Consider the following 72,089-nt stretch of genomic DNA (forward strand, 5'->3'; position numbering starts at 1 on the left):
AGCCACATTTATTTCCAACTAAAATCCCATCTGCTTGTGTGTGAAAAAAATCGCAGACTCATATGGATTCAGGGCTAAAATGATAAACTTAATTATCAAAAAGTAAAAGAGCAATTCACATATGGAAACAGCAAATTTCAGCAGAACTCAAAATTTGATTTTATGCCATTTCCTGAAAGTTCAGTAGACACTGTGGTTTTCTCCAAAATTTAACACAACATTTGGAGCAGAACTGTTGAGATGCTGCATTTCTAAAGCATAACAAAGTGTTTAGCTTATCACACCCTCATTGTGGCTGCTCAGGCACACTGGAAAGTTTCCTGTCATTTCATCCTTCATCCTTTTGTGTCCTTTATCTGTGCCTGCCTCCATTGCCATACAACTTAGTTTAGATTACCCAAACTCATTTTGTGAATCAAATTCTAGTTTGGGGTTTTTTTTTCCCTTTTATTCCATTAAGAAGAACTGTGCTACATATGGCCCAATATTGCAGTCGGTCTGAATCGATTAGAGCTCTTTTTCGAGTTATTCTACTGCATGAAAAATATCGCTTATGTTTTTCCCACCCTCATTTCTTATAGACAGACATAATGCAAGGCTGACAAACAATTTCTTTATGCGAAGATAAAAAGAGAAGTTTCTTCTGTACTTAACAGATGTTCTTCGTTGTGAGTCGGATCCGCGTCGCTCTGAAGTTGAACATTTCCTTTTATTTCTCTTTGTGAAAGAGAAATTTTGCTTTATAGTTCTGATGAATTTTTCAGCCATCATTTCTTCAAGTTCCTCAAAGTTTATTGTCAGACATGCCTTGACTGCTGTTACATAAGGTAATGCAGCTCTGTCACTCTTTTGTCCCCTGAATGTATGGCATGTATGGCCAAGCTGCTCCCCTTGCTACGTGCTGAGATATGTTCTGGTTTAAGGTCACTTTTCTAGCTAAAGAAATAGTATTCTTTTGTCAAGCTGCAGTATTTTTAGGTGCTTTCTCCTCCAGCTTAATATCCACTGAAGTCCTCTAAGATTTCTCCTTCACTTCAGTCCATGGAGGTTCAGATGGAATTTTAGTGCTTCTTCCAAAGCACTAAAAAAATGTGGTTTTGTTTTTCTCAAACTAAAAAAAAACCCTGTCATACTGGTCAGCCACTCCAGAGCTCCACCAGAGGGGCAAGCTGGTAGATTAGGACCACTTAATAAGGTGTTTTTTCATAATTCATTGCTTGAATTCACTGTTGGGGGGAAATTATTGCAATGAAAATTGATGCAACTGAAGGCACAGGAGCCACAGCCTCGTGACCAACTTCCCTTTGCCCCACTAGAGCACCTGCACCTGCTTTAGGGGGGATCTCTGGGGTTTATTTCCTGCCATAAAAAGACAACCCAGACTCCAAAATAACATTTTATTACTTACACGCTGGTTTCCACCAACTGTTGGATTCTCTTGTGGGGTTTTGCAAACATTTCTAATTGGATTTACAGATAGTTATTGGAAATAAATGCTCTTTTTGGTCTCTGTAATGCATGACCAGCCCCACTTCCTTGAGTCTCACACATGGCACTGGTTCATGCAACCACAGTCTGGGATAAGGCAGGTTTTGTTGTTTATTTTTATTTGTTTTATGAGTGCTCTTGAGTTTTACCAAGTGATTTGGGAATATTTGGCCAGATTTCTCAGATGTTTGCATTCAAGGCCTAAACTGGCCTAAATTTCAACCCTTTCATTCGTAACTGAAAAAATAACCTTTATACTGGGGAGAGAGGGGAAGGAAGGGTGGGAAGGTTGGTGGCAGAAGTGTTGATAGTAGATAATTTTTGGGAATATCAAAAATGCTTTTTCTGAGTTTTACCTTCTTTTTATACTTTATATTTCATTTTCAAGCGCTATCCCTCAAACTTTTATAATACAGTTCATGGCTAGTTTCCTATGCCCAACTTCAAAGACAACTGTTTTTAAACACCAAGTATTTGAGAATAAGCTTTTTGTCAGGGAAAAGAATGAAAAAAAAGAAAATCTTCTGACTATTTTTTGCTGGCACCGCTCCTTGCTGATTCAAAAAGCTACATTATTTAAACCTTCTGGACCTATCTTCCACATTTCTGGAGAATTTTAGCCCTCATGGATTTTTCTCCTTTTCTTTTTTTTCCTGGAGTATTCTCATATTTCTCTTGGGATCTGGAATGTGCCTTGGGAATCACTCAGAGTCTGCCACATCCTTGGTTTGTATTTCAGCTCTCACTGATCAGCATAACCACATCCCTCCAAAGGATTCCTGTGGTCCTTTGTAAATAAGCTGCAGGGTTTCCTCCAGAAGATGGATTATGCACTTTATCTTTAGTAAGAATTCTAATTTATCTCCCAGTAATGGGGAGCCCAGGATCTCTTCCTGTATCACACTCTTGTAATTAAGATCAATACTCTCATGTCTAACATTTAATACCTTCTTATAGCCTTGTCTGAATTTGTTTCCTGAAAGGTGTTTTTAATGTTTAATTGCTGGATTTTTCTTCTAGGATGGTATAGATGGTATAATTCACTATTTAATTGCTCTTGAGGAAAAAAAAAAATCAGTATTTTCTCAATGTTTGTTCATTTTTGTAAGTTTAATGATAGAGAGGCCCTTTAAACATAAAGAATCTTCAGGTTTTGGCCTTGTAAGAAGTAATTGAAGTTCCTCTAAGATCCTGCCTAACTGAGGGTAAAATAGATCAGTTGTTTCCTTTGAATGGTGAGAGCCCAAACCAGGGTGTCTTTGGTTTAAAAAGGTGTCCCTTTTTAAACCAGATGAATAATAGAGGGGTAAATCAGCCTTGCTTTGTTTCCTTAGCTCTGTAAAATATTAAAAAGGGATTTCTAGAAGAGGGGAGCAGGGAGTCTGAGGCAGTTCCTAAAGGCATCAGTGGGACTCTCAATTTGTGTGTCACAACTTTTAGTTTTGGAATGTCTGTGGGAAATGTCACAGGCAATGTAGCACCAACTCTTGGATCAGTCTATGGCAGTCGAGAATAAACATCACTTCAGATACAAACACTCTGCACTGGTTGGACTCAGAAGAGAGAAACCAGACAAGTATGTCAAAACTGATTTTGCCATTAGAGGACTTTGGTTACTAAAGAGATGAAAACCAACTTTTTTCCTCCTCTAGGATACTTGAGCATCCACATCAAGTGAAGTTGAATTTGGTCCAAACATCAACAAAATTGCCTGTTCCCTCCTTTTGAAAAGACTGTTCAATCTTTGGGAGAGATTTAGTTATAAAGGAGCTCATATTAAACAGGGCTAAAATTCTCCTCAGGTAAAAGCTGCATCTTTCAAAAATAAACTTTACACTGAATTTCCAGCAGAGACCTATTTCATTCAGGGTCAATCCTATATTTTGCTGGGTTTGCACAAGAATAAAATAATGCAAAGAATATACTGCAGAGCCCAAAAGAAACTCCCTAGCCAGCTCCTTTTCCTATCACCTTCCCCAGCTTTCCAATGCCTCTATAAACTTGCACCTCTATTTTGCACAGAATTGAATGGTTTCAGAAGCCTTTTACACTCTGACTTTATATTTGGGCAAGATTTCCCATCACAGTTGCAGCATCAATGATCAAACTATAATTGGTTGTGATCTTCTGCTCCCGGTAATTCCCCAGCTTGAAGGTGGATAAAACTTCTATTAGACTCTGAAGGACTCAGACTTCAGCTCAGCCTGTCCAGCTGAAAAACAGGGAAAAGTGGAGGAGGCAGAATGTGCTCAGCAGGAGCGATATTGCCTTTGAACAGAAATGCTTAATGCTTGCAGTTTGCATTAAGGCCTCAGTCTTGGCTGTCAGTTTATGGCACAGGCACTGGCTTGAGACGTGGTGGAAGGATTTCTTTTTCCCAGATGGCAGAACATGATAAGAAACTTTCTGTGATCTTTTCTGCTGCGCCCATTCTTTCCAAGAAAGAGAGAAACTCATTCTGTTCTCAGCCCTTCCTCAGTCTCTGTCCCAGTGCCTCAAATTCTCTGGGAAATGTGCACTCAGAGCTGTGCTCCTTTAGCAACACCTCTACAGCTTCATCCCAACTTTATGCTCTGATTCAGTTTTGTCTAAGACCTTCCACTGCTCCAGAAAAGAATGAATCCTTGCTCTTCACAGCGTTACTTTTGTTCCTGTTGTAGGTTTGATGTTTAGCAGAGCCACCTTTTTTGCATTAATGAACGTGAGGGTACACCCAGGTCCTAAAATGCACATAGAGAGCCCAGGGAAATGCAAACAAATGAACATGAAAATAATCTTTAAACTGTAGTTTGATCTCCAGCAAAGGAAAAGATGTGAAGTGTCCCTTAGTAATTTCAGCATCAAAGCAGCAGCCCATTGCTTTCCTGCTGTGAACAAACACTCCACAATCCTCTGCTTGCACACCAGAGGTGTCTGCCGTAATTAATTTACCGTTGCTTTCCGAATATCACACATCTCCTGACTTGGATGTTTCACAGGAGGACTGAGCTGCTGGCTCCTGTGGCAGGAATGTTCTATGGAAAGAGCAGAATGGGGCTCAGCAGTCTCATTGTCTCTTTATTGCAGGTGCTGGTGTTTTGTCAATATATAAATGTTGGCTTCTTCAGGAATCTTAAACACACATGCCTTGTTGCAGAGCTCATGTATGAAGAGTCATAGAATGGTTTGGGTTGGGAGGGACCTTAAAAATCATCTCATTCCACCCCCTGCCATGGGCAGGGACACATTCCTCTATCCCAGATTGCTCCAAGCCCTGTCCAACCTGGCCTTGGACACTTCCAGGGATGGGGCAGCCACAGCTTCTCTGGGCAGCCTAATAAAATTATAAAGTATAAACAAACGTAGCATTTGCAGGATTGAGTCTGTAGACAGAATCCTTCATTCTAGCTGACTATCCATCCACATACAGAAAGTTCTAGCAGACATTAGACATAAACATCGAATTTTCTTATTTGTCTTTGCTGTATCCATTAATTTGTCCATTTGCAGTGTCAGCTTTTCTGCCCCCTGTCAGTAATTCAGACTCTGTTAATAGTTCCCACTAAGCATGGCCACCAATTCCTGTTGGGAAAAGTGACATGAATCCTTCTGTTGAACTAAGTGAAGGCATTTTTCCCTTTGGTACAAAAGAAGTTGATTAGTTTAGGATCTGAGTAACTTACTGATGTCAAATGGTTGACTGGTGATTCTCGTGTGCAAGACAGAAGAAAATTACCTATGTGGAGATATTTCAACATAGAAAAGACAAAAAGAAGTAGAAAATTAAAATATAAATCATCAGCCTTTTGATGCTGTTACTGAAATGTTACGTTTTGTGCTGCTTTTCTACCTCTATGTTAAAATTAAACAAAAGAAGGACTGAGATCTAATTTCATCTTTTCCCCTCCGTGTAGTTCTTAGGAAGGAAGCAGCTTGCTTATAAAAGCAGGAGATAAAAAGAGAATGGTTTCATTCAAGGAAATTTGAATGTGACATATTCACAATGCTGCAATGCCAGGCTAAGCTTGGTTTCTTCCTCCCAAAGCAGTGTCATTGCTCAGGAAAGAGAGAGAAAAGGTAGAGTAGAATTCCTAGGAAGGAGGAGACCTCTCTTGCAGGTATGTAAAGAGTCTGTGCAAAGTCATTAGGGATGAGAAAATGGAACAAAATTGAATTATAATAATTTTAATGAGATTAGAAATGCATTTCTGAATTCACATGCCTCACTGTCCTTACCATGTCTCATTTTCTTCTTTGCTTTCTGCAAACATATTTCTTATTCTTTCTAACACGAGGAACTTTTCCAACGCATACGTTGTATTTCTGGATTCCTTTATGCCATATACTGTACAAAATCCATTCTTTGGTATATTCTTTGAAGAATTTCTTCCATTAAAGGATTTTTAAACATTGCAAGGGGCTGCCCAGGGTGTTTTGGAGTCCTCGTCCCTGGGGGTGTCCAAGGAACAGCTGGACATGGCACTCAGTGCTCTGGGCTGGGTGACAAGGTGGGGATTGGGCACAACTGGGACTTGATGACCTTGGAGGGCTTTTGCAACCCAAATGATTCTGTGTGTTGTTCTGAGCTCAGAAGCAGCAGTTCTGTGCTCCTTGGACAGCTTTCAGTTGCCACAAATAATGTGAATATGGACAACAGGTACTCAGGTACAGCTGGAAATCCATAGGTTTGTGTGACTTATCCCCTCTGGCCTTGCAGGAATTCCCTGCCTCAGCAGGTTAACAAGATCAGGGCAGAAGTTCAGCTCATTCCATGAGAAAAACAAGAGTACATTTGGAGAAATTTGTCCTGGTGCACATTCAGTCTCCAGGCTATTGATTTGCATGTGGCCTCCTCACATCACTGCTGTGGACAAAGTTTGTGCTTCATACTTATTAATATTTTATTGCACAATTCAAATGAAAAGTGGAGGAACCAGCTCTACTGCTTTTCATTAAACATATGGGCACTGATAATATACAGAGTTGTTCTTTTCTTCATGAAAATTGCATTATTTTTCTTCACCATAATTACATTTGATCTATGTCTTATTGCAGTTAAACCATATTACAGTGACTGAACCCAGCTCTTCCAGGCATATCTGATTTCAGAGCAAAATCACTTTAAATATTCAAATTCTGAAATATTCCTGGAAAGGGAAACTGTGTGTTTTTATTGCCAGTTCAAATGGGTGAAAGTAGAACGCATCAATCTTTGATTTTCTTTAATAATTCATTAAGTTTAATGAATCAGCAGGTAATTGGTTCTTACAGACAAGCCTCTGAGCATGTTTTCTAGTATTCCAGAGTTCCATGGATTAATGCCTGTCCATATAACACTTAGTGCCTTTAAACAGGGACATTAAAAAATTTCCACTTACATACAAATGACCTTTTAAACAGCACCCCTGATTGATTTGCAGTAGGTAAAATAACATCCCTTTACTTCCTGGGATTTAATTTACCTGACAGAACTGTCTCTCCCAGGTTTTCTCAAGGGATTTTGAGCAGGTTATTCTCAGGATTATTGTGTGTCAAATTACCATAATTTCTAATGAAATAGTAAATTAGAGGTACTGAGTGGATAGCTGTTAATTTGGCCATTCCCAGTGACTTGGAAACTTGTCAGTCATTCCCATACCCGTATTTTGGGCTGAAATTGGGAGGTGGTGAGCAGAGAGAATTTAAATTATATTTTTTTAAATGTTGTAGTGATTTAGAAGCCTAAATTACGTTGAAAACTAATGGGTTCAGATGCTCCTGAAAACCAAAAATAGGTGCATGGAGATACAAATCTCATTGGAAGTCTCTGACAATTAAGATCCTAATTCTGTTTTGCAAATGGAATCAGGTTGATAAATCATTTGATAATTTTCGTTCAATCTTTCTTTAATTTGGTCTATTTATGGTTTCTGCTGGAACCAGGCAGGGTGTGCCCAGGGCACGTGTGCCAGGCACTACTTTGACAAAATTCCTATGAATTTACTAATTTAGGATAATTCTGTCAAATTTGATGAGGTAAACATTTAGAGTAAGAAGTTTTTGGAAGTTGCAAAGAGAGCATGTGCATGCATTTACATTACAACGGTAAAAAAATTCTTGCATTTCTTACAAAAATAAGGTAAAAAAAATAGTTATCTTTATTTTGGTCGCAAAGTTGGACAGACTAATATATTATACAATAACTACAACTAAGAAGTCAAAGCAGTCACAAAATGTGTGGTCAGAAAACGAACCAGCATAACAAAATCACCTTTACATGTGTAGGATCTTCAATGAGAGAACTTCTCCTGCAGATTTGACCCCAGCTCTAGTTTCTAATCAGCACTGGTCTCAAGAACTCTGTTTAGGGCATGTCTGCTGTTCTTGATGAGACACCAGCAAGTGATTTATTCATCTGCAAATGAGTTATTAGATTATACATTCCTGCCTTTTATGAATTTGCTTCAGAAGAATTTAAATGTGTAAACTGTGCACCATTGAGCAGGGCTACATGGCATGAATTAATATGGTTGCAGCTCATGTCAGGGGTGTTGTGTGAGTTTGTGGGATTGTGGAAGTGAAGTAATCTCTGAAAACTGATGGATTTGGATGCAGATTCACTCATGGGACAGTCAGCAAAACTATAAAAACATGAATGTTTAATTCATAGTCCCTTTAGATTTATAATGGAGACCCAAACCAGTCACAAGCTTACCAGCTCCAATCCCTGCCTCCAGGCCTGAACCTGCAGGCAGGTTGAGAACCTGCAAATAGTTGCAAGCTCATTCTGAAAAATTCAATATGAAATGAGATAATACATTAACACATCTGGATCCATATGCATATAGATTTTCCTTCAGCAGAACTCCTTCAGAAGGTAGTTTTGATCTTGGGAGGCTGTTTTCAGGTAGGGAATGGTTTTTATAGGACTGGGTATTATCCCCAGGTTGTGTCCTGCCTCTGGTATCCAATTCTGCAAGCACAGGACCGTGTGACATTGAAATCAATGGATATCCTCACACAAGTCAGACTGCTCTCTGTTTGTGCTGCTGGTAGGATCAGACCCCTAATTAATGAATGTGGTCTTGATGTTTAGTAAATTAAGATACAACAGAAAGTTCCTGTTGATACTATTATGTCAGGCAGTTTTGCAATTAGTGTTGAAATTTTCATTTTAGTGCTTCATTCAGCTCCTTCTTCCCGTGCCAACAATCACATTCCCCAGTCACAAAACATTCATTACACTGAGCATGTTGTCTGCAGCCTTGATATACAGCCCCATCAGCTCCTGGATGAGCTCTTATTTCACCTTCATTTACTAATATAATCCTCACTATTGAATCCTGATGCAGGCAAAGCACAAAACATTCCTCCATCAACGTTTTGCACATCGTGTAAACAAAGCTGATGAGAACTGACTCATCCGTGCCCACTTAAAAGATTAGTGTTGTACAACCATTCTTAATTACCTTTTAATCTTAGCATCGAATTCCTCCCCAGCCTGACTGTATCCAGTATCTCCCACCCTGTAATACAAACTCTTGCTTTTCTGCTGAGCAATCAGACACTTATCTCATCAGCAATGAACTTGTCAGGGAAAGTGAGATGACAAATCTGTGCCTTGCCGTGTGCAATAGGAGTCAAAGAGCTCCTTGTGGCACAGAGCTGCTACAACAGCCCTTATAAATTATTTATGCTCCTTACAGCCCCACATTCTTCATGCCACTGCCAGCATGACCTTGTTGTGGTGCCTTCACTACTCACAACGTGGTTAGAAGCCCTGAAGATATTTGCTGAACTCTGTCACCTTATAGCTCAGGAGTCCCTACACTCGTCCCACGGGAATCTCCTCTTCCTTCCTTCTTCCACAGCTTCCCTGCTGCCACAAACATGAAACTCCTCTATCTCTGGGTAACAATCTTAGATCCAGGATTGATTTCTTGCCAAAACCAGTGAGGAAATGCAGAGGGCAAATACTCTGCATGTGGTGGCCAGACACTCTCCTCTCTCTGTGAGCGACATGAAAGTTGAACCTTGGTTTCCCTGTTCTTCAGATGAACATGCTGATAGCAGGCTGTCCTGTGCCGGGCTTTCTCTTCTTTTTTTGCTTTCATAGAGAAGCTTACAAGGGGCTTGGTTTTATTCTAAGATAAAAGAAGGCTTTTTTCTTGCTGTACAAAGAGGAACTGTTTTCCACTGTGGGGCTGAATATAGACCTGATGTGAAGGGGGACGTCAGTGGGATGGGAAGCACATCTCTCCACCGTGTGGCTGAGGATATGAGTCACAAAGAGTTGTGCTAATGGGATGGGGATGTCCAGCTCCGCTCAAATATTACCCATTCAGTTCTAATTGTTCAAATATCACAGGACTTTGACAGGTTATTACCATGTCAAGGTAAAAATTCATATAAGAAAGCACAGAAATGTCCAATCCTGCCAAGAGACCTGTCAAAGTATAAAGGATTTCACTAAGTTAGAGGGAGCTAATGTGATGGAAATAGTAAATTATAGACCTGAAGTATCATGCTTGCATTTAACTGAAGTGTATTAGAATTGCAAAAAGATACCACTTGCAATATTTAGCAATGCAGAGCATGGATACTATTAATAGCATTAAAGGAATACAAATGTATTTACCCAAATGCCACAAATCTTACAAGGCATGTACTGAATATGCTGGGTTTGCACAAGGATTGAAATTAATAGGCATGACCTTTTTCTGACTTGCCTTTCATCCTCATAAATTCAGCATGTTTATAAAACAGGCTCAACAGGATTTGTTTGTGGGGTTTTTTTACATCAAACACAACAAAACTTGTAATTTTTTTTGTTTTCAGTCAAATGGCCTCTGAAATAACAAATATTGTAACAAGCTCTGAGTTGTGGCAATATTAGGTTGGAGTGTAGATTTATTTACAAGCAAGCATCCATACTTAGATCAGCTTTTCCAGCAGATAGTCTGGACTTCATTCATAGGCAATAGTGAGGCAATAGTGATGCTTAGAGCCAAAACAGGGAAAGTTTAGTCAGTTGGAATAAATTAAACTGGATTCAGAATGCAAAAAGCAGAGGATCCCTGGTAAGTGGTTGATTTTCAGCTTCCAGCAGCCCTTGGTTAAACAAATGCACAGGTACAATGATAAGAAATTCTGTATCCTGTCAGGCTCTCCTTTATTTCAAGGTTTTGAGATGCAAGAGCTGCACTAAAGAGAATTATCTGTTCCTGTAGAGACTGTTTTCCTGCTCCTGGTAACCAACTACTGACCAATGTTCTTATTGTCAGTGATTTGCATCTTTTGTAATCTTTTCATAGTTCAGGTTATCCATTTGTGCTTCTAATCTTTTTTGGAATAGTGGGAATCTCTGTGCCTGCATGTTGTGATATCACAGCTGAGCAATATGGATTGGGAAGCACAAACTCCATTTCACTTTTTAAACCTTTTCCTATCACTGAACATGTCTGATAGTATGTAAAGGGGCAGATAGACTGAGCTGAATTTCTAATTTTTTTGTATAGCTCTTCAAGTGCCTTTTTAGTTTCCTAAGCATTTCTTATCCTTAGGGAAAAAACCAAACAATGTTGCTTCTTCCACCTATGTCAACAGAAATAAATGTGAAACCACATTTTTCAGGTTTTCTTTCCCTAGGCAACGATTTTCTGGCAAAGTGACAGTGGAGGTCCAGAATAAAATTCATCTCCTCCATCCATGTTATATTAAAATACAAAATTGCAGGGTTTTTTAGAGCTTGGGATGTTTTGGGCCAAACAAAACCATCAGGAAAATCCTTCCAACAGGACACTGGCAGCTTGGAGCTGTGTGATGCTCTGCTCTGCCAACTTCTCTCCCCTGGGTAGTGGCCAGAGTGAGACAAGGAAGTATGGATGAGAGGGATATCACTGGAGCCTTGAGGGACTAATTGATGGAGATACCAGTTTTAAAAGCCACCAGAAACTCCTTGCTTCAGGGTTAGCTTAATTTTCTGATAAAGAAGTTGTGACCTTTTCAAATATTCTGAATTAACAGTTTGGGTCTCGCAGGTGTTTCCTCTGGCATAAACCACTCTCTGAGGATTCTGTTGTCCCTCTGCATTAATAGATCTCTGAGGTGTAATTTGGAGGCCTGAGAAATATTTCAGAGGAACAAACTTTCTTAAAAACATCATCTTCTTGTATAAAGCCAAACCAGTGACATTTAGGAATGTCCAAGGTGTCCAGCTTCATTGGAGCATCAGTTCCTTGTAAAAGGGTAGTTTTGGAGTGCAGCTAAAACATCCTCCAAATAACACAATGGAGGGAAAGGGAAGATAAATTATACCAGTAATCAGACATAAATTAATCCTGGAGCAGTGAACACAGAATTCAGTGTGAAAAGCCTCCACTGACTCCAGCAGTAAATTACTCAAACCTTGGGCAAGGTGTCAGTGGCCAGAGGACCCTTTTCCTGACTTGTGATCCATAATTAACATGAAAGACTAAAAGAAAAGTTAAGTTTGCCACTCCAAGTGTGAACTTCTAACTTGATAAAAACTTCCCAAACATACTTTTCATTAATTGCCCGATTTTAAAGACAATGTTCTAATTACTGTGAGCAGTGGCCTGTAGTTGCCTAACTACCTTATTTTAAATACTTCTTGCAACTGCTTTGTCCCAAGAGACTTCTGTGAGGAGGCAGAGAGGCCAGGAAAACAGGTTAATAAGAGGTTGCATGAACCTTTCAGCATTTCATGAAAGCCTGACAAAGCTTGGGGCCCATGAGAGCTCACTGTTGAGATGGTGATGCTAAACTGCAATAAAAGACAGCAAAAATAAATGGTTTCTGGGGTTTTCAAAGCAGATACAAAGGTAATGATAAATTATATGGGTGACATTCCTATGTGCTGAGGTGGGTTTTTTTTCCCCTAAATTACTTATTTTCTAAACCTGTGGCATTACTACAAAATTGCATCTTATGTTGGAATACTGTTATGAAGAGTGCCAAAAATAATTTCGCAAAAGTTAGGAAATGCCAGAATAAAAATGCCAGTGCAATCTCACTCTGATCTTTCCCCCTCTCCCAGAAAAATGCCACAACTAATTACAGACTGTGTGCTGCCTTTTTCACAGGGGCTTTGCCTTTTTCAGTATCTGGGTTGAAATGATGTTTGAGTCTTAAAGACTTTACAGCAAAGAAAACTGTTTTCCATTGGAACTGTTGTCAGACTCAGCACTGAAGTTCTCAAGTGCAACAAGGGGGTGGTAGAAAGAAAAGGGATTTGATGTTTTCCCAGTCCAGCTGCACTGGTGTGTCTGGAGGTGTCCATGCTCCTGTAACAAATTCCCTGAGTGCAGACAGTTCATGACCACTTGTGTTCTCAAGTTTCTTAATTCTTAACGCAGTTTTCTGGGTAAAAGGGCTGCTATTTCACTCCTGTTATGGCAATCAAAGTGATCATTGAAATAAGGATAATAACCAGGCCTCATGTGTACAGGCAAGACTATTTGTATAACTTTACCCCAGCAGGTTTTGCTGTGTGGATGCAGTTCTGCCAACAGGGCTTGTATGTGTATTACATAGTCTGCAAGCTGATACACAAGGACTAAAACTATTATTATTTTTCTTTCCAAGCTTCTCTCGGGGGAAAAAGCATTTTTTGCTTTGTTTTAAAAAAAGATACACAGAGATGGTTTGCAGCTTCTGTTTTCCCATATAAGCTCCTTTGGACAGAGCTACATTTTCACTTGTAGAAGAGCTGCAGGATGTTGGGAATTCAGTGTCCATCAGCTGTTGGCTCCAGCCTTCCCTGATGAAAAGCAGCACCAACTGGGTAAGCATCCCTGAGTTGTTGCAGCAGAAAGGAATATGGATTTGCTCAAACTCCCTGCTGCAAATGTCTGGTTTAACTTCTTACTTACTTTTTCAACTGGAAATTTGAACCCAGGTAGAAGAGCTGCCAGCCTGGCTCACACAAACCTGCTCCCTGAGCCTGGGTGAGGGGCCAAGCAGCTGCTCCCTGAGCTGTAAAGAGTCCTTGATCTCCATAAATTTGTACCTGGGAAAAATCAGGGAGCAGAGGGGGATTTTTCTGCTATCTGTCCTGAATTAAAAAATCTAACCTTTAATTGCAAACCTTCATGTGCTATCTCAGGTCCCCCAAACTGAAAGTGCATTTTTCCTATCAGCCTCTTCCTGAAGGTGGACCTCTTGTATAGCCAGGAATAACCCTATGCCCTTGATGAGAAGAGAGTTCCCCAGTTTCTTTGGGTTGCTCTTGGAAATGCTCTGCCACCGTGAACAATTATTTTATCACAGAAAACACGAGAATTCTGATCGCTCAGGATGTTCTGACTTCTACTTGATTTGTTTTCCTTTGAAGAGAGGGTTTAGAATAAATGCTTGTATCAGTGAGACAAAGCTCTGATCACAAACCTATTCAGCAGAAAGGGAGAACAAAGGCTGCAAGAACAATTTATTCTAAGGAGCTCATGCCTAAGGACTCAGTGGGTCTCCAGTTCCTTTCCTGTCAGCAGTAAAAGCCACATAACACAGCTGAAAACCTTCGTGAAGGGATCTGGTTGCAGCCCTTCAGTCCTGCATTCCTCCTTCCTTGGGTGGTGGGAGACACTGAGGGACAGAACACAAACTGCAACATTTAAATATTTTAAATAAAAATTTTAAAGAGGTGCAGAGGTCCACACATATGCTGATCAATAGATAGCATTGCATAAGTATCTGCTGGTTAAATAAAGAGTAAATCAAATATTGGATTCTAGTTAATGGAGTTCAACTGAAAATGAGCACAGTACCTGCAGGGTGGTTCTCACCGTAAATCATGAGGTGCAATCGATTTATTTTACATGATGCAGCTCACAAATTGAGGTTTGGAAACAAAATTTCTATGATACCATATCCCCCTTCCCTTCTCTTCCTTTCCCTTCCCTTCCTGTAAGCAGAGCCAGTTACCTTTTCCATATTTAAGTGTTGCCTTTGAATTGTGTGTCTAAGTGTTTATAAGTTGGAAAAATTTAAATTTAGCAGTATGTTATGGGAATGCTTCTCCAGCATTGCCTGGAGGAGATATTAAAAACAGAAAATCAAACTCCATTCCAATTTACTTCTAAAGCAGATGAAGTTTTCACACATGAGGGTTTTATTGCTCTGTAGTTGTAATACAGTGGAGGGTTCTCCAGGAATCCATTATATTTTGTTGTTTGTATTGCTTACTTTTTTTTCATATATATGAAGAAATCTGCTCAATCTTAACTATACCCAGAGATCATTTCTTACAAGTTAATGCTTAAATCTGTAACAGGAGAATCAACAGATGCATAATAACTACTACTAGGGTTGCACAAAATTGGGGTTCATTTACTGGTATTCACTTACTATTCATGTTTTATTATTATTGTTCATTTCACCAGGTTTCATTTGCCCAGGTTTTAAAGGTTTTATTTCTCCTTCTGTTACAATATGTGCAATATATGTTACAAAATGCTGATTAATACTTGTTCGAGATAATTTGCACTGGTGAAGTAGCTCGTGTCAGACACTCCAGGTACTTTGCTATATGAATTCATATCAGTCCAATGCATAAAATGGGAAAGGAAAGGAGGAAAGCTACAGCTTGAACTGGCATTCTTCATATGTGAAATTTACTGTGTTGTTGCTGTAAGTGTTGCACTGGTTTTATATTTAAGCAGAATTTTCATTTATAGCATTGTAATAAATTATTTCCAAACATCATGGTATGTGTAGGAAATAGACTGGCTGCTCTTCTAGGTCTTAATATCACTAAAGGCTACACAGTATTTATTGGAAACATGGGCAAGTGTTGAAAATAATGGTGGAGAATTGACATTTTTCCTAATTTGCAGCAATTCAGATCATCTGAACTTTTGAATTTGAAAGGTAGAATGGGAAATAACCTCTGAGCAGGTTAGATCAGAAAGCAGTTACGAGATTTGCTTCATTACATTTATCAAGGAACCAAGTGAGAGCAGCAGCAGCAGCACTTTAACTCAGTTAGGTGCAAAAACAACAGAGGTAAATATATTTACCATCAGCTGTGTGTGATGGCAGAGCTGAGGGATAAAAGCCATGTTTGATGGATACATATTTTTAGCTAATAAACTTCCTGGTAGTTCCTCAGCTGGATTTCTCTGTTTAGTTTTCTCCATCCTGGTCCATGTTTCAGAACAGCAAGGCTGAAAACACTGGCATTTATTCCTGCATCCAGCTGAGTTTCCCCTGTTACATTTCTTCTTTAACTTAATGGTCTCTTGACTCTCTTTTGCAGAGGTTTCTAAATGTTAGGATGTTTCTTCCCACACTCTGGGCACTTATTAAATACATCCAGTAAAATGTCACAGTGGCCTGTTCCTCCTTTCCATGATCATGATCCGCTTTGGGTTCTGCCTGCTCATGTGTAGCTTGGGATATGAGTCTAATGGAACCACTCAGAGGCTGGAATTTATCTCCATAAGTGCTGTGCTGGCTCCATGCCAGGAAAAGTCACTGAAGTGTTAGCAAACAGAGGGAAAAAATAAAACCTCGGTGCTGTTTTTCTGGACAATCTGCTGTTTTGTGAAGTGGAGGCCTTGTAGTTTAAGGAGGGTCATCTCACGTCTCTTGCTGCTTCTCCAGGTCCCTCAGCTGCTCTTGGATCTCCCCAATGACCAGGCAAAGCACTGAATGTGCCTCTTCAGAGCTGCAAGGACCATGGGACAAGGACAGGAATGTTTATTGACCATGACCCAGGGTGTATTAGTGCCTCTGGCAGTTCTGCTCAGAAATGATGGAATTGTGTTAATGGATTTCTGTTAAACCGATGGTTAAAGTCCTCACTGATAGTTTGGAAAGAGGGGGAGAAAGAGTTGAAAGCTTTTAATGCAACTGCTGGTTGATTTTTGAAGTTAAAAGACAATCAAGTCCCTGGAAGCAAAACTGAAATTCCCATTTCCTCTACAGGCCATTCATAGAAACCCAGATTGAGCTTAAATCCCCCAATTACCAATGATCCTCTAACACACTCGCACACCCAGCTGCTGGAATAATGCATTTTGCACATTATGTGGGAAAAGTGAGTAACAGGATAAACAGAATGAGATATTAAGGAGTCTGCTCAGGGACACAAACCATGAGCGGGTTGGAGCCAAGAACAGATTCCGTAGTTCCTTCCTTCTGATGCCTTTCCAGGGTCACCAGACCCAACTTTAGCTAGGATTTTCCCCCAAAAAATGGTGTTTGGTTGGATTTTTTCTGGGGCCTTTGGGTTACTTAGGGAAAATAAGCAAGAAGTGTCACAGTTTTGAAGAGCATGAGGTGACACAGTCAGAGGGAGCTTGCCAGGGACTGCAGCTGTACAGTGAGTTAAGCCCAGCTCAGGGGCTCTTCCCATGGGCACCTGGAGGATAAAGGGACTACAAACAAAAGCCAGAGAGCACTTTCAGTTTGTACTTGACATGTTGCAAACTGTCTGGGAGAAGTGGTGTTAATCACACAGCCAACTCTGCAAACAGGAGACCACTACCCACTGTCTCCTCAGGAAAGAAAAAAAGAAAAAGAGAAGTTTTTAGCGAATTGCCAAAAACACATCATCACATCGCCCAAAATTACAGTTCTAGGAGGTTGTTCTCAGTGGGACCCGCCTGTTCAAAATTAAAAGCTAAAGCTTTTACTAAAAAGCTGTCATCATGGTTGTTTAGGTGCCTAATTGCTGCTGCTTTAATATGTTCTCACACTGTTACAAGCCACTTTTGCCAAACCAAATTAGAAAGCATATATTACAGAGAGCCGCTGGTTTTAAGAGCATTTTTCTAATTACTCTCCCTCACTTTTCCAGTAACAAACACTGTAATTGTTGTGGGCTCAGGTTTCCTGCAGAGCAGCCCAGAGGCAAACCTTGTGCACTTCTCCATGAGCATCACCTTCCCTCTGCCCAGGCTCATTATTATGCAAAAAGGTGCTGAGAATAACCAAATTTTTATTTTGTTTCCCTAAAACATCATCTGTCAGGCTGTGTCCTTGGGGACCTGGGAATAATTGCAAACCCACTAACGAATAAAAGGAATAGTGGTGTCACATTCTCTCTTTCTCAGTTTAATATTGAAAGCTTTGATGGTGCAAAATGTTTAAGTATCTCTACATATTGAGGGATTAGATTTTATTGGCTGGATGTCACAGAGGTAACTGAGTTTAATTTTATTTTCATTTTTAAAATTCCTATCAGGCTTAACACCTTTGGGTAAATGCCTTTCCTTGCCATGAAATTAATACAAATAAATAAATGAATTATGTAAAGCCAACCTAAAGGCAGCACTTTAGTTTCACCTCAGGCCACAGAACAAGATCATGTTTAACTTAAATGCTCCTTAATTTTTAACTGGGATTTTTGAGATGATGTAATTTTTTCTTAACTGTTTATGCACCACTGTTACATCCTCTTCCAATTCAGTCATAAAAGCCCTGCAGAAGGTATCGTGCCCTTATTTATTTGTACTATGGAGCTGTGATCTGGAGCTGTGCATCCTCAGCATGTCTTTCTTTTGCTTTTATTGAAATAATCCCTGATTTTAGTTTCCACAGTCTCTTTCTGTTGGAACTCATCTTTACAGAGAGTGGCATTATATAGAGAGAAATTAATTATCTAGTCAAGAGCTTTTATATCACACTCATGTGAGAGAGTTATGGCAGCGTTTTCTCGTGCCAGTTTTTGTTGTCTGTTATAGGAATCTTGGACTATCCTTGAATTTGCAGGAAAAAAAGTTGGCCTTGATGGTAATAAATATAGTCTGATGTAGTTTGTTACATGTGTATGAAGCTTCCATCTACTAATTCCATTTTATCATCTAATTTCGTAATGCCCTTCATTTGGTTAATCACATTCAGTCTTTTTCAGGCATTATAAATAACATGCAATTAGGACATAAATCACAATTTCCAGGGCTGTTACAAGAGAGCAGAGAGGTGGTTCCTTCCACCCAGCTCCAACATGCATTGGCACCAGGGGAAATCCATGGAAAGACCAATACCAAACAGTGTCATTGGGTTTGGGGGTTTTTGTTAGAACTTGTCCATCATTTGGTGACATTCTTTGCAACCAGTAACTCAAGGAGCAGTAAGGGGAAAGAGAGAGTTCTCCATCTGTTCTTGATTTTGAGAGTTCTTGACTTGTGTTTATTGAGGTTAAGGAAAAGTTTTTGAGGGACTGGACCAGGAGAATAGAGGACATACGTTCCTTGCTTTGGTATCAGTAAATTTTGCAGCTTCCACAATAAATTCTGTATATTCAAATAAAGAGCTACACTTGGGCAGCTCCCAGAGACAACCATTGCTGACACGTTCCTGTGTGTGCACAGACAGCAGGGCTTTAGCAGGACCCTGTTGCTCAGCAGGGACAGCAGGGATACTCATGTGTTCCAGCCATTCAGTTATCCCAGCATCTCAAAAACAGGCATTCCGTGTACTACACCAGTACTGGAAATGGGGCTGGGAGGTCAATTGCAATGGGGATTTTACAGTTGTTTTATCCTGCTGTAGCAGTACAAAATGGCCTGGCTGAACACTGCAATTTAGTCCCTTACATGCTGCTAATTTAGGATCTATAATTCTTATCCCTATTCTTGGCAGAGAGAGCTCCAAGGCCTTCCTTCCAAAATCCATCTTATTTGTTGTTTTGGTTTTAATGCACTAACTCTTTTTGCACATCTTTTTTTTTTTAACATTGGTAAAGCAGATCTAATTTTACCTGGGCAGTTGAAGGTCTGACAGCTCTGATGACCTTTTATTACAATATCATTTACAAGAATTAATAGATTATTCACTGTGGCTGAACTGATACCCAGATTAGATCTATTTTTCTCATGAGGCACCACAAAATATACTACTTTACCCTTCACTGCTCACTCTCTGTCCAGTATTTCTGAAAGATTTCCCATTTCAGTGTTCACTGAGGTGACCCTGGGCTGGGTGATTTATTCCAAACCAGTTTAGAACACTAATTTCACTGTGAAATGCAGATGCTCCAGATCCAGGCTGGAGATTTGGGGTATGATCCCACAATCCCTTTGCTCCTGCCTTCCTGCTGGGTTTGTTCAGCCTTGTGAAGGGAAGGTGTGGTGTTGCTGATACAGAATCCAGACAGAGCACAAGAAGGCAAAGGAGGTGGGCTGAGCTCTGCAAGAAGCAGGCTCAGAACAGATTTTAGGAGCTGTTATCACTCTTGAACTTATTATACAACTGTGCTTGAAACATAGTTAGTAGATTGTAGAACTGTGTCTTAGTGTTTCCATAGCCTCTGTTTTTTTAAAAAAATAAAAATACATCCTTCTTTGCTTGAATTAGTTTAGAGCAGAAAGTTGATTATTGGTTGTGGATGCAAAAAGACTTCAAATTTCTCAAGCATCTGAGCACTGTAAAGGAACCAATTTGGGCTTTTTATTGCTCTTAAAAAAATCTAGTGCTCCAATATTCATCTAATAATGAAAAGGAAGCTAAAAATTATTTGCAGTCTTCTGAATATTATTTAAAGTAACATACTAAAAGACACAATCAGGATTCTTACCTGGGTAAGTTATGGCTCAGGCAAACACCAAAACTCTTTATGTTTTCTTTGGTTTGCTTTGTTCTATGGTTGGACATCAGATCTTCAGTGTATCCAGAGTTTTCCTTCTGACCCTCTGTCTACTTATTAATTACTAAGAGGGTATAATTTTTTTCTTTCTCCTAATGCCATATGTCAAAATATATAACACACAGTCATTTTGCCTCTCATGGGCTCAACTGTTGCTTATTTCTTTAATTTTCCTCAAAGCTAACTGTTATTTTGTTATTATTTTGTTATAATTTTTGGTATTTCTTATCCTAGACCCTATTTCTTCCCCAACCAATTTTTACAGCACATACTTTACACAAGCTGTGAAACCATGGAAAAGCAAGGGTATTGCTTAAAGCAAAATCCTTCAGGTTTTCATTGTTCTTGTTGTCACAAACACGTAGATGAAAGAGGGAAATATTTCTTTAGGGTGCCAGCTAACAATTTGCAGTGACCTCAGAGATTGTTGGGAAACAATTTCTTTCAAACATGTCACTCAACGTGAGTGAAATTCCTATGGCTGATTCTGTGCTAATTCCTAAAGAACCTCAGAAACTCAGTGTTATTAAAATCTCCAAGACACCATAGAACATCTGGCATCCAGCAGCCATGTAATGCTATGGTTAAGAACAAGCCTGCAGTGTTTCTCTTCATAATCTATATTTTAAGAATTTAAAACTACCAATTACTATACAAAGAAATTGTACAAGAGGGTTTTGGTTTGGTTCTTTTTTATTAGCTATACAGTCTTAACCAAGATGGTTTTTTCCCTCTTCTGCCTCCTAATTATAGGGTTCTTTCATGACATTTGGACTGATTTACTATAAAATGTTGCTGCTGTGCATTATAATAGAGATTGTTTGGTATTGACCCCGTATATTTAGAACCCAATAATCTGAAGAGAATTCTGCCACTGTAAAACAACCACAAAACAGATGAGAAAGCCAGACTTTACAGCTGTGAGATGGGCTGTGGAAAGAGGAGAAATGGTTTTAACAAAGACATCTGAAATCTCTGCAGAGAATTCAGAGCCAGAGCCAGTTTGGGGATTAATGTCAGTTCTCTGTATGGGCCACAAGATCGGTTTTCATGTCTTTAGTGAAAAATGTCTGGCTGAGCAGCCAACAGCTCCAAAGGGTTTCTGAGCTTGGGCTCCTCTTGGCGTGAATCATCTGAAATAAGGGGAGGTGAGCAACTGCCTTTTGTTTGCCAGGCAGTTGTGCAAAAAAATCAAGCCTGGTGGTCTTCTTAAGTAGCTTTCATTTATAGGATGTTCTTCCTAAGGTATTGGCTTGGTCTTTTTAATTAGAGGAGATTAATCAAACTCCTTGGATCAGTTCTTTGAATGAGCAAGAGTTTGCCTGATCCATAGTCGAGATGTATGATGAGATGTGTTCTTTATTGTTTTGGGTTTTTTTGTTGTTGGTTGGGTTTTTTTAATTTTAATTTCATCAGCTTTTAATTTATCTCTCAATCCCTTTCTAGAACCTGGGCTACTGAGTGCCCAGATATGAGAATATGGAGTTGATTTAACTCTGCATTTCACTGGTTAAAGGATTCAGCAGTAACATACTTCTTCACACCTGTATTTTTTAATTTACTTGTACCAATTAATTTTTATTACATCTGGCTCCTGTAGAAGACTCTCCTTTACACTCTACAGGAAAAAAAAATACTTCTGTATAACAAGGGGCTGTTTCTGCTCTCCCTGAAATCAATTGGTATAATGTGCTGACCTTCCAAACTCCAAGAAGCAGTGTAATAAATCTGAAATCAAGACTCCCTATAGGAAGAAGCCTTTTCTGATTTATATTTCAGCTTCTGCTGGTACATCTGGAATGCTTAAGTGACAACATATTTCACATGCCCAATTCTGTTCCGACACAGAGCAGATGAAATTGCCTTGGTTTCGTGTAACAGAAAGTGATGCTATGAAAAGATAAAACCATTTTTTGGGCAAATTGGGATTGGAGGAGAGGAGACATGTGGGAATTTGTGAGTCACCTACTAGGAACACACAGTCATACCCTATATCCCAACAACATCTCAATAGGGTAGCGTTGCCTCAGTATTGAAGGAACCATTTCTGGTCTTATGTCAGATCAATTTTTTTGTGTGTGGTGTCTCTTCATGGTTCAATTGAAAGCACACAGTGACCAGAGATATGGAGCTCCCTAATTTGGCAACTTTCCCTCCTTTCTAGAGGGGAGACAGGAGTCTGAGAGTGGCTGTGGGGACAGTTTAGTCCACCAGTGACAGAGAACAGAAACTGGCCTCATAGTACTTTAAAACCTGCTCAACTTGACACTATATTTGTGGCAATGCATCTTTTTACTGTTTTGTATAACCTGCTTCCCTTGGGATCTTCCACAATTTGTGGGTTCAACCCTTTTTCTTTCTTTAAGAGGCTCATTGGGATTTCATTGGTTTGTCTGGACACTTTGCAGAGAGACTCAGGAATCTCCATGTGCTGCTGCTGCTGAGAAACATCCCAGGGAGCTCCTGCAGTTCTTGGGGAAGTCAGTGGATATTACAGCTGCAGAACCACTTTTTTTAAGGGATTTATCTTATTGGAAAATATACAAGTTGTCAAATGTGTGCTATTGTTGTCTCAACACCCAAAAAGCAATATGAAGAGCCTGTTGCTGTCTGGTGAAGTCATCTGTGCTGGGTTTGGGGAGCTGTCTGGAAGGGCCAGACAGGCTTGAGTGAGAGCTTGTACAGAGAGATAAATAGGAGATACATATGGACAGAGAAAGAGAGAAAAATACACAAACAGCCATATTTTTGTCTATTGCAAACAGCCATAGACAAAAATTCACTTTCTGCACATTTCAAGCCTAATAATCACAATGAGGTCATAAGCGAAATGTGTAGGTTGAGGTCACTCCTGATTATTCATTTCTAGGTTCAGCTGTGCTTGTCCTGCTGATTTGAACAGTTTGGCCTTCCAGCCCTGGGAGAGCCAACCTCCAGGTCTGTCCCTGCCAGCACAGGCACCTGCTCCCAGCACTAATTTGGCTTCTGAACACACTTGTGGATCCTTCCTTGGGCTCAATCAGGAGTGAATAACAGAGCTGCTCTCACACTGAGTGAGGAAACAGCCTGAGGGCTCAAGAGCCCCAACTACACGTTAAAACTAATGTAAATCTCATCATAAAAAATGTAATATAAGCCTAGTCTGGGCCTGGCTTATTTATGACTGTGTTCCTTCAAATTTATAAATGATGACCAGCTGGAGTGGGAGCTGACCTCCCTCTCAAACCAATTCCTCTCTATATTGTGTTACCTTGTGAGGACTTTTTAAGCATTGCTTTTATCAATTTATAAATTAGATATAGTTTTTTTTCTTTAAGTTTGTGCTGTCCTAGTCCTGAGAAGAACTTTTTAACTTTTTTTGGATGCTTTGAAAATCAAATATGTTTTGCAGGCTAAAAAAGGAGCAATCTTGGTGAGTCCAGAATCTCACACAGAAACCAACTAATATTCTGCCTGTATTGCCAGGTTTGAACCTGTAGCCTGTTTTGCTGTTCCCTTGAATGAGTCCCTTTGTTCTGATGATCATTGTGGAGTTGAACCTCTAGGTCTATCAATCAATCTCTAGGTCTATCAGTCAAGAAGTGTCTGCACTGTTGTCTTACCTCCCATTGTCTGTGTAATTTCATCTGCTCTCATTGCTCTCAATTCAGCTTCTTTCCGGGTAGAAACAGATACATTTTTCCCCATTAATTTTCCCAGGTTAGCCTGTGTCAGGCTGTGTTATCCATGCTCCCTTGGAAGCGTGGTGACAGTTTGCTGGGTGCTGGAAGCAGCTTTCTGGGAAAGGGCTGCTGAGAGCAGGGAGCAGCAGTGCTGCCCACCCTCATTGATATTCTCCAAGCAATTCACTGTATCTGAGAATCTTGCTTGCTTTCCTCCACTGAGCCCCTACAATGAGCAGACAGCTTTAGGGATTTTTCTGTAATCACTTATAAATTTCTTGCCTGGTTGGTATTCTACAGCACCTTTCCATCCAACAGACCCTTCCAGTTTCTATTACTCCTGCATTGTTGGATGTGAACTCAGTATTTTACAGCGATGATCTGCTGCAGATCTTTTGGCATTACAGTTACTGAAAGGCAAAGGATTCCTCCTCCCCCATTTTTTCCCATTGCAACTGCTTTCCCAGTCTACTAATAATGAATAAGGTGGGGGAAACTTGCTAAAAAAATCAATCTATAACTAAAAATGATACTGGTTTGTGGGTGAGGGAGATATTTCTTCTAACCACAAAAAAAAAATCATTTAGTCTTTAAAATCTTGTCACTGTTGTCAGCAACTTCATTCAAGGGTCTTCCAAAGATATTTTTTTGCCTGGCTTCTTTGGCTCCTCACTAGAAGATTGTTAGGAATTTATTCCAGAGGTTGCCAACCCTGTTGGGGAATCTCACTCTCTTAAGTTGAAGTACTGTTCCTCTGGTGCCTCCTGAGCATGATAGCAACTATAAAAAATGGGTCCTAAAAGGTTTACCTTGTTCATAGAAGCTAAAATTCAAACCTTTAATTCATATACACTTTTTAAAATTCATTTAGTGTAAGCAAATGAACCCACTCTGATTGCAATAAATTTTAAGTGTTCTGCCCTGGCAGGAGTGTTACCTAAAATGTTCTTAAATCAATACAGTTCCAATGTCTTTATTCTATATGAGGAAATTAAAGTAGAATAAAGCACCTGTTTATGAAGAAACAAACTGCCTGGGTCTAGAACACCTGCAGTGGCAAAGCAGCAGTGACAGACAGCTCTGTTGTGAGTTTTCAGAAAGTTCAGTGCAGCAATCACTGACAGCTGACAGAGAGGATTAGGAATTCTGTGCTGGGATCTTCCCACACCAAAAAAAGGCTTTTAACACTGAAAAGGGGAATTGCCAAACTGATAGTGAGGGTAACGAACCATGGAGAGCAAAAATGAACTTGGGGAGGAAAATTCTGTTTGCTCTTCATGGTGTGAACTTTGTGAGGGCAGAAGGAATCAGCAAGTCCAGAGGAGACCATGAAGCTGCTGAGGGGATTGGAGCACCTTCCCTATGGAGACAAGATGGAAGAGTCAGGGCTGTTCAACCTGGAAAAGAGAAGGTTGTGTGGAGACCTCACAGTACCTTCCAGTATCTGAAGGGCCTACAAAGAAGATGGAGAGGGACTGTTCATCAGGAACTGGAGTGACAGGACATGGGGGAATGGCTGCAAACTGACAGAGAGTAAGTTTAGATTGGAAGAAATAGTTCCCTGGGAGGGTGGGGAGGCCCTGGCACAGGTTGCCCAGAGAAGCTGTGGCTGCCCCATCCCTGGAAGTGTCCAAGGCCAGGATGGACAGGGCTTGGAGCAACCTGAGCTAGTGGAAGCTGTCCCTGCCCATGGCTGGGGGTAGAACTGGATGAGCTTTAAAGTCTTTTTCAATCCAAACCACCCTGTGATTTTATGAGAAGAGCAGCCCAGGACTCCCCCATCACAACCAGCATCTGACAGGAATGAACATCCCCACGTCCTGATCAAACACCACCCATGCAAACTGCTCAGTCCTGGGGGAATGGAGCTTCTTGGTCCCACTGAAAACAAGCCCAGAGGTTTTAAGTCAAAAAGCAGGTAGCACATTTTTAGCTTTCTTGCCAGAAACCTGTCTGCAAAACTATTTCATGCCATTTCAAAAGACATTTTTTGTTTCATAGATCCTCAAATTGTCATATTTCAGTGGTGAGGCTTTTCACACACGTTTTTGTCAGCTCTGTGCACAATTCCTTCACAGCTCACCCCACTGAGTGATGAGCACTTAACAGTGACCCCTCCAGCCAAGCACAGAGCAGCACAGGGAAAATACTCTTTTCCCTCAGCTGTAATGAAGGATGATCCTTCATTTCCTTTTAACTTCTACTCAGCAAGAGCAAGTCCAGCTTATTTTTGTGCCTGTATCTTTTAGGAGTGGAGAGTATTTCATTTATTCCCCCAGTATAAGAACGTTTATGACTCTGTGGTGAGCTGTGTAGAGTTCAGGATCCTTTTAGAGCATCATTTTCTGGGTGATTTAGGTGTGTGAACATCTCTTCAGACCATCCTTCTAATACTATTTACAAGAAAAAGATCCTGTGGTGTAATTCATGATGCTGGTTTCCCATCTTTGGGGATTATTCCTGGGTTTTGATTATTTCTGGGTTGTGGGAATTATTAATTTGGATAATTATTTACAGCATTTTTAAGCGAGGCTGGCCAATTGTGTAAGAGGAGTTATGGGTAGTAATTTTTTGGTGTCAAAAGGAAGGTGCAAAAGCAAGGACATTTTTGATAGTATTTTCCTAATGGACTCCTCTTGATTATAAGTAATCTCATTAAGTGGAGCAATAATGAGGTTGGAAGTAAGCAACACATAGCTTGGGGTAGCTCATATTTGCTAATTCAGAAGTGCTTATGAAAAAAAAAAATAAAGAAAGAAAATCAGGCACATGCTGGTTGGACAGGGCTTGGAGCAACCTGGGGTAGTGGAAGGTGTCCCTGCCCAGGGCAGAGGGGTGGACTGGATAAGCTTTAAAGTCCTCCCAACCCAAACCATTCCATGATTCTGTGACACATCTGCACCAGGATGGTTTATGCTCAACACCTTTTCATATGACAGAGGGAAAGGCAAGTGCAGCCCGGGTTCCCAGAAGAGCTGATTTGCAGGCAGTTAAGCTGACATGACCTGAAAGAGAAGACAAAATGGAATACCTTCTCCAATTTTAAAGTGTTTATGTACCCAGTATTTACAGATATCAACTGCACGGACAGACGAGTGCAAAGTAACCATGACAGCAGAGAAGATGAGCAGAAATGGGTATAAATAACCAGCAGGACTTACTTGCAAATACAGTGAGCTGTGTTGAACATGCATAGTGGGAATTAAAGGTCAGAATGAGGCACCGAATTGCCAATCAGCTCATACGTGTTCCTGCTGCCTCAAGTTTCTAAAAGAGCTTCTCCTATTTTCTCTAAGTTCATTTTGAAGAGTTTTTCTGACTTTTATGAGGCTCTTTCTCTTCAGCAGATCAGCTCTGAAGCCATTTGCCAGCAAACACTCGCTGAAAATTCCGCTTTTATGAACCCGAGCAGTTCTGTCTGGACAGATGTGTTTTACCATGGATAACAAAATGAAGTGGCTTAATTTACACACACACATTGGGTTGGATTCACTGTATCTGTCAAAAATAAAAGTCAGGGCATTCTTACTCTCATTTGTGCCTAGAGACACCATAGGAACTATAATAGCAAGACCAAAATGCTCAGACTATTCCTTTTTCACCTGGAGCTGCTTAACAGAGTTGCAGAGGCTAAATCTATATTACTTTTGAACAAAGCCAGTGTTTTATTTTGATTGCTAACTTGTCAGATTTTAATAGCATAATCTATGTAGCAAAATGTATGAAGCTGTTGAAATAGTGTCTTTTATCTGCTTTCATATTCTAATTCCTATGTGTATTTTTGTAATAACTGCAATCCAGTAGGTTTCTATGTGCAAGGCATTTCAGAGTCATGACTGTTCACTTCAAAAGGGCCTAAGAGACACCTCAGAATGAAAATATGTCATTTTACTGTGGGTTGTCCTTTCCCTTGGCACTGCAGTTCATCAGGGAACCCCTCGGGCTCCAGCATATCCATGATAGCATGTGAGACCCTCCTTCCCTCCTGCCTTTCAGCTGGTCCAGAGACGATCAGGAAAGCTGAAAATACTGTGGTCTGACAATTGTAAAAGGTCACCAAGTTAAATTAATTCACGTTATTTCCAGTGCAGCACAATGTATGAGGAAGAAATTAGCAGAGCTCTCAAACTCAGCGAGAACAAACCACTCCAAACCCCAGGATTTGGCAAGGAAGTCACTACAGGGAGGTCAATGTTGCCATTGCTGCTCAGAGGAACAGGAGCCTGGATGGAAGCTGGCCAGGGAATATGTTATTTATTGTGACAAACCCTCAGGGTCTCTGTAGCCCTGTGAAATTTCCTTGCATTTGATCCATTAAAACCTGAGCTTTTTTAAAGGAAGTTTCTTTAACTCCGAGCTTATCTCTGTTCATGGCTCAGTGGGGAGGGAGGCACATCAAACATCTCCGGGTAAATCTGAGTTGTAAAGGATTAAATCTGAGTTGTAAAGGATTAGATTCCTCTGGCTGCAGCAGGTGGTTCCCTACTTGTGAACACTTTTATGTTGGTTGATCTGATCAAGATTCACCCCATGGATTTGACACTTGCAAACTTCTTAAAACGGGCTGGTTTTGTAATGGTGGAATTTAAACAGGATTCAAAAGCCTGAAGCACTTATAAAATGATAACTCAGACTCTAATTAAGGTTCACAATTTTTGTTCTGATCATTAGTATATTTATACCAATAATTGGGTCTGAATGCATGTGAAGGGAAAGGAATTCAAGAAAAGGAAATTTTCTACTATCGATGAAAAGGTTTGTCAGATTCTAGACTTTGATGCATTTGTTGTCTTTCTCATGAATGTGAGGCAGGAGATACCATCACACAAATATTGAAATAATGAGCCATGGAAAAGGAGGATTAATGACTTCTCCATGCAGGGCTCTTCTTGCTGCCCATCTTCGTAGCTGCCACGTTCCCAGTATTCAACCAGGCAGTGTTGAAGGTTCCCAACTGTCCACCAAAACTTATGTCCAGTCAATGTGTGTATCTGTCTTTTGCTTTCTTTGGTCCCGTTTTCCTTCAGTTTAATGGCAGTTCTCCCTCTCTTATCTCTGTTCCATGAGGAAACGACATAGAGAAGTTTTATGGCCTCTCAGCTTTCTGGTTGCTGGGCTGAAGGTGCTGAGCTCTCTCCTCCTGTGAGACTCCCCCTCCACACGAGCATTGTTCCAGCCCAGTTCAGACTCTGCTCACACGTGGATCCACCTTTCCAGTCCCCAGACCTGTGCCTGTCCACATGAGGTTTCAGCACTGTTTCCATCAGACTTGCTGCTTCCAGTATTGCTCCTTTCAGATGCCTGGGATGGAGATTAATGGGCTTTCTCACCTGAAGTGTGGGAAACACTCAGGGTTTTGCTGCTGCCTGGGCTGTGGTGATAAATTGCAGAACTTTCCTCCATTCTGCTCTTGTCCCTGCACTGAAAATCGAAGTCAGTGCTACTTTGGGGTTAATATCTAAATTATCTTTGCTCCTGACCCCATTCTTACTGCAGCACAGGCCACTTTTATTCTTGTTCTCCTTTTATTTATCTTGTTGAAAAGCCTTTTACTCCTTAATATCCTTTGGCAAACTAACTCGACTTTTGAGCAGTTTTCTACTCACAGTACTCTTTTTTCAACCCATTAGTTTAGAGCTCTTCCCTTTCATTCCCCTAGGCTGGGCTACAGGTTCCAGCTTGTTTTCACACCTTTGGTTGAAAGCAGTTAGACCTGGACTGCATTTACATTGCTGAGACTGTCACTCAAAGCTGATTACACCAACAGGTTCCCTCTCTTCTCAGATTGAGCTCTGTAGATTAAAAAGTCTTACTCTTCACCTGTTTTTCTGTTTAACTGACACTGGTGTACTGAGCAGTCTGATTTCCCATTCCCATCTCTTCACCAGCAATCAAAAGCCACTGTAAAGCATCCTTTCCTCCTCCTATTACACCTGACAGTTGCTGATGACTCTAAATACCAGTGCAATTCCTGGCCATGTTTTTTTCTGACAAAATAATTATCTAAATCACTAAGCATATCCAGCTTTAATTTAGGAGATTTCTCAGTATTCCCAATCCTGCCAAAACAGGATCTTCCACACCGTCCTACCCCACACTGATTTTTTTTTTCCAATGGTTTCCACCATCTGCCTGAAATTACATTTTTGTGATACTCTTTCATCAGAATTTATGCAGAATTGATGGTCCATCACTGTTTTTCTCTCTGACTGGAATGAACATGGGGAATCCTTCTGGTTTCTTCTGGTTTCTGGGGCAGTGAAGGAGATGGAAGTGTCATCATCTATTCCACAATTCTCTACATTCAGAACCAATAGAAATGTAGTAGAAATCTCAGGAAGAATTTCTTCATGGAGAGGGTGGTCAGGCATTGCAAGGGGCTGCCCAGGGAGATGGTGGAGTCCCCATCCCTGGAGGTGTCCAAGGAATGCCTGGATGTGACACTCAGTGCTCTGGGCTGGGGGACAAGGTGGGGATGGGGCACAGCCTGAACTCCAAGGTCTGGGAGGGCTTTTCCACCCTCACCGATTCCAGGATTCCATGACAGTGGATGACAGACTACACACAACGGATCTACTGGAGTTTGTCTCTTCCACCAGAGCAACATGGGGTAAACTTGAGGCTGTGGTCACTTTGGATGTCAGCAGAAGGCCACTTTCCCTTTTGTGGCAGAAGAATAAAAATAAAATGTCCCTGAATTCGCAGTTCCACTGAAGGGAATAAACTCACACCATGTCTTTTCGTACTTATCATAATTCTGATTTTATCTGATGTGCATTTAATTCCTTAAAGTAAATATCCAAAGGTCAGGAAGCATTCTGGCTGCTGCTTGTGCGTGTGTTTGTAGATGCTTTCTTTTCAAATTAAGCTGACATCTTGATGGGTAGCAGATGTCTGATATCATAATGGTCCATATGGGATCATTCATGTGCCAGGCCAAATCATCAGATGTTCTCAGGAATATAGCAAAGAAACAAGGAAAAGCACAGGGAGGGGAAATACCCTCAACAATTTTCTACCTTGTTTAAGGCTCACTGAAGTGCATTATTTCAACCAGAGATTCAGACAGACTTGCAATCCTGAGAAAAATACATGGTTCAAGTTCAGTAACTTCTGTTAGTCCTTTATTCTGCCAGTTTTTTGGCAGGCAGTCACGAAACTAAAAAGTCTGAGAAGGTATTTAAATGTAAAACCCAATAAAAGGTAGACTCCAAACCAGGCTACACAGGGAGCCAAAGACACGACCCTTAAATCAGATATTCATATGTTACTGCAGGGTATTCTGCTGCAAATCCTGGATAAATGTCACAACAAATTCCTACCTTGGGCTGTGCACTTAGAACCCTTCACCGACTTAGGGAATCATGAAGGGGCTTAAGGAAAAATAAGAAAGCCCTGCTAAAACATGAAACAAAAGTGAATTCTTTACAGCCAAGCAAATGAAAATCCACCTGAAAAGCTGGCATTTTGCTCAGGATCAGCTGCCTGCCCCGGCTTGGAGGGAAATGCCGTGGAGCAGATGAGCAAACAAACGAATGGGGTGGTGGGGTGAGGGTTGTGCTGAACCTTCCCCGCAGGGACCAGCCATCACTCTGCAATATCACACTTCCCTCACCTCCAGTCACAGCCACTGTGAGAGGATCACTCACTGAGAGAGGCAGCTAATGAAATGCTCTTTAGAAAGGGCTGCAGGGACTTCCTCGAAGCAGCTCTGTGCCTCACAGGGATCTTTTTATCACCGGATCAATTGAAGTTCCTCACACTTCTGAATCTTCATTCTCCACCCTGAGCAGATGAATCATTTGTTTGCCTGTTGTAATCAGGAACAGGCTGATATACACACAAAGAAAATCTCAGCTCTACTTGAGTGTACGGTATAAATTAGGTTCTCTGCCTTGCATTACATTTTATCCCCATCGGTTGGGTTTTACTGCAGCGTTGTGAAAACATAACCAAGCGCACAAAGATGGTGATCAGAAGTAAATGTCTTCTTCACAATCTTTTATGCTTTTTTCTGAGTGCAGGAAAACAAGATCCACGCTTCACAAAGTCCTGTAGGTTAGTGCCATGTGTTACATTGTGAGCTGCAAACACAAGCTGTTCTTAAACAAGAACAAAAAAGAAAAAACAGATGGTTTCTTTTAACGTCATGTGAAAACTTTTCTTGAACACAAGCGTGTGTTTTCTCCTCTCCAGCTGGCAATTCCCACATGTAAATGATCTGTTTTTATCATTTCTGGAGACTCATAAGACCCCCTCTGTTATGAAATGGCACATTACCCTTAAAGAGAGAGGAACAAAGAACACCAAGTGCTTCACAGTAAAGCTACTGAAAATATTTCTTTCTCCATTGTCTATTTGAAAACCTGTCCAGAGCTGATGGAAAGAGAAAAGAGAGAGAATGAGAATGTGAGAAAATAAATAATTTTATTAACTTCAGATCCACCAGTGACAGAACCTTTGTGACCAAGACACTCTTTGAAAGTTTGTTTCAAAGAGTGCCCCAAAGGCTGGCAGTGCCCTGCCCAAGGGATGAGGTGCAGAGCAGAAATCTGCAGCTTTAGCAACATTCACTTCCCTGTGCTCCCGCCCCTCCCACCTGAACCTGCAAGGCAGCAGGATCAGAGCCAGCAGAAATGTTTGTTTCCTGCAGGAAAATTTGTGTGCCTGTGTTGGGAGGAGCCCCAGGAGATGGGGGAGGTAATCATTCCTGATGGATCCCCAGAGAAGAGGCAGAGGGTTTGTTGTGCTGTTTGTATTTTTTCCTAGTGTTCTTAAGGTCTGAGCTATGTATAATATTTTTGCTGCGTAGGAAGAATATTTTTTAAGGGATAAGAAAAATCCATATTCAACAAGGCAATGGATTGGAGGGTTTAATGTTAGGAACTTCCTTGAGTGTGACTTGTCACTACATTAGTGAGGACAGTTCTACCTGACATTTTGTGCTCTCTGTGTTACCTCTTGCTGGGACATCAGGTGTGAAACTAAACAGAGTTTGACAGGAAAACTCTCTGTTATTTGTGTTTAGTCTGTACTGACCCTAAATAGATGCATTTTCATAGCTGAAATGAAAGCCTGGGTGAGCAAAACCAAGGCCAGTAGTAAAAAGAATCAGGGAAAACCTGTAAATTACCACTTTAGTAGAGAAGCAGGAGGCTCAGGAGAGCTGTAAAATGACCACAGAGGTGTGAGAGGGATGGAAACCTTGTGCTGTGCTGGGAGCCACAGACGATGCCTCCAGGGCAGGAGTTTAACGGGAGCAGCTCCATCTGCTGCATGCCAGGGAGGCTGATCCTCATGGCTCCTTAAAGATCTTTAGAGAAAGAAGTTTGGCAAATCAGTTTGCCTGGGCCAAAGCTTTTTGAGAATTATGTCCTTCCTAATTCTTTTAATTTGTCCCTATCAACGAATTTTCTGAGGAAGATGAGGAGCAGGAGGTGGCACCTGAATGGTTGGTTTTTCTTCCCAAATATGAGATTGAAACCTAACCTAGAATAGCTACTACTCCAGGGTTTAAGATTAAAGCTCCTGCAGTCAACTCCCTGCTCTGCCTTTTTAAATATCAAAAATAAAAATAATACCAAGTCCTGACCATCGGGTTGTTGACTCTCCCAGCAAACACTGTCTCTCTGTTCTTGCTGGAGCTGCTCCACTTTGTGTTTTTAATTTGCCATTCTGCTTTCTTTCTTTGCATCCAAATCATTCCTCTTCACACACCAAAACTGAACTACTACTAGGCAACTCTGATTAATTTTAAAGCTTTCCTTGTGAGCTGTTAAAATCCAGGATATGGGCTAATTTAAGGGCCAATAAGCCATCCCTCTCTGTGATCCATTTTCAGGAGTCTCAACTAGTGCTTACACTTTATCCTCTAGATGTTTAATCTATACTTTTTTAAAGCCAATATTTTTTAAAAAGAAGTGGCCCTAGTATAATAACACCACTTACTAATCGAATATTAATGCTTTTCTAAATGTTTATTGTGTTGTTAAATTAAATTATTTCTGTGCACGGGCAGAACAAATGACTCCTGTTCTGCAAAGGAGATGGCATTAAATCAAACATTTGGCCATCTAGCAACAGTTTCATTGTCCTTTCTTCCCTCTTAATTTGCTAAAATTGAAAGGAAAACCACAGGAAAGAAAAAGAAGAGAAAAATAAGAGAAGTAGAGAAATTAACTTTATTGTCATACTTTCACATGAATGGATTTTATTTAAAGTGTTTCTGGTGTTTCAGTTTGTTCGCTGATTTTTGTTTTAAGATTGACTAATTTCCACTTGCTTCTTAAATATTTTAGGGTCAGAGCAGCCAGTGGAAAGATGACTCCCAATCCTTATCTCTACTGTCCTGTTATTGTGCATTAAATAACTCTAAAGAAATGACATAAAAGTTGGGTGAGGGCAGTTGGAATTTAATTCTTTTTAATTTAATTTAATTGGAATTTAATTCTTTCTGTGGAGACTGCCTCAAATTGATGCCCTTATTTTAAGAAATAGTTTAGAAAACTTTTGACAAAAATGTTTTTGCAGAGGGAAATATGGACTCAATGTGATCACATCCATCATTCAATTGATCAGTTAATTAATTGATCCCTCAGCTGGGTCTTTTTCCTTACTAGAGCTTGATGAATATGCCAATCCTGCTGCAGGATCAATTAACACCTTCTCAGACATCAGAGAAACCACTTGGGAGAAATTCCTTCTAAATGCTCTCTTGGGAATCTTCAGTCTGACTCTGCAGAGATGCTGAAGCCAAGTTGCTGCAAGGCACAAGTCCGTGGCACGCTGGCCCTTCGTTGCTCCTCTGCTCAAGGAGCTTTCTTATTTCATTGAAAAATACTTTAAAAACAAGAATCTTAGTGGCATGTATCAGTTTAAGCAGCATGTCCAGTTGGAAAAGCTCTGCTGTGTGGAGCAGAGCAGGTGGAGAGGGGTGAGTTTGCCTTCACCCCATCACAGCCACAGGCAGTGCCCGGAGCTCAGCCAAGACATCTCTGTCCCAGAGCACCCCATGCCCAGCAGGATCCCGTGATTCTGGTAGGTGGCTGCTCCTCTTGCTCACAGGCATGCTCAGATTGTTCATATCTTTTGAGAAAGAAAGAAAGGAAACACTGGCTTTTCTTGGGAAAAATGCTTTATTGTGCTGCTTGCCTTGGTCTGAAGGGACCTGCTGTGTTATCCCAGTTTGTTGGCAGTGTAGTGTTTTTTTGGCTGGTGGATTTCCCATGTTTTTGGGAAAGCTGCTGTCTGGCAGCTTTTTTTCTCAATATTTCGGGCAGCACCCTGTGATTCACCCCGTGCTCCCTAATTAAATGGGTAATACCTGGGTGGTGATTCCCTATATTTCTGGCTTTGCATTGAAAGAAAATCTCTGTGTGTGGAGGAAGGTGGTGAGATCAGGAGTGTCCCTACTGAGTAGGGCAGAAGGAAAGTTCTGCAAAGTAAAGATAGTTCAGGATAACATGAGCAACCTGTGCTTTTATTGGGAGAGCATTCTTGGGAAGAAGGATGAAATTTGGGTTTATGCAGTTTAAGGAATTAATTGTGTGTACATCTCCCAACCCTCGTGTGGGAAATGAGCTGTTGGAATCAAAAAACCACGTGGGCAGGATGATCCTTCCCAGACACAGCAGTGTTTTTTGGAGCTTGGGATATGATATTCTGGACAAACACACTCTTTTGTTTCAGAACGGAGGCGGTTCATTGTCTTTCATAAATTGTATTTTATTAAGTTATAAAATATAATGGTTTAACATATTTTAACTGATAACTAACCTTTAGAGAAGATAAAACGTTTTAGGACAGAGCATCAGGGAGCAGGACTCTCCTGTTCTGTATTCAGGACACAGTGTATGTGAGGCCATTGCCTCAGTGGGGGCGTGTTTTAATTTATTTCCCTCCAGTCATTCTAAAACATTCTGAAGTATCTTTTCTGATTTGCTGGATATATGTACCCTTCATGCAATGCCTCTACTTTATCCTAAGAGCAACAACTCTGAAAATCAGCTAAATTAAATTACTTAAAATTTTCTTTTCCCCCCGAAGTACCGTGTGTGTCACAGAATGATGGAATGGTTTGGGTTGGGAGGGACCTTGAAGGTCTCATTCCACCCCCTGCCATGGGCAGGGACACCTGCCACTAGCCCAGGTTGTTCCAAACCCCATCCAGCCTGGCCTTGGACACTTCCAGGGATGGGGCAGCCACAGCTTCTCTGGGCAACCTGTGCCAGGGCCTCACCACCCTCACAGGGAAGGATTTCTTCCTGATGTCCAATTTAAACCTACTCTCTGACAGTTTGAAGTCATTCCCTCTTGTCTTGTCCCGTCCCCTGTAAGTGGGTTTCCTTCTTGGAGCATGTCTTCCTGTCCCTCTCTTCCCAAGATTCCCACACAGCAGGTTTTGCCAGTTCTTGCAGCACCATCCCATGACTGTCACAACTTGTCTCTCAGGGAAAGACCTGGAGCTGTGCCAGGAGAGGATCGTGCTGTCCAATTCCTGCATTTCCAAATAGCCAGCAAAATGTCTGGATTATGGATGACAATTAACTCTTAATTGGCCATAATGGAAACCCCTTCTGAAGGGACATGGTAAATATTGAAACAAATGGGCTGTTCTTTTTCAGACCTGTATGCGAGTCACTTAAAATGAAAAGCTAATTTCAGCCTGGGAGGGAAGCTCTGGATTTTAATCAAGTGTGACAGGTCGAGAACAATAAATGAACACTTAAGGTGAGGGGATACTTATTTCCCTGTTGCAAGTTTATGTGCGATAAGTTACACTGCCCAATGCAAAGGGAAATTAAACTGTAGCTTTAACCCAGGTCTCCAAGAAGTCTCAGCAGAAAAACCTGAATAAATACAAACCTGAAATAACACAGGAGAAACTACTCTTTAGTAGAACAAACTATGCTGGTAGGAAAACTTTTGAAAATTTATTTTTCTTTTTTAATATTAAGCAATTTTTCTGTTAAAGCAGTGCCTGGTTTACTACAACAAAATTAAGTCAAAACTTCACTAAGAGTCCTGAAGAGCTGGGAGTTTGCTGTGGGGACACTTTGCTCTGCAGCTGTCCCACACGGTAGGCTCAGAACTCAAATGTTGAAATAATATCTAAGAAATTATTTGATGAAGGTCTTTATTGCTACAGTAACAGTCTGGTGTTCCTTTTTGTTCAGAGCACATCTTCATCTTCAATAAATGTAATTGGTTTTGTTATAGTGAGTGGGAGACAATGTTTATAGTTGATGGGACTTTTTTCCCCCCATTTTCAGAGCATTGAGCGAAATTTCCAATATTATTGTTCTCGACGTTGGCTAACATTGATTTTTAAACAGAAAAAATTAAATGTAGTGACTTCAGGTGGATGTTTTCTAACAAATTCAGCTTCTTGGATCAAGAATTGTATAATTTATATATGTAATGTTCTGAAGAAGCATCATTTTGCTATGTCTGCTTCCATATAAATAATTTATAGTTTTTAATATTTAAGCACAACGTCAGTAGAGCTGACGTTGCTCTGAACAATATTTTTCCCTATCCAAAAACCAAAATGTGCCTCAATTCAACATATAGAAAGGGATTTAATAATTGCATATGATACAGGCTTGTGCTGAAAACAATGAAATGTATCACTACATAGTGCTGTCCTCAGATAAGAACTCTTGGTAAATGCTTCCTGGAGTGGGTTTTGCCCAGTCAATTGTTAACTATTATCAGCTAGTGAGGAAAAAGTTGCTAATACCTTAGTAAAGAAGTTAAAAGAACTTTAACTTTTAATTAATTTAAACTTTAACTGAATTTCCAGATATTTTTGACTATTGCACAGATATTGTTGCAGACTAGTGAGGTTGGTTTTTTTCCATATATACCTATAAGCTGTGCTCAGTTTACATCTCTCAGGTGTGTTAGGTCCTTTCTGGCCCTTTCTGCTGTAGCTGGAGTATTTTGATGCTGGAAATACTCAGTATTGCTGAGCTCAGGCAAAGCTGTGGCCAAGCATTTGAACTTCAATTTACAGCTAAAGGAAGAGGTGTAGAAATATTTTTTTCAGGGTGTGCCTGTTGAAATTCATGCAAAAGGAAGGATTTCTGAAGTCACAAAATGCAAGGGCCACAGAGGTCAGATTTGGATTTCTTGACTGGGAAATCTGCAGTGCTTTTCAGGAACCTGGAAGGGCACAGTTAATAATTCTGCCCAAGGAATAAGTCTCAAAGGAAAGCCAAAGATCCTCCTGTTTACTCTGCTGTTAATCTTTGTCTCTTTCTGCAATTATGAAAAATGGTATTTGAGAGAATCGTTTGAAATCATGTTTCATTAAAAAGTTATTTGCCTGAAAGAAACTTACATCAGGTCTATATGCAAGAAACATCTTTTGTGTTGTTTCTTGTTATTCTGTCATCTGCCCCTCAAATTGCTTTCTCCCCCCAGTCATCATCTCCTGCTCCCTTTGCAGCACCAGCCCTGACCTGTCTCACCCCCAACCCCGCCAGCAGAAAGTTACATTTCATTGATTTTTCCTGCCTTTCTTATTTGCAATATTTTCTGCTAAATTAGGCATTCAAAATGTGCCTTATTTTGAGTCTTCAGAGAGCAGCACAGGCATCTCCCCGTTTGTATTTGCTCAGTGATAATTTCAGGATGTGTCTCTCCAGCACTACCCAAGCTTGTAATGCAGCAGCAACTGGAACCTGATGTTCAGGGAGCTGAATCAGCCCCTTAACACAATCCCTTGTGCATTGTCCTGACTTTGCATGAGACCTGTGATATTGTATTCCAGTGCAACACACTGGAACAAAACCTTTGCTCTGTGTCTGGATCTGGGCTTTAAAAAGTAAATTAAAAAAAAGCCCACTTGCGTTTTTCCTCTGACAACACAGAGATAATCTGCTTTATGGAAGAGCATCAACCCGTAGTGATTGATCCATGAAACACATCCCTGCTGCCTGCACAGGGGAAAAAAAAAGGTAGTGCTGGGCTGCTGTCGCTGTGTGAGCAGGTTTTGTTGTGCCAGCACGTCCACTCTGGAGCACCGACCCTGCAAATCCACTGACAGGCAGCTCTGCGGGCCCTGGGAAGCCTTTCATACCTGCCTGCCCTGCTCAGATCCAGCCCAGGTTCACAGAAACAACCACTGTGTTCAGGAATTCTTTTCATCCTGATTTTTCAAATCTCTACCAAGCTGCATGTTGGCGAGAGGAAACCTTATGTGGGCTCATCCAATCTGTGATTGAAGTAAAATGCTCTAATTTGGAGGGTGGGAGTGACGTTGATGAAATGTGTTCTGGTTTTGGGCATCCCTGGCAGAGCAAAAAGGCAAAAAGCCTGATATAGTGGAAGTAAACCATTTATCCTTTCAGAATAAATGTCCAAGGTGACACCAACAGCTCCTCACCCTGCAGAGGTGACACATAAACTGCTGGCTCCTGCAGGTGGTAGAGGCTGGTTAAGGCCTTTCTGTGAAATTAGTTTGTCCATAAAGACTTTTAAGCCTAATTCTTCTGAAATAAAGTTTTCCCAGGGGAATTGGATGCTACAAAAGAGGAGCTGCGATGTCACCACTGGTGCTGTCTCCTGAGCAGTCCAATGCTCCTCCAGACCTCACTGTTCTTGATCAGCTGGGATTAATTATGGACAACCATTTATGTTTATTATTGCCACATTTTATTTGGAAAGTTCCTTATCCTGCTCTCCTTGATGCTTCTCACAGCTACAGATCCCTGAATCCAAGAGGGGATGGACTGGATTGGGGCTGGAATGGGGAATGGGGGAAAATCTGGACCATATCAGGAATGGGATTTGGAATGGGGAAAAACCCAAATTGGATTAGACCTAGGACCTGGAATGGGAGAAGACCTGGACTGGATCAGGGCTGGGATCTGGAACTGGGGGAAACCCTGGGCTGGATCAAGGCCAGTACAGGCAATGAGGGATAAACTGGATTGGATTAGGGTTGAAATACAGAATGGGGGAAAACCCAGATTGGATCAGGGCCGGGATCTGGAATGGGAAAAACCCAGAACGGATTAAGGCTGGAGTATGGAATGGGGGAAAAACCTGGATTGGATTCGATGTAGAATATGGAATAGGGGAAAACCTGGTCTGGATAACCGCTGCAACGGAATGAGGGACAACCCAGACTGGATCGGGGCCTGAATCTCGAATGGGGGAAACCTGGACTGGACCAGGTCTGGAATTGGAAAGAGGGGAAAAGCCAGACTGATGGGGCTCAAGAACTCCATAAAACAATTTGCTCTGGTGATTCTGTTGGAGTCCGTAAGTAAAAGGGTTTAACTCACCTCAGTGAATGCATTTTTATTATCTGCATCACTGAAATCACACTTGTGATGAAATGAATTAATTAAAAAGATATTCTCCTCTCCTCATTGTATTTCTGATTAACCAAGTAAATGAAAAGCCAGCCTTTTATCTGACATCAAATGGTCTTGCATTTTGGAGTTAAATAGAGCATTCGTCTTCTTCTGGTGAGCTTTTTGAGGCTTAAACAGACCTTATTTTTTTAGTCACTTTCCTTCCTCTCTGTGTTTCTGAATACTGGTAAATTAGAGATGACTAGAACCTGGAAATGCTTTCAGAAAAGGTCTTGAAATTCACACACATGCACACAAAAGAGGGAGAAAGAGAACTCACATTTCTCTCTTCTTTCATATTAGCATCACAATCAAGCAGTTATTTGGAATAGTTCACACATATTGCACCAATCTTTTTTTCCCCCCCAGAATGCATCAAATAATGTATTTTTTGCTAATGTCATTTCACAGAATTCCACTGCAGCATTGTTTTATCCCTCTCTTCCCAAGGCTGAGAAGCAGCTGAAATGTTGTGGAGGTTGGAACTAGATGAACTTTAAGGTCTCTTCCAACCCAAGCCAGACTATTATTCTAATCTGGCAATTAACAAACTCTCTAGTCTGTAAATGAACAGCTTCACTTAAAGATTAGCATTGTCAGATAGAAAGGCTTTTTAAGGGAAAGGTGGCAGGAAACAAGAGTGTGTCACTGAAAACTTAACTTTTGTGGGTTGTAATGAGACAATTATAGGAAAAATAATAATTTTCATGGACTTCCTGTACTTCTGTATTACAACGAGGGATTTACCCGTGTAACTAAGACAGAAACCCAGGATGGTGTGCAGGGCATGATCTGCAGGGGTAGTTGCAGGGCAGTTCTCCTCCAGCAGGACAGATGGGTTACAGGGAAGGGCAATATGACCTGTGTGATCCTGGTGCCCTCTAATTCCTAGATCTGGGTGGTTTTTTGTGGCATCAGTTGTTCTCTTTTCATTCTTTACCAGACAGCCGACATCAAAGTGACAAAGTGGGGCTCTTGGTACTTTGTACACGTCAAGGGTTTGACAGCAACATTTTGCTTGTAGCTCACCACCAGCCTCTGAGAGATGAGCCAGGCTCATGTTGCTGCAATCCATCTTGTGCTCGAGTGCAGGAACTGAATCTCTGAAGGTATCTGGGCAAGATGAGGGCAAATTCAAGGAATTCTTCTGTAAGTTTCCGAGTACTAAACTGTGTGTGTGTTTGAGAAGGGAGGGCTCCAGCGTGGAGAAGTGAATGAGCTCAGAACAGGGCTGCAGGAGGTCAAGTGTTTACCTGAACTGTTTTCTGCTCAGGAGAGCAACAGGCCATTGATTAAATAAAAACTGAGTGTAAAAGCAGCCTCAGGTGCTTTTCCCATTCTGCTTTCAGAGGCGAGAAGAGAGCAGAGAGACATTTCTGTGTTCGGCTCACACCCCGAGGGTTGGATCACAGCCACTCAGTCATTCCCAGGGCCACCCAACCCTCGTGGGTCTTTGTTTTTGTGGCTTTTTTCTGGTGACACTACATGGCAGAGTGACATCATGCCCTTGAGTGCCTGACCTGGCCTTTTCCCTTCCCTCTCACCACCTCTGTCCCTCCATACCTGGGCCGTGAGTTGCTTTTTTGTGTTATTTTGTGTGATTTGGGTCATTCCACGGGCAGTGCCCTGAGTTTACCTCACTCTTCCCCTTGTGTACTTGCCAGTGTTTTTATTTGAAGATATTAAACACAGTCAGTTCTTTTCCCCTTCAAATTTTGTTTTAAAACCTTGCCTACAGCTGAAATTGGACTCACAGGCCCTTAGTTTCCCGAATAACTTTTTCCTTCCACTTTCTTAGATTTGGGTCCTATTGCCTCTACTAGAGACTTTCCAGTCTTCCTGTCATGAGCATTTCGTTTGTAAACACATCTGTTAGAAAATATTTTGAACTTCCTACCCCATGGAATGGTTTTATATTCCAATTCCTTCTTCCTTTTCTGGGAGTGGTACCAAATAGGTGTGTCATAAATTCAAATTAACTTTCTTGGCAATATATATTTGTGTTTACAATTATACACATACATCTAATTTTTATAAGAACTGAAGTTTAAAATAATAAAGAAGGATGGAAGACAACAGGGATAACTGATTTTTTTAATACAGTATATAAAAAAAGTAAAGCTGTGATATCAAGTGAGGTTTTGAGGTTTGGGGTTTTTTTGTTTTTTTTTTTCTTAATAAAGATATTCAGGAAGTTCTTTAAATAAGAATCTGGGTTATAGATTTATCATGCAGACTTTCCAGCAAGCAATTAAAGCTCAACATTTACAGTCACTTAGATGAACCAGATGTATTCCTGGCAAGGGAGAGCTTGAAAAGCAACAGATTTTGAAGTACAGTGACAGCCCTTAATCTTCAGACAGGAAAAGCTCTGCTTAGGAAGCCCTCCAGTAAGTAAATTATTTAGTTCATCATGAGTTACTTCACAATTCTGTTATTTAGATTTTGATTGTGGAGGACTTAGTAAAAGAGTAAGAAAGCTCAATTTGTCTTCAGCACAAGTGAAAGGAAAGTTTCCCAGGGAACAAGATTAGGTTTGTAGGAGCAACATGAAGTGTTTTCGCCTCCTACCCTAATTTAAACCAAATTACTGGCTTTTTTTTTCCTCTCTCTTAAGGGCAGTAGATCTCCTCTAATGCAAAGACATTCAGCAAAGTAACAGTGAGATTGTGCTAATGTGATTTTGCCAAAAGCAATCAGTGTCTGTTCAATATATAGTAAAGGATTATTGTTTTCCTTATAGCAGCTGCAAAATCAAAAGGAAAGAAAATTGACCCTTAAAAATGAACCCATAAGTAATTGATGCCAATTTCTGTTTGAAGGAAAGACAAAAGAACATGTACATTAACAAAATGTGATGAGGTTGGTGAGGCCCTGGCACAGGGTGCCCAGAGAAGCTGTGGCTGCCCCATCCCTGGAAGTGTCCAAGACCAGGTTGGACGGGGCTTGGAGCAACCTGGGCTAGTGGGAGGTGTCCCTGCCCATGGCAGGGGGTGGAACAAATGGGCTTTAAGGTCCCCTCCAACCCAAACCATTCTGTGATTCTGTGATATTTTTGTGGGCTTGCTTTATAGGCAAGCAAAACTTATTTCGGTTTCTGTTCTAAAGTAAAATAATGAAATGTTATCAGTTTGCCTTGCCACACGACATCTGCTCATCATTCTGCCTCTGCCCAGAATAACTGGCATTCCCAGTGCCTTCCTCTGGCTGCTCTTGTTTACTGGAATCAGCTCGGCTGGAGCACAGAAATGCAATCACACTCTTCCTGATCCTGCACAAGATAAGAGGGAGCAGCCAACAGCATTAAGTCCAGGGTTATTTTTCATTTCCATTTATATTTCTTCAGCTTTTTTGTGACTGAACTCTGCTTTTGATAATTCCGAGCATGAGTGCATCTCCCCCACTTTAAACTAAAGATTAGGAGGGGGGAAAAAAAAAAAAAAAAGAAAAATTCAAAACTCTTTCTCTACTGAATACTTTACTAGGGGAATAGCAAGGGTCCCCCAGTCATGTCCAAACCTGATCTGCAGTAACCTAAACCTTTCCAGCCACTCCCTAACTGATTAAAAATGAATTTTAGCCTGATTACTTTGATAAAAGGGGGCAGTGGAGACTCTTTCTGCACTGTTCTGTCTGTCTGGAAAATGATTTAATACAGACATTTCTTATTTCATAGGTGAAGGAAGGAGTCCATTTGGCTTTAAACCTCCAGTTATTTTGCAACTATCATTGCAGAAAAAAATAGGCTTACTTTTAAGAACAGTCTCAATTTGAGAGTGTATTTTGCTGTATAATGAATTCTCTGATATGTGGCAGCCTCAGAGGCTGTAAAAACTCTTCCAGCTCGCAAACATGAAGTGCTATAAAAGTTTTAAGGCATTAGATATTATTTAGTGAATTATTGAAGATGGTATTGTTTGAAAGGCTCGCAAGAAGAAACAGTGGGAAACAAAGTTTGCACTTGAAAACAAAACCAAAGGAAGAAACTGCCAGGGAGTTGTCCAGAGTATTCCATGCTGCTCCAATCTATTTTTGATGTGCAGGGTCACTTGTGCACAGCCCGTCTCTGCAGGGAAAATCAGGACTGGGCACATGTGCAAGGGGCACAGCAAATAATCAACTGTTTCATTCTTAATACCTGTTATCTCTGGGTATGTAAAATGCAGGTTGATGCTATTTGGGTGGTTATGGATGAGGAAAACTCCTGCCTGCTGCAGGATTTGGCTGAGACACGGTGGGGTTTTTTCTAGGACAGATTTAGCAGAAATCCATCACTGTATTTTTGACTTTTACTCTGGACAGAATTGGGATGTAAACCTATCCAACTAATTGATCTGTCTGGAGACCTGGATTTAGTTTAGTGTTTCCTATTGCCCAGTTGCAGGGGTTTGGAAGTGCCCTTTGGAAGCATTTCCCTTCCCTGTCTTGCCTAGGTTTGAGCGAGCTCAGTGTCAGGTCCTGCAGTGACCCCGTAACAGGCACTGAATTCCTTCACTAATTCTGCCCCTTTGACTCTAACACTGCTCAGTGGAATCAGTTCTTCCTACAGATTGCTACAATCAAATTCCTACAAAATCCTTCCAGCACAAGCCATGGCACTGCTCATACTGTGGTGATTTTGAGTCATCTTTTGTCCTACAAGTCAATGAAGTTCTGCTAATTAATTACTGACCTGAAGCAGAGATTGCTGTGACAAGAAGCAGCCAACTCTATTAGTGTCTTAGCATTACAGATGTAAACCCTGGAATTAAACCAGAACTAATATTTAATCTTGCTCTTGTTTCACCTGAACTGTTTGAACTCAGGATGCAACTGAAAATCACTTTCAGTGAAAGTTCTGTGAGGGGAAAAAACCACAATTACCAAAGGGAAGTGTTTGGATTTTAAATTAATAATTCAGTGTGACAGAGACAGAGTAAAGCAGGTACCCACAAAGCCTACAAACATAACTTTAAACTAGATGAAATAGTTCTTTTGAGTAATAAAGGCAAAGAACTTTCTTGTCTTAGGGCTAATAATTCATTTAACCTGACAGTTATTTCGGAAGGTTTGGATGACTTAAAATGGAAGTTTCTGGGGGATGCTCTGCACTGATAGATTTTATCCTTGGCAGCTATCATAGCATTTTATTCCTGAAGAAAAGGTTTTGTACTCCAGGCATACAATTAGACATAAAGCACTGCATTCATCATCTCTTGCCTAACTTACTATCATTATTTGTCAAAATCTTTTCTCAATTTTTTTTGGACCCTGTCAAAACTGGATTAGTTTTCCTTTAGAAAAGCAAGTGATTCAGCTTAACTGAAGTTAGTAGGATTTTTTTTCCTACATGACAGACAGGATTAGCTCTGCTGGTCCTGATTTTACTGAAACAAACTGTAGAATTCACAATTATTTCAGTGAGGGAGGATTTCATGACTATATCATCTTTTTTGACATACTCCATCTTTTGTTGTCCCGCTCAGCTATACAACATTTTATATTATCATTTAATGTGAAACAGTATTCCAAAGATGTATTACAAAGAGAAAATATCTTATTTTCTAAGATCAAGTGATGTGACAAAGCACTTTTTGATTTATTTTCATTCTATAGCTCTGTCCAACCTATATTTATCCCATGACAACAATTTACACTGCGTTTTTAATGTGTTCTTTTTAAAAAATATAAAGTCACAGATAACCTTATAATAGCTGCCAGAATAATGCATTGGCATGGGAAGATTTTTAACTAGAAAATTATTTCCTTCTATTTTAAGTCTTTGTGAGGTACTTATCAGAAAAGTTAGACTGGGTGAACTGCAAGACTGATTTCTTTCCTACTTAACTGATCAATTAATTGTGTGGGTATTGTGGTTTAATAGGAGGGATCTTGGGAGTCTCTAGGCAGAGATTACTGACATCTATAACCATATTCAATCTGTCAGCCCTGGGATTTCTCCGAGAGCAGCTCAGAACAACAGCAGCAGAGAAAGATCATTTTCTGTAGCAGATTCCAGCAGAACTGTTGCTCATAATGAACTGGCAGCAAACGCAGTAAATCTGAGCACAGAGGAGAAGTGCAGCCACATTCCATCATTTCAGAGGGGGTGGGAGCATTCTCCATAAACACTCTTGGATATAATGTATTGATTCCTAACTGCAATTTACTGTTCAACACAATCATATTTATTCACTGCACAGACATGAATTATACAATTTGTAGCTGCTGATAACCAAGGGAGAGAAAAAGTCTTTTCCCGACCTCAGCCACAGCATTTCAAGGATTCCATCATCTGTAAAATCAATGGAGTAACAGTAATAATCTTTAGGGTGTTTTCAGTGATGAAGGGCTTACAGTGGAACGAATTCCCAGGGTGAATTAGACTAATTCAGAGTCTGATTCCATGTAGAAAATGCTGCAAGGCCTTTGTTGTGGATTTATGTTGTATTTGAGATCTGTTTGCAGTGATCTCGGGGGGGATCCCATATTGTGCCTACCCAACCTAAATGGTGGGGAACAAGGAGACTGTCAGTAGCAGGAGGACCACAGAGGGTGAACTCCTGGACCCTCTTTTTGAGGAGTTTTTGACATTGACCCAAACAGATGTTGACTCAAATAAAATGGCTGGATTTTGGACACGACCTGCTGTGACTGGTGGGAGGATTTTCAGCATGAGGTGAAACGACCTGTGCCTCCTGCTCCCAGGGAGCCACTCTGTGGGGCAGGTGACCATCAGCTGGGGGTGGGCTGGTCAGGCACCCACTGCTCCTTCAGAGAGGTCCCTGGTGCCCAGGACAACCAGAATGGCGTGTTAGTGGGGCTGGGATGCAGCTGTGGGGCACTAAACAAGAGCTGTGGGCACCAGCACCCCAGGATCGCTCCATGCCTGAGACAATGCCATCTGTCACCTTGTGGTGATGAGGTTGAGGTTCCCCCATTCCACTACCTGCCTTCAGCTCAGAGAGGCCTGGTGGGAACAGCTGCAAACTGGTCCTGCCACCAGTGAAAGGTCTGAGGCAGGGTGGTCTCTCTGAAATGTGTTCAGCGCTGCCTTAAGGAGTGTGAACTTCAGTGTGTGGTACCTGACAAACACACCTGGAGCCTCCCTCACCTCTTCCACACAGTGGTACTGACTGTATTATCAGTGAGGATAAAACACTACATAATTGAACTGGATTGATCTTGAGTTACCAGAACAAGAGCATTTCCTGTATATTTTCGAAACAAAGTCACTGTGTTCCTGTCCATAATCATTGCAGGAGCTCATTGACAGGTTCTATAGTCTCAGCTTGGCAGATTATAAAAGTCAATACAGAGAATGAGTGTGTGTGTTTTCAAACATCAAATACATTTTAATTGTTGTTATTTAAAGCTACAAGCCCTCAGTCAAACAATACCCTTTGTACCTTAGAGCAAAGCCTGCTGCAGTAACACAGGCATGTGTTACCTAAATCAAGTTTTGAGACTTGCATTAAGCATGAAAATTGTAGCAGTCCTGATTTAAAACACCATTTCCCCCATGTTGGATTTTGTTGCCAACTTTATGAAGACAGATTTTTGCCTTTATCTTCAGGAATGAGCAATGCACCTCTCAAAGGTGAATATGAATATTCCCTCTGGTGTATGGGCTGCTAAGGATAGGTCAGATAGTGAGAGTTATAAATTTTGAGGTTTCAAATTATCATTTTACAATGACAGATCTAAGTTAGTTATATTTATCAGCTGTGTAATAGAGCAACAACAGCTCCTGTTGAAACATGGCCTTCATTTTCAAAGCTCTGGATGGTGTGACTGCATGTGAAGTTCTCTGTACTCTCACAGCTCTCTGCTTTTAATTGCAGTTTTCACTTGTGCCCTATCCAAGCAAATACTTACATGTTGTGCTCACCAGGTGTTATTTGCAGAAGATTTATTTCTACATAGATATGTTCACATATATTGCATGTGGAGTGCTTTAAATTTTTGATGCAACAGCTTTACTGCCTTTCTGAGGAGCCCTGAGCTGGGCACAAAGGGGATTGGAAAGAGGGTACAGGCAGATTGCTCCTTTGTCAGTAATGAGCCAAGGTTGTAGCTGGTTCCACAAAACACCAGACTGAAAAAATTGCATTCTTGAAATTATCCTGTCCCTTTCCAGATGGCTCTGCACACAGATAGTTCTGGAAAAGCTCACAGCCATTTAAATGAAACCTTCTCTGATCTCTAACATTCTTGCTGTCCAACTACATCACTCTCTGGAAAGAGATGTGCAGATAGAAAAAATAGCTATGGTCAGGATTTCTGTTTTTGCTGGTATCCAAATTCAAAGAGCAGTTCAGTCTCCAGGTAAATTTTATTGTTGGCTTTTTTTTTTTTTTAAATAAGAGAAAATATGAGCTTTCAGGGTAAACCCCTAACTTTTACCGTGCAAGTCTCCATACTGAAGTGATTAAAAAAAAAATAAATCTTAGAATGGGTCCAAACATTTCTTTATTTTCATTTTCAGTGTTGGAAGGTTTTGCTGAATGGTGGTTTCAGCACAGTCAAGATCTTCTGTCGGGAGTTGAAAATAGGGGGTGGGTGTTGCTGTTTTGGGGTCTAAGTGATACTGTGGTGTGTACAGATTGGTTCAATAATTGCCAACATTTGTTGTACAGAGTTTTATGTGTTAAGAACAACACCTTTGGCAGGTGAGGAGCAGCACAGAGCTGTGTATGTCAGAGGAGCTGGGTTGGCTTATTGTGGGTGCTGCACTGGGCTCCCAAACCTTAACTATGTGTTTAGTTATTCTCATTTGTAGCTCTATAGACTTAATATAGGGAAGAAAACCTGTGTGTTCCAAAGTGAGAGTAGTATCCTGGATTTCAGCTTCTTCAAGGTTATGGGCAAAGTGAAATTACTGCACTTTAAGCTGTCACAAGGGTACAGCATTTCTAACTGTTCCTAAGAATCTGCTGCTAAACTTGAAATGACAGGCTCATTGCCAGCTTGGGAGAAGTCTACACAAGTTTATTGGGAGATAAACCTTGTAAGGAGCATCTCCAGATTCATTTTGATACAGAAATGTTTCACAGATTAAAATCTGTTAAATGTGAAAATCAAATTTGCCGCATCAATCATCAGCAACTGAGAAAAGCTCAAACCCAGGGAAATAACTTGCAATGAAATCAGCCTCTTATAGACTTTGAGAGTGGCATTCTAGGGCAATTTTACCTTTTATACTTTCATAATTTCCTATTTGACTTTTACTGCCAATTGCTTTAGCTATTGATTAGGAAGGGAAAAATGTGAACACATTTTGGAATGATTGTTACCCAGTGCTGTTAAATCTGACTTGCAAATGCCAGCAGCCAGGATTCATCTGTCTGGGGAACTATGTGGAAAACCTCCACCATCAGGAAACGTCAGAGAAATGTGAGGGACAACGGGAAATTCTGACGGTAAAAGTGCTGGAAGGTAAAAGGCACAGGAAGGAAGATCCCTCAGCATTGATTCAGCAAAGTGTCCCAGTTTAAGGCTTTAGTGTCAAAGTCCTTTCTCATTCTTTTAGACATTGAGTTTAGATATTTTGGTGTTGCCATTATCTTTGTCTTAGAAATTAAACCGTTCTCCTTGTGCTTGTTCTGTTTAGCTTTCCCTTCCACCACACCAAAAAACTTTGCTGTTTTTTGACCATACAGGGATTTGTTTTGGTGAGGTTTTGGGTGATAATCATTTTACTGCCTTCCTTACTGTTATTCAATATCAGTATTGCAGTCTATTTCTCAGCCAGCGAGACCGTTCAAAGATGAAGAGAGAAGAAGTTCAACAACCACAAAAAATTCAAAATTATATATTATAAGGATTAGTCCAGTCGGGGGAGAGGGAATAAAGGCTGTGAAGTTTCAGGTCTGTTTCCAAGCAAAATTTCTCAAGGGAGAAGGGGAAAAAAATTACACTGCAGCTAAAAATGAAAAAGGCAAAATAAAATATACACAAAGGTGAGACTGGGGTATTAACTTTGAAATTCGATTTTGTGCTTTCCCACATGGAGAATTCGAGGGATTTGGAAGTAGATCACAAAGCAAAACACTGAGGGGGAGGAAAGAGAAAAGTAGAAGAGAAGGTGATGGATGCAAAGGATTCCATGTAGAGTCTTTTTAGTGAGACATCTCCGTTTATGCTGCGAGACTTGGGAACTTGGTACCCTTTAAGTACTTTGTGTATTGTGGTCTCTTGATTAATTCCCTGTATCCCACACATTATTTCTCATACTTATGGCTGAATCTTTGCATTAAACAAAGAGGAGCAACAGTATCAGCCATACTCTGTTTTTTCTGTGAAGGACATTTAGGGTGGTGCTTCATTTACCTTTTTCATGGTGTATGCAAATGTTTGTTTTATTTATCTCAGTAGATGACAGGGCAGGGGAGGTTGTGCTAATGAGCACTTCAATAAAGCCACAGAAAATGCCACCAAAAGAGAAATAAATAAGAAACCATCATACCCATTTTCTTTTTCACTCACTCCTTTCTTTCACATTCTATGTGAATCCAAGCCCCAGATTATCAATACCTTTTAGGACAGAGAATCCTCTGAGGAGCTGGCAAAGAACGAATCAGAAAACTCCCCGTGTTAAGGTTCTGCATGTTCCCAAATGCTTTGCAGATCTGGGATATGAGCAAAACTGTTGGGCGAAGACTTCTTCAAACAGAGTTGTGAACAGCAGTGGGAGAAGCATCCTCCCAACCCTACATTTTCTGCCTCAATTGTCACCTGTAAAATTGAGAACAGGCCTCTCTGCTGAGGTTTTCAATGAGATTGTCAAATGTGCTGAGATATTTTAGGTTGTAGGTACTCATTCCTCTTTGAACTGAGCTCCTTTCATGAAGAACACCAAAGAGCCCTTAGATGACAGCAATGTTCCATTATATTTGGGTTCTATTTTAACAGCTCCTTGGAAATCTAAATCCAATCACTTGAAACTGAATTTTCTATTCACCACATAAACCTGAGACGGTGAAGTTGCTCTGTAATCTCTGCAGGAGAAACAAAACTGTTACAACCCTTAAAACAAAAACCTCTGGACTTTTCCCTTCTCTCTCAGGCTTGTACCTCAGACTGTGAGTCTGTTAACAGCAGTGCAGGAATTGGTCAGACTGGAGCTCCTGGGATGTTGCAATGAAGTGGTTTTAATGGAGCACAGTTGGCAGAAGTGATCATTCCCTGACCATGTCCACTGTCCCTTTGTGTGGCCACAGGCAGGATGAGGCTGTAGCAGCTCCAGGGCAGTAACAGGGTCCTCAGAACTGCCTGGTTGCTGTCAGATCAGTATTTTCTCTTGCTCTCTGCTCTCCAGATGGCTGTTTTGCCCCCAGACTGCTCTGCCAGGTTATTTTGAAAGTGCCTGTTGATTTGATGCCTGAGGGCAGGATAAGGGAGAAGGGTCCAGCAGAACCTGCAGGTGGGAGGTCAGGGAGCCTAAACTGAGTTGTGTGTCTGGCACTGGTCAGTTAAATGCTGCTTTCAGGTCAGCCTCCACCACTGCTCTCTGTTCTCACTCTCTCTGCCTTCGGGGCAGCCCTGAACATTCCCTTCTTCTCTCACTTGTGTCCTTCCACATCTCCAGGCTGGATCTCTCACAACCATGCTGGAAACATCTGAACTCTTAACTCATGGTCCATCTGTCACAGCTAGAACCCTGTCTGAGCAAACCACCTAATTACAAGCTTTATTTTAGTGCACACTTAGCTGGTTTCAGTGAAGATATTTAGGTCTTCAAAAGTTAAACCGGTTCCTACACCGGTGCTGGGGCATCACTTCTGTCTAATGCTAAAACAGCATATGGTCTAAGTAAAACCACCTAAATTTAAGGGATATAGGAGTTTGCTGGTTTATAAACTGTACCACTGGTAGTGTACCTTGGAAAGGTCAGGTTGCATCCCTCTGCTACGTGTTTATGGTTTTCCATATCTAAAAAGGTATAATAGCCATCCCTACCCTGGAAATCTTTCCCTGGTAAATCCTTAAAGAGGCCAGAGGCTCCACAATAACAGAGTTTAGTGTTAAAAGATAACGTGTTTTCATGTACAAGAACTAGAGACAGAGGAAAGCAACTTCTAGTGATCTGTCTTGCCTTTTTTTCTGATAGTCTCCCTCTCTGCTCCATCCTTTCCTGAACATCTGTGGTTGCAGAGGTTGCCAGCAGAAGTGATGAGGCTGTCTGTGCTCTTTGCATGTGTCTGCACAAATTGCTCTGGCATCACCAGGGCTAGCTGAGGACTCGGGCACAGCAGTGGGCAGATATCAGCTGCAATGTGGTGGCCACTGATCCCCTGGATATGAGCCAGCCACCAGCTTGCCGTGAGCAGGAGCTTCACTGCCAAACAGTCCAGTCCCTGGCACAAATTGAGGTGTTGCTGCTGTTTGCATCCTCATTTGCAGCATTTCTGTACTGAGGAATAATTATGTGTGTCCTACACAAAAAAAAAATTCTGTCGGATTCTTCTCTTTCACAATCTCCCATTTTTTAAAAAAAGTAAAAATTAAACCCAACCAAAACCCCCTTCCAAGGCTGCTTCCTATTGCTTGAAGCCAACAAAAAGCCTGTGGTTTACATCAAATTGATGGTAATGTAATTTGGAATGTTAATTCATTCTTGAGTAAGATTGAAAGGGGAGCTATCCCACGGGGTGGATGAGCAAGCAAAGGAAGGAGAGGCACTTGAGATTCCTGGCCTGCATTTATCCTCTCAAACATACTTGATACAAATATATGGTTTCCTGGACAGCTTCTCCAAAGACCATCTGGTCCAGAGGCATTGTGCCTGCTCTGAACTTTGCCAGATCCCTCCTTGGATGCTAAATATCAGTAATTGTGATTTATATGTGAAGCTTGACTAGCAGTGTGACTGTCCTGGCTCTCTGTAGGAATTGTGCCCTTGTGAGACCTGGGAGCCACACTGTGCCATGTGTACCCATCCTTGGCTCTGAGGTGCCACCAGAAATTGGACTTGCTGGTGGAGTGAGGAAAGGATTGGGAACTCGTGAAGGCCATCTGGGTAAGGTCAAAGCACACACAGCAGAAAGCTGCTGCCTGCACTTAGCCGGGGAAGGGAGAGTGTCACACAACAAAAATGTCCCTGGCAGACAGACAGGCAGGGCATGAGATGAGTGTCTGCCCTCAGAGCTGGGTTACAAACCAGCTGGACACGATCCCTGACTGGTCATTAGGGTGTACACAGCTTTCTCCCCTAAAGAAACAGTCACATTATACATTCCCCCATGACAAGCTCCTGCAGACAGGCAGGGCCAAGCTCTGTGACCACAGGGAGCTGCCCAGCACACACCCTGAGCCAGCTGGAGGTGGGGAGGATGCTGGGCTAGCACTGGAGAACAAGCCCTGGCCCTCAGCCCCATGGCAGCACTGTACTGCTGCTGCTCAGCTCTCCCCTTGGATCAGGGGAACACTGAGATGTTTCCAATTCAAGGCTCACAGGCAACTGCCCGAAAATTATGAGGATGCTTTAGTTCCACACTTTGCTTCCCTGTGTAATGTTCTCAGCCCACATCTCCACCAAACTGTATTTTGGTGGTGCCGTTTGTGTGAGAATTCTGGTGCATCCGAGGGTCTCACCCTTCCACACCGGGGCAAACTCCGTGGATATCCTGTGTGAGGATGGCTGGGGTGGAAGCAACACCCCAGTTTCTGTAGGAAATTATTACAGCCTTTTTCTTATCTGTTGGGTTGTTATCTTCAGAGTCTGCTGCAGACTTCAGAAATTAGGCTGAGGTTTTGGTCAGGGAAGATTTGTTATTATCCAAATTGTCTTTAGGGAAAGAAATCCGTGCGTGAGCAGTGGAAAGGGAAGTTCATAGTTCATCATTGTTAGCACTTGTTCCGAGGAGAGCTGTACTCAAAGATGTGTTTTCCTTTAAACAATTTATCATCCAAGAATCAAGAAAGGTTTTTGTTTTTAAAACCCTGTGGACAGATCTCTAAGCCATGGGGTACCTCAGGATAACCAAAGCAGTGCCCCTCTGTGCATTATACTCTGAGCAGGATTTGAAGCTGAGGGATTGATGAGCCATCCTTCCTCACTGGCTCATTTTGAAATGGAATTTCACTGTATGCTCACAAATGAAATGCTATTAAGAAAACTACCCAATGGTTTCCAGTCAACAGGTTTTCTTTTATTTGGGTGAAATTATGGATGAAAACTTAAAGAGAAGCAGTGACTTCAATTTATTGTTCCTCTTAAGGCAGTTAAATATTCCATTAACTGTAAGCTAAGGCATACTACAGGAGGTGAATGATGGAAGATTAATGACCTGGTTTAAAGGTACATATTAAGTCATTTTATTTCAGCAGCACGGTGTGAGAAGTCTCCAATTGAACTACATCCATGTAGGGGAAAAAATACAAAGCTTACAAGGGAAAATGTTTTTCACTGTTGAACCAGATTAGAGCCTGGGCCACCCTGCGTTTTTCAAAAGTGCTATTAAGTTTGTTGGTCCACTTAATACGTCTCTGAACTGGTATCCAGCCACATCACCCAAGGTAATCAATTCCCCAAGTACAGCAAGTGCGCTTCAAATGGGTCTCAAGGATTTTATGTTGTAAGTTCTTTGGTTCAGTTTATCAGTGCAAGGGATTGTGGAAACCACAGATCCTCACCTGTGGTTCTTGATCACTCAGTGAAGTGAGTTGCTGTTGCTCTTTGTCATTTCTTACACCCACAACTACACGAGGTCCCTTCAGGTGGCCAAGGAAGGCAGAGGTGCTCTGCTCTCCAGGATGTCCATGCAGGGAACAGGGGAGTGGATTTGGGCTGCTCTGGGGGCAGGTGTGGAGCTCAGCTCATCCCACAGGCTCCTTCCCAAGGCAGTAGGAAATCAAGGCTCTCCACCAGCATCAGACCTGCACAAAGGCTGAGGAGCTGCTGCCAAGAGGTTTGTGCTTCTGGAATTCCATGAAATTCAATCCCAACCCAAGTGTCCAAACCAGGAGAATGATAGTCTTGTTTAAATGGGTGATGGCAAAATGTGCAGCAGTGACTCTGCATGACAGAGCTGGGAAATAATCCTGTGTGGTGTGACTTGTTGTCTAAGACATAAATCACATTTTTGTAAACAAGCCTTCAGTTGCAGCAGTGTTATAGAAAGGGCTTTTTCCTCTTGCCTTCTCACTCATAAATCTCTGCAATGTTTTGTATTTATAGGCTGTGAAAGTAGAAAGGAGGAGGGCTTTTTGAGGCATTTTCCTCCTGTTTGGCAAAGCTGGGTGGCGTTTCAATAGCATGTTGTTATTCAGCACTTGGAGAACATGACGAGTGTAGGGAGTTATGGAGGATAAACTTTTATTACTGTGTAGTACTGGGCTTGATTTACCAAAAAAAATTTGATTTTAAATAACAAGCTTTAGGCTGTGAAACCATGATTTTCTGCTAAGTAAGGCTTCATAACACTTGTGAAATATGAAAGATAAGTCACAGTCTGCTGCCAGTAGGCTCTACAATACAAGCTTTATTTTAGGAGCAGTGTAGAGCATAATATTTACTTTAAGCCTTAAATTGAGCACAGAATCTGTAATAAAAATATTTTAAAATGCTCCAGCAATAAACAAAGCAACAGAGGAAAAACTAAAATAAAAGTCCAAGGTAGTGTATTGGTTTTTTGCCATCGAGGCAAACACACTGCCACAAACACTGTCAACAAATCAAGCATTTCAAACTATTTCTGGTGCCGTCTGTATTAATGTCAGAATAAGCCAAAGAAAACCTTGTAGAGCTCCAGCTACAGCATCTGATGGTGCAGCTTTTCAGGAAGTACAAAGACACACATAAAAAGGCACAACAGATCTTTTTTCGATTTATTTTTAACAAGAAATAGTGGTTGCTGGAGGCATTTTGGATATTATTTTTTTCCAGCTCTTGAATGAGTGTTTCCTGCTGTGAGGTTGTCACTGCCTTGGTTTATCCCAGGTGCAGGACATGTCTGTGAATAACTCAAATTAAAACAGTCTGACACACCTTCCATGGGATAACACAACAGAACACGTCTACTTTATGGAATGAGGACACCCTTGGATTGGACTGGGAATTGTGGAGGTAGACAATATACACATGGTGCATGTAGGTTCTGTCCAAAAAACTCCCTAAAGAAACCAGCGTTGCATAAATCATAATAATATCACATTTAATGTGGAGCTGGTTTGGGCTGAGTGAGCTTTAACTTTTCATAGGGATCATCTCCAAATGCCTCTTTGATCTGTAGCCCTCAGAGGTAAAGATGGTCATTATCAATCTCCAGATAAGTGAATGGGGACACAACGTCATCAAAGGCCAGAGGTTCAAAGATATTTTGATCCTTTCAAATTCACATCAGTGCCAAAAGTCATTTTAAAGGTGCCAAAGTCAGCGAAGAACAAAGATAGCTTGAAACCAATTTGACTTGGGTTGTTGCTCTTCTCTGGTGTTATTCCAAGATGTTAGGGATCCTAATTAAAAAAGTAAGGAAGTAACCCAGTTGATTTTGTAGGGGCTTTAGTGTGTGGTAGATATGCTCTGATTACACCTTTCTTTAATTACGTTCCTCAGCAGACCTGGGCAAAGGAAAACTTTGTTTCAGCCTCAGGCAGAAGTTAAGAACCGATGAATCATCAGCACTGAGCCATCTCCAGTCTTTGCCAAAATGTTTTGTTGAGTGTCTACCACCCAAAAGTTCACTTAAAGTTGTACAAGTTACCATTTGTACAGCACAATCTATCAGTTGGTGGGGAAAAACAATTCTTCAGGAAAACTGGGCAATGTCCCTAAAAATGCCTTCCCCAGTGAGGTTCCTCTGGCTCTTCCTGGTTTCTTTGTGATTTTGGGGGTTTTAAGGAGTGACTGCTGGAACAGTGCAGTTCCTGGAGACTGCCAGAGCTCACTCAGGGTTGGAATTGGCCACTCTCCATGTACTCTTAGTGTAAAATTGCAGTGTTTGGATTGCTTTGGGCATTCCTTTCTGAAAATCAGGCCCGAGGTAACTCCTCAGCTGTGTGGGAGGACTCTGCCTTCCCCCAGCTCATCTCAAATCTGCCCACTTGGGTTGATCCACAATGCCCATGGGGGCACTGGAAGACAAATGGAATAGGAATATTAAGAGGTAAGGTAACAAAGTAACCATAAAAAAAAAAGGCACAACAGAAATCTGTGTATTAAGAAACAAAAGAAAGCATGAAAAAGTGAATATTGCAGGGAATCACCAGTTACCTTGAGTCTATTACTAGTTTTAGTTTGTTTTATTTTCTACACCTATTCAATCATTTATATAACCACCCTTTTTGTCTCATTCCAGAAAAAATACTTTTAATATTAACCTTTTAGTTAAATACTGATGATGAAAATTTCCCTGTAAACTAACCAGGCCAGTAAAGGGAATGAAAAATTTTGCTTACAGATATTTCCCACTAGAATGACTCTGGCCATGAATATGCAAAAGAGATTTTCAACAGATTTCTGTACAGATCTATGGAAACTGAAGATATGGTATGTCCCTCAGTGACAATAATGTCTCAAAGTACATTTTCTCCCCTAAATTTATTTATTTGCTATTATCGATAAATCAATGGAAACTTTCATATTTTATCAGAGTCATTTGAGTTTAAAGCTCCCAAGAGAAGCACAGAGAGAGACAGAGAGGCAGTTTAAGTGTTTTTATCAATAAAATGGTGTGCTTTTTAACACTTTTAAAATATGGCATATATCTTCTGGTATATTTGTATTTTTGCGTGTGTAACCTGTGAATTTTTATTTACTGATGAATCTTTACGGATTCATTCACTTTATCAAGCAGTGTATGAGAGTAATTTTATTCCCAAATACCGGAGCCAGGATTTTGAAGCAGGATTCTGAGCAGGATTAATCCTCATTGAAATCAGTACAGAAGTGCTGGGATTTAAATGTCTCCTCGAAATTTAAATATGTGACATTTCACATATTTACTGGACTGTTGCGTGGCTCATATACATTACATTGTGGTGTTTGACTGGGAGGGATAAATCATATTTGTTTGATATTAAACCAAGGACAGGTAGAGAATGTACAACAGTTCATGGCACAGAATACATTAAGTACTTTGAATTTTCAGTTTTTGCCCAGCAAAGCCCAGGCACAGACCTGGAATCACCATCCCAGGAAGCAGATTTTCTCTTACTCCATTTTGAGGGAGTTTCGAGGAAGGACTTTGCCTTTGGGCTGTGTCTGTCAGAAAATTGCAAAAGATAAATGGCTTCACTATTATGCAGATTTTCTGCAAAATTTTACAGACCAGAGATTTGGGGGAAGATTCACTTGGTAACCGGACCTTGATGTTTCACATTTTGTATGCAGAGGTGCCTCTGAGGAAAGGTTCATTTTTTACCCAGCAGTTCATTTGTGTGGGTGGGTGCATGACCATGCACACATTTAACCATGTTTTTAACAGTTTTAATTGACTAAAACTTTGGGTGAGTGAGGTCTCCAGGGTTCTGGGGCAGTTTCAGCACATTTTGAAAAAGATTTCATTTCCATCTCGCTTTCAGCTCGCAGTGAAATCTGAAATTACCCTGTTTCAGTGGATGAAGGGCTGAAAATTAAATAACAGAAGCATAAAAGGTGACATGAGATTGACTCTTTCTTTCTCCCTCTTGCTCTCTGTCACAACACAAGTCCTATATTAAAAGACCAAATCTCAAAGTTTTGGATATATTTAGCACTTCATTAAATTGTATTTAATTACTTGGCTCCAACTAAGTACAACCTCATTAGTTTTTAGTATTGTTCTAATAAGGCAGCAGACACAGTGATATTAACTGGCCCTCTAAGAGACATCTTAGTAACATGATTCTGCCCAATGTCTACAATGCCATAGAACCTGGAAAAATAATGGGAAAAGTAATTTATAATCTCAGCTTGTAGATCCTGGGATCATTCACATCTGAGTAATATCACAGAGAAAAAAAAATCTAATTGCATCCCTAAAATTTTGTGACACCAAAGTGTCCTATCATAAAATCACTTGAGGTTGACAAAACTGTAGCTGAAGGGAGAATTCATCAAAAAAAAAAGCCAACATTTTTTGCCTGTGTAATGACTGTTTTTTTTAATCAATGGGAAGATTCCTGTGGATTTCAAAAGAAGGAGAGTTGGGCCCATAAATCACCCACTGTAAATTGCACACTGTATCTGGAAGAGCTTCAATAAGGAAAATGAAAAAAAATCCCCTAAAAAGAAATGTTTGCTAATGAAAAATGTGAGATATAACAAGTCTTCAAGTTTAATCAACCCTTTAATTGAATGAATCATTTGGTTTCCTTTTATTTCTTTACCTTCACACTCTCACCTCCTGCTTTTTCTTCGTGCTCCTAATCATATAACCAGCAAAAACTTTACATTTTAATAATCTTACCTTCAGACATCCTTTGTAATATGTTGATGTAATTTTCCTATAACAGAGAGAAACATTGGACTTGTTCAGACACGCAGGTTATTTTGAAATTCTTCTCATACCATGACTCTTACAAAGTGTGTGATGAATTCGATAGATTGATTGGCTGGGGATTGATTAGTCATCAGCCTACATTGGGGAACAGTTAAACACTTCAGCTAGTTGATAAAAATGTGCATTTTGTAGAGTTTAAGGAGCATAAGGGAATTGTTTCATTGACCCTGTGCTTTTCCTAGAGGTTTGATCTGGGGTTGTTTGGTTTTTTTAAAAAGACTGCAGGCTGGGCATGTGATCAGCACAGGAGACTGGAGTGTCATTACACCAAGGCCAGGCTGTCCAGCTCTGTCTGCTGTGTGATTTCAGGAACACTCTGCACCTGACATTGTCTCAGCTCATCCCTCCCAGTTAATGCATCTCTCTGAAGCAGAACTGGTGATGCACCACAGGAAACTGCTGCTGGGAACAAAGTGGCTTTGTGCTCCTGGGTTGTCATTTCGTGGGGCAGGATCTGAAACCCAGATCTTCCCTTTCTCAAGCCAATATCTTGTGCTGTAGCATCCTTGTAGCATTAGCTTTTGGTCTAAGAATCTTACTCTCTGTGGTGGGAAATGGGCATTTACACCCAGCACGGTCTCACCCAGGTCCCCAGCGGTGAATGAACACCTTGCACCATGTTCCTGTGAGTCAGAGGGACTTTCCCATAGACTAATAGTTTACTATTACTCTTAAAATTCCTTTCACAGCCGCTACAAGAGGATGATTTTGATGGTAGATCAGTCTAGGATGCCCTCTGACCTGTTTGTCTGGGAGAACACTCCCCAGCCCGTTTGTGCATTGAGGTCTTGCCAAGAGGTCACTCTGGCCATGCCCATCACCAGGCAGGAGCAGTTCTGGTGAAACCCAGGGATTTAAGGATTAGAAATAACAGTCTGGTTAGAGCAGCTAAATGTAACATCAAATGCTGGCAGGGCTTCTAGGTCTGCTTTTGTTATTCCAGTCCATAGCCATAAAATACCTTAGTTCAGAGGGGTTTGTATTTGCACACCAACATGGCAGAAAATTCCCACTCCTGTATCCTGCAGGTGTCCTGCTGCCCAGTTTGCAAAATTAATTGCAAGTAACTGGCACATTCTCAAACAAGCACTACCCATCCCTTCATTATCACAAATCTTTGCTGTCACTTCCTAATCAACTCTTCATTCATAATTCCACTTCTTCTGTTTTGTTTACATTTCTAGAATGATTGATGTAAACACGCTTTTATGCTCAGCAGTTACTTTGCATGAAGATGAAAGCTGGAGCAAGCAGTTGGTAAGACAGTGAGTCTTGACAGAAAAGGAACTCAGAAGACAAAATTCCCAGGACTGGGATCTCAGAAGTAAAGCTCCTTCATCCAAATTATGCTTTTTCCTGCCCAGTTCCTTGGAACCAAATTTAAACCAAATTTTCAAGGGCCAGCATTATTAAAATTGTTCTGCTTTCTATACATGAAGGAAAATTTTTCCTTCTTAGTCTGTAAAAGGAAAACTAAAGGAGTCTCTACATAAGCAAGGCACTGGCAGGAAAATTAACTGCCAGGACCTTAGCATAGCTCATTTTTTCCCCGTATCAGTTTGTTGTCAAGCAGGCAAATTCCTATCGCTCCTTGTGTTAGCAAGCTCGTGGCAAGGAATTCTGTCATGTGTCATCCAAATAATGAACACAGACCCCTCTATCTGAACATCCTTTCTCCAGGCTGAGCCCTCCCAGCTCCCTCAGCCCCTCCTCATATGATTTTCATATTTACCTTACATATTTACCTTTCTCTTTGAGTCCAGATCCCATTACAGTTCTCTTTTAGCTTTCCTGTTCCTCATGTTTGGACATTCACGAGGATCTAAAGCTTTCATTCCTAGCAGCCAAAAAAATCCTCCCCTGACTTCTGCTGGACTTGAGTACGAGCTCAGCACTGCCAAAATTCAAACTGCTCTATGTGAGGAAACCCACTGGAACAGTAACTCTTCCAGTCAAGTTTCCCCAGTGAAAAATCCCTAATTTTAACTTGCAGATCCATGGAATGATACTAATGTTAACTTATGCAAATGTTGAGGCATTTGCTTGATGAGTGTTGAGACTTCATTCATTACTCTCTGTCAAATATGCTTAAGATCCATATGTGTCACCGTAATTAGTGTGTGTGGAGTGGAGGGGGATAAATAAGGGTGAGTAAAGAGACTGTTACTGAACAGATCAAGAAACAGAGCTGTATTTTGCTGCCATCACCTTTAATATACTCAGAAGCTCTGATATGGCCTAATCTGTTAAGGTAAATTGAAAAAAGTCATGATAGCAAAAATGAATAAGGAAGGGGAGCACCAGGAGGCAGAAGTATAATTAGAAGAGCTCCCTTTATCTAAAAATTTCATTAAAACCAAAGAAACACTCAAATACACAAAGATATATATAGGACATAAGTTTTAATTAAAAGAGCAGCTGCTGCTTTGCAGTCTCAGCATTGAGCACACGTTTCTCTCTTCCAAACAGCTTTTTGGCTCTAAAGCTCCACATTTGAGAAACCCTCCGGGTCTGACGTTGCCACAGAAGTTCACAATTAAATAGGAACCTCATCAAAGCTCTGTGCCAGGGATCCAGAGCAGGGACTGCAGCTCATTGAGCCTCAGTTCAGAGTGAAGGTTGAACATCCTGCAGGATGCATGGAGTGACAGGACAAAAGGGAATGGCTTCAAACTGTCAGAGAGTGGGGTTAGGTGGGATATTAGACAGAAACTCTACCCTGTGAGGGTGGGGAGGCCCTGGCACAGGTTGCCCAGAGAAGCTGTGGCTGCCCCATCCCTGGAAGTGTCCAAGGCCAGGTTGGATGGGGCTTGGAGCAACCTGGGCTAGTGGAAGGTGTCCCTGCCCATGGCAGGGGGAGGAACTGGATGAGCTTTAAGGTCCTTTCCAACGTAAAATATTCTGTGATCCTCACCTACACTGCAGGTCCTGGTGCTCTGCCACACCCAGGACAATACTGAGCCAGCATCTGGAACCACAGCAGTTCCAACACTGGGAATTTTGAATCTGGAGCTGGAGTGGGTTTTTGAGGGTTTTTTTTCCACTTGGGACATAAAAGTCCTGAATATTAAGCTAATACAAAGCCATACAGCACTATAAACTCAATAAATCAATATCTAACAGAAACAGAGTGCTTATCCTAAAGTGACTGTTTTCGAGTGGATTTATTTGAGCTAAATCCTTCTAGAATGAGCAGGTTGTAGCATTTTACTGGAGAAGTAAAAGTGTTTGTTTTCAACAGATTTGGGAAGGTGGGTCTGGGATTATAGAGGCGTATGGGGGCTGTCTCCCAAATAAGTTTTGAAGTAAGAATAAGGAATTACTCAGAAGTGGAAACTCCAGAAGTAGCTAACACTTTGGCCCTGGGAAAACCCACCAAGAATCCTGACCCAGCTCTGTGGGCATCCTGCTGTTAGAGTAAAAGTATTTGCAAGCATTGCTCATTTTAGCCAAAAGTTTCTGCTGTAAACAAAGCTTGGTTTCTCCTTGCTCTGCCTTCCAGATTTCCCCCACAAGGCAAGATTTTTTTTTATTTCCCTTATATGTAGAATGAGATGCTCACAAAAACACGTGACAACTGGTCATTGACTCTTGAAAGAATCACCTTCTCCTCTCAAAGGTCATGTGTCTCAGGACAAAAGTCAGTAAAGTTAAGGACTGAATGGTAATTTACTTTTGCGCATTGAGGAGTTATGTTTTGGGAATAAGGTTCTTTAAGAAGCTTTGCACACTGACACTCTCAGCTAAAATGGCAAATGTATCTCCAGGATTTGCTCTGTCTTTGGACCAAAACAAGCCCCTTCACAGCACTTACATCTCCAGAGAGGGAGCAGGATGAGGCCTCATGCTGCTCTTTGCCACAGGAATGGCACTTACTCATAGGTATTTCACACTTACTCTCACCAGACAAACCTCAGGAACTTTACTGGAGCAGCTGCAAAATTGTAGGAAGTCAAGCTGGAGTGAGATAAATTTTATCTCTTTGGTTACTTTTGCACTTTAAATTGGTCTCTTGTCTTATCCCAGATCATTTGATTAATGCACAGGCAGAGCTCTGGAAGATATTGGTGCATTGCTTGGAACTTGCTTAGAGATGGATCAGAGGAGTTTTGAGATCCTTTCAGATTTTTGTTTTCTATTTCTTTATTTTAATGCTGTTTACTTATTTTCCTCTCTCCAGTTTTTGCAGAATAGACCTGTCATGAGTGTCCTCCATAAATCCTCACATCTGGTTTCTTATATAAATTCGAGCCAAAGAATTGTGAAGAAAAATATTAAAGTAATTTACATTTCTGCCAAGGATCCCAACCTGCCTTCTTCATAAACAGCACAAACATGTCAAGGAAAACTCCAGAATCAAGGCAGTGTGTTAAAAAACATATTGCCAGCTGCCTATAGACCATGTTGATGGGATAAAAATGAATCATCTCTCCCTGTTATACCTTACCTAGCAGAATTTTCACAGTGAGAGCCAAGGTTAGTGTTCACCGGAGCTGCATTAAAGTCTGTCTCCTTGGCACTGAGACAGGAAGAGAGGCTGTGAAAAGCAGAAAAGAAGCTCAGTAAAATCCAGGAGTCTCCTCTCCTCTGAGGCCCCAGAAGTTGCCATGACTTTCACTCGATGAACCCCTTGTCAGGATGCAGTTCCAGGGCTGTGATGCCATCCCAGGGACTCCCAGGGTTCATGGCTGGGGGCAACTGTGGGTGCCCAGTAAAAGAAAACCTTCCAAAAGTAATGATTTATAACTATTGGCACCTGCACGACCTTGACAGAAAAGAATGTTTCACTAAACTGGGATTAAGGAAAGATCGATGTTCCCATTCCCATATTCTGATCACTCCTTTACTCTTATTTGCCCTCCTGTTTGAAGCAGTGAGCACTTTTGTGCATCTCAGGCAGGTTTTGTGCTCATCTGAGCCGAGAGAACACTGCTCCTGCTGCTGTTCTGGCACCTCAGAGGCCCACCTGTGTCTCCATTTCAGGAGCCAGTCCATGGAATTTGCACAGTCCTATTGACACCCCTGGAGTGACAGACCAGGTTTTATTTGGGTTTATATTTCCTCCACACTGAGGATGTCAGGCTGGGAGCTGACCCTTCAGGGATGCAATATCCAGAGGATTTTGTGTTAGCATCAGAGATAGCAGCTCAGCTTCAGAGATAGCAGCTCTTTCCCTTTTCTTCTCTCTATTAATCAGTGCACAGTGAATTATATGAAGTTCCTCAAATCATGACTTAATATAACCCTCAGTTAGGTTTGTGTCTTCACATCTTGGCCAGTAAACCTAATTTAATCTAATTTATCTGTTCTGGTTGCTCTGAGGAGCTTCAAAAATGAATGTTGGCAAACCCAGTCACAGAAGGGAAGTAATAAAAGTTAATTTTGTTGTTAACAAATATCACTGTTGGAGAACAAGGATTTATGGAGGTCATTGGGGAATCTGATATATACTATTTCATTTCTTGGGCAGTTTGATAGGGATCTTGCTGGTTTACAGTTGCTGGCTGAGCTTCATAGCAGTCACTTATTAAACTGCAAGTACAGGCATAGAATGTTTTTAAAAACAAGATGGATATTTTTAACTGAAACTAGCGAGGGCACAGGGACTGAGCTCCTCTGGTTGAACAAACCTTCCTGTGTTTCAGGTGTTTGCCAGGTAACCCTGACTGAGTTTGGAGCACACATTGGGTGCAGGAGAATTTTAATTTGGATCCGAAGCCAGTGCATGGTTTTTGAGAGGTCTCATCAGAAAGTCGAACAACACAAGTGATAAAAAATTCCCCTGAGCATCTCAGCAAGCATGGGGACCAAGGGAAGAGCTGCTTTCCAGCCTGGACATGGGGTAGGGGCTGCACCAGGCAAGTGATGCTTTGGGGTGTGCAGAGAGGGCTGTTACAGGTGGCATCAAAGTCCTCTCAGTGTCAGAGGTGATGGCAAGAAAAAACACACCAGTACTGTGGGTGCTGTACAAATCATCATTTCACTGAGAAGCTTCAAAGGCCCTTGAGTGCAATTTTCGAGTCTCCATGTGTCACACTGACCCCCAACTCTGACTTCCAGCTCCAGTCACTCCCCAGTCGTGACTCAAACTGATCAATGGCATTTAGGAGATCATTGAAAAAACTCCCATTTTCTTGCTGACTTTTTTTTATTGAGATTCTGCCATAAAAGTTCTGTGCAAACACTGAGTTAAAGAAGCATGAATTTGGGCTTCAGGAAGAATCAGAGTCAGCTCATTACACCTCCCAAAACATGGGTGGCACGATGGGTGTTGCTACATTGAACTGCAAGAGCTGCTTGCAATGGGCTCCTAAATTTCCAGCCACCTGAGTTTGTTGTTTAAGTTCCATCTCTGCAAATTACAAATGAAGTTCCTACCAAACTGTGAATCATTGCTTTTATTGGCACAGTTCTCACATCTGAGGTATTTTTCTTCCTAGGTGAGTGCTGTGTAATTAGATAATCTGTATGGCAGCTGAGTTATGGTACCTGAAAGTGTTTGCAGTATCTGGATGAATAAGCTAATGACTTCCATGAAAAATGAAAGATCATCAGTCAGATATTGCAGGAGTCAGAGTCTTCACAATTAATGATAATCAATAATAAATAAATAGACATAGACAAGTAAATGGTTTTTCAACGAGTTTGGATTGTTGATCGTGGAACTTCGCTTACTAATCATGAACTGCAGCTGACTCACAAGTTTATTTTGTACCTTCATGTTGTAGGAATATCAGCCTTCAAAAGTTTTGAAAATATTGTCTTCTAGTGTAAATGGGGCTTATTTGTCATCTAGTTAGTTGTTCTTTCTCCTTGGTTTGAATTTAGCAGTAATGGCCACAAACAGCTTCTGAAATCCCTGTGGCTCTGCCCAAGGGACAGGTCCCTTCTCACTGAGTTTAATGGGAACTTCAAAACCAGGCAGACTCCAGAATTTCCTTAAACAAGAGCTCAAAATGTTTAATCCTGGCTGTTCAGCCCTTTCCTAGGGAGATGTTTTTGAAGTGTGTGCCTGGGGTAGGTTCCCAAGGTTATCTGGCATCACTTTTCCTACATTCTCACTCGGTCACAACCCAAATCTTCAGGCAAAAGCTCCTGAAAATGGTCTGCAAACATTTGAACAGACATTTGAAATGTTCAGTCACAGGTATATGATTTTCCTTCTCTTTAAGAACAGGATCTGAGTCCCAGATCTCTGCTTTAAGCCCTAAAAAATTGCCTTCAGGAAGTCTCTCCCCATTCTGTTGTTGTTATTTTTATAAACCGAGATGTAATAAACACTCTTCAATTTATTGCAGCTAACCTTTGTCCAGTAAAATGTTACCCATCTGCTTTGTCTTGTAATCTACACACTGCATGTTTTCCTGCCTATCCAAACAGGTTAATCACAGAGGGAGCCCTGCCAGTTCATTTCTGGGTGATTATCACTATATCTTTCTTTTCTTTTTCTTTTAAAGAAAGTATTACTTGAATGATGGGAAAAGTGGCAATACATTTAATTGTGTGAAAGTGAAGTTGAAATCAGAGCCTGATGCCTTTGTTCAGAAGAATGTGTTAATGACTCTGCACTCTTGCTAATGTTAATTAGATTATTCTGAAATAGAAGCACATGCTTCTAACAGTTGGCACCCTTTGTCAATATATGAACAACTATGTTTATCTCCTCGCTGGTTTCCTGATCTTTCAGTATGAATGATTGAAACATTTTAGTCCTGAAAACTCAGTATTTCATCTCAGGCCAAATTTAACATGTTTCTTTTTATTTTAGGCAGAAATGCAGCAATATATCAAAATAATGAGCGTTAGTAAATCCATGGATATGTTTCTGTGATTGAAGCTGAAAGTATTTCTAGGGAGAAAGCCTTGCCATCTTTTCTGTGCTGTCTTATTAAATGGGTCCTTCTAAACATTTTCCATCTAACTCTTGTTTTGTTTAAAGCTACTGAATCAGGTAATTCATCATTTATATTCCACAAAGATGCAGAGCTCTGATCAATAAAATTTGAGGGCACTCAGTATGTTTTAAATGCTTATAGACCTTCTATATAATATATGCAGAATTTGCTGCTTCAGAGGAGAATCCCAAGTGACCAACCATAAGGATATATTTATATTTTTTGTCTTCCTCAAAAATTTGTAATTCTTGTCAGACTTTCCTCTTTAAAATTCCCTACCAATATATGCCTTGTTGCAAGCATGTTCAAGTTTTCCACACTTCAGTGGTCTATTTTAGTTTGGTTTTGTGGTAGTTTGGGGTTTTTCTCCTGAGAGCTCTCTACCAGTCCCGACTGGTTCATTTCCCTACAGCTTCTTTATTTAGTACATGAAATGCTTGTACTGACATGAAATGGTCAGCAGGTCCTACTTACAAATAGGCATGATATGGAGATGCTTAAACTCAATTGAAAGGTCTCTTGGATTTGACACAAAGTGGGCAGAAAAAGCTTCTTTGGTCACACAGACTGACTGGGGTGACCTTTTTCAGCTGTTATACAACAAAATCTTCATCTGGTGAATATTTACAACACTAATTCTGTGCTGAAAAAACCCTGAATGGCTTGTTCACCTCCTGCAGTGGGCAGCAGGATTTCCTCCCTTCCCAAAAATATTTCCTGAAGCAACACGTGATTTTCAGCACGTGGATTTTGTGTTTGTGGAGCAAACCCTGTGCCCAGACCTGAACCTGCTTCTTACCCAGGAGTCCAAGTTGGAGTTTGGAGAAAATATAGGAAGGAAAAGCTCAAGGCCAGGCTGTTTCTCTCTGCCAGATGGGTAGAACTGGGTGGTCTGTGGGTGTCTGCAGAGCTGGACCAGGAGGGATTGCAGGCTCTTCCCCATGTCCTGGCCCATGGTTTTCCCCTTAGGGCAAACCCAAAAGCAAAGGCCAACACAAAAGCTGCATTTCCAGACCAAGCCATTCAACACACAATATCTGAAACCCTTCAGATATTTTACCTCTTGTCTTAGTTTGCCAATCAGTCTATAAAGGATCTTCAGAAAACAGTGGGGCAAAAAATCCAAAACCTGTTTGGTTTAAGGAATTCATGAATTTTACCTGACTTTATGTCTGAAATGTCATATTTCCTGAACAGACCTGAACCAGAACGATACTCGGATCTTTTTTGGATCAAAGGCTCAAGTTTGCTTTCAGTGTGAGGGTTTTATGTGAAACCTCAAAGAAAAAAGTCAAAAGCTCGAGTTTGGAAACCATGAACACTTTTCTCCCTTCAAACGCTATTTTTAATTCACAGCAACCCTAAATATAAGAGGAAAGACCGAAAAAAAGAGGAGAGATGGATGTTTTTATGGAAAGCTGTGGGAAGCAGTTGGGGAGAGGGGATGTGTGAGCTGTCCAGAGTGGGCTGGGGTGCACACAGCCCACATGGGAACTGCCAGCTCAGAAAATAGAGTGTGTTCCTTCTCTCTCTACTCTTGGATCATGCTGAATCCAGGGAATGTGTTCCCAGGCATCCAGCCCAGATGTTTTCCTACCTCTGCAAATCTGAGACAGGTTTACTTCCCAGCTACTTTCAGCTGAATGTCAATATTTCCACTGATTTCCGTCTTCTCCAGGGTTATTTAAGCTCTTTTTCCATATAGAGAGGAACAAGGTCACAGAAAGATCTCTTGAAGGTTTAATCTTTCTCAAGATTTTTAAGGGAAGAACTAATTCTCTAAATTTCCAGGCAAGAAAATCAGAAACCAGTCAGACACCTTCAGAGAATTGGATGGTGGTTATGAGTGAACTTCTATTTTCTTTAATGAGGCAAGTGGGAAATTGCTTAACTCTTTTTTTTTGTTTTCTGAGACAGAAATTTCCACTTAGTATAATATCAAATTTTCTCACCAAGCAATGTCTCATATAGACTTAACAGTTAGTTTGTAATTGTTTTCTTTTATCTATGTGACTAATGGAATGTACATGATAAAGGACTGTACTAAGAGGCAAATGAGGATATTAGGAGTTTTTATATGTTGCAAGTTTTATATATTAAAGGTGGAAATTAAATTAAGCTTCAGTCTCTTGGAAATTTATATCTTGGCCCTCGTTATACTTCATATATTTAATTAAAATGATAATATATTTGGCTGCAGTTGTAAAATTATTTTAAAGGAAAGTAATCTCTTCTGGGACTTTATTTGGGTTGTGAATTAAAAGATGTAGAGATGCAGAAATAATAACAAGGTCTGTTGGGAGAGTGGTCAGAGCCTATCACTGAGACTTTATTTAGACCTCTAGTAAACTCAGATTAAAATGTCTCCCCAAATTAAGGTTTCTTATAATTGTGACTGCTGCATTAATATTAGAAAGAAGCATTTTCCTGATGCTTTTCCCTTGTTTAGTTGTTACAATTACAGTCCCAGAACTCTGCTTGGAGTTTCATAAATTCCAGAGAAACACACTAATGTCTCCATTTCCTTTATCTTTTAGTGTAGTTAAAAGAAGAGCTTTTCAAAGACTCTGTGATTGGAATGACTTATGCTGACCAGTTCCAATTTTCTCTCCTTGTAAACTCTATTTAATGTTACAAAAACAATTCAAAGGCAGATTGTAGGTGCCACACATCTCCTCTGACCTTTAAATCAAATTTAGCATTTCACTCTGGAGGAGGCCACCAAGCAGAACTTGACAGCTTAATAAAGTGGAAATTTTAGGCAATAAATCTGAGCATTCTTCCATCATTCATGAGAAAAGGGATCAAAGCTTTGCCATATCATTGAATATCTCTCAAACTAGAGCTTCTGAAACTTGGGTAGAATAAAAACTTGTATTGTCAGAAGTGAATCCTCCTGCCCTAAATAATAAATCAAGGAGCAGCCAAGTGTCTGCTCCAGCTCTGGGAGAGCCTGCATGACATGCACCAGTCATCTCAACTAAGATCAATTAATGCAACTCTCTGATTAAATTACCAGTGATGAGCTCTGAATTTCAATGTATCCAGTCCCCAAAAGAGCTCCCTTCCCCCAGAAATAAAGGGCACATTTTAGAAAGGTTTTTGGTCAAATAACAAATAATTTGAGTCAAACTGTGGGATAATGGTACTGCTCATAATTCATATAAAATGATGTTTCTCTGCTTTAGATACAGTGAGAGGAATTCTTGTCAGTCCTTGTCAGGAGTTACATGGTGCAGGTATTTATGAAAACAGCTGTGGTTTGTTTTTTTACTGACAAAGCAGTTTTACAGAAATACCTTTTTTTTTTTTTTTGACAATGATATGTGTCCAAGGTTAAGGGCATCATGAAAGGCACCTGAGGTAATGACAGTGGGAAATGCAGCTTTGGGATCAGAGGCAGAACAAAAACCAGAGAGAACAAGGAAAATGTTTGAGGCTGAATCACAAATAAACATCATTTCTGGGGAGAAAAAAAAAAAAAAAAAGCCCTGGATTCAGGGACAGAACTATTAGGTCAGAGAAAGCTTTCATTCAAAGAAGTGTGTGATTGTATTTGCCACCAAATCTTTGGAGATCAGGTCTGTTTTCCCTAAATATGGGGGATTCCAGCATGAAATCTTGCTTTTCTATCAGGATTTGGCAATTAAACAAACAAAGTCACGTACACAGCAATGGGAAGTTGTTCATGGAGGGTTGGGCTGGAGCTGTGGGTGCTGTTTGTCTTTGCAGCTGAAGAGGTTTGGAGTGGTTGGGATTTGAAAGTTCTCCTTGAAGAGGGATAAATTGAAGCTCCCTGAGTTCAGACATTGCACTTGTCTGGGAATCCATATTTTGTAAAACAGTAGAGTCCTGAAGTAGAGTTTTTTGTTTCGTGGGAAAATCAAACTCAGATCTTCTGAAAGAGTGTGAGAACTGCCCTGGATGCCCAGAGCTGTGCAATCAGGACACTTATCTGGACATCACCAGACAGGATGGGACAAAACCTCAGGTTTTCCATGTATTATATAAGTTCCTCCTCTCTCATGGTTCTGATTAGAAATTTTACTTTGACCTTGGAAAAATGTTCTTATTTCAATGAATCAACATGTTCTGACGGGGAGAAAAGGAGATTGTTTCACTTTCCACAGAAAATCCTCATCCTTAGCTCCTGGATGAATGAGCCTGGCAGTATCCAGAGGGTGATTTTTCTGAATAAGGCAACATCTTTCCATACATGTTATACTTGTTATATATTTGTTTGACCTCTGTTTCCCTGAAAAAAAAAAAACAAACCTGCTTAGCTTAGAAAGGAATGTGAGAGGATCAAGTCTTCCTGTGGAAGTCACTTAATGGCTTCACATAGGGTGTAATCCTGGACTGGAAATCCTGGGTTTTGGAAGGAATCCACACAGAGACTCTCATTCTTTTTATTCTAAGCATTTAAAGCAGAGTTTAACAAGTCCTGGGACCATTTTGCAGATCTTCTGTCTCAAGATGAGTTTCACAGTAGGACATAGGTTTCCTGTTTGCTTGGCAGGTTCTTTTTTAGCTCTTTTGAAATAAATCATTAATTATTTGTGCAATACTAGGACTGTGAATTAGACTAGGAGAAATATCCCTCTGTGTCCCCTGTAAAGAATAAAGCCAGGTTTCAAACATCACAA

Source organism: Lepidothrix coronata, unplaced genomic scaffold, assembly GCF_001604755.1.
Source record: "Lepidothrix coronata isolate B3197 unplaced genomic scaffold, Lepidothrix_coronata-1.0 Scaffold49, whole genome shotgun sequence".
NCBI lineage: Eukaryota > Metazoa > Chordata > Aves > Passeriformes > Pipridae > Lepidothrix > Lepidothrix coronata.